Source organism: Hydractinia symbiolongicarpus, chromosome 8, assembly GCF_029227915.1.
Source record: "Hydractinia symbiolongicarpus strain clone_291-10 chromosome 8, HSymV2.1, whole genome shotgun sequence".
Lineage (NCBI taxonomy): Eukaryota > Metazoa > Cnidaria > Hydrozoa > Anthoathecata > Hydractiniidae > Hydractinia > Hydractinia symbiolongicarpus.
In genome coordinates this window covers 18,748,057-18,819,971 of record NC_079882.1, presented here as the reverse complement: position 1 = coordinate 18,819,971, position 71,915 = coordinate 18,748,057, and the positions used below count along the sequence as shown (strand labels likewise).

The window sequence follows — 71,915 nt, the reverse complement described above, 5'->3', positions numbered from 1 at the left end:
TTGTTTCACTATCCAAAATTCAAAACAACAGACAAAATGTTTTTGAATATCAAGCCAAAAAATCTGTATATTTTGAGATAAAAATATAGTATGTTCCCTAATTCTAATAACCATATCCTAATACTGTATATATTTAGAAATAAAAACACATTGAGCAAAATATTTCAGCATCAAGCATTCGTTGTAAAATTTAAAAACTTTAAAAATTGTAAAATTTAAACCCTCTACTTCTATTTTATACATAAACAGTATTGGCTCTCAAGTTTTACTACCATACAATATAATTTTCAACATTTATAATTTTTATCAGAGTCTCTACAGATTTACATACTATGTAATTCAATTCTCCTTTTATTATCTGCCTTCTTTGTTTCTAGTTTGTCCTTATATGCATTGCTTCTGCCCATGAAATAAGGTGTCGTTGTCCTTTTCGCTAGCTGTTGTTATTTTTAAATTTTTCACGGAGCAACTTTCCCATTTTGCTAGATCTTTTTCAGAGAGAAGATATATTCAGATGATAGAATATATCTTACCTACTTTAATCATAGAAATTTTGCAAGATTGAATTGAATTGAAGAAGAATTTCGAAAAGTGAAATTAAATTTCGTGAGATAAATTTTCGCCATGGCACCATTATGCGATTGTTTCATGAAAAGTACATACACATTTTTAATGTGTTTATTGAAATTTCAACACGTTCTTGTTTCAATTATTCCTTTTGAAATTCACTATATTGGTCAGGAAGGAATCATTTTTAGCTCGAAATATAATTTTTTTGCACTTCACTCACAAGCTACCTAGATATACAACCACCTTCAATCTACATTCGCTCGGCGTTCATTTTTTTAAATAATGAAACAATATTCAGCAACCTTTCCCAACAAACTATCTGATGCTGATTAATTAAGTCTCAAATGATCCTCCATTATAGGAACTTTCATAGATTGTTATTAAACAATTGATATTTTATACTCTTAGCCTTTTACTTTGTGTTTAGTACTCTACTGTGAGTTCCTGTGTTATGATAGTTATCCTTTTTAAGCAATTTAGTTTGGTGCGGTTGTCTATACCATGGCAAACAACTCTGTTTGTGAGTGACCACGGTAAAATATACAGTATGAATTAATGGCCCCTTAACTCACCGCTGGAGGCAAAAAAGAAGGTGAGATAACTCTTGTACACGCCTAACTGGCTGGCCATCTCCAAAGGCTTTCAGTCTGTCTAGCCATAAATTTGGCCAGGAGACCCAGCGTTGTCCCTTCAAACCACCCTTATAATCATTTTTTCTTTCTCTATAAAAGAAAGCTTAAATAACTAGGCCAGCCATAAATTATAATATGAAATGTTGTGGAAGGTTGAGCTGGGTATCCTGGCTACAGCCTCTGCTGTCTAGTGTAAGTGGCGGCTTCTCAAGTTTGTAGATACCGATGATGGCGTATATAAATAAATCTTAGTGTTATATTTCCTTGTCTGAAAACAGGGTAGAGGGTGGGGAACAAGGATGCAGTAGTCCGTAAACCGCGGAGCGCCCTGCAGTGCAGCGGATAGACGCAGAAGCGATGCGCTCCGCCCTGACATGGTCACCAGGTCTCTACATTATATGGATTCTTGGATCTCCTGAAAAAATCATCATTATATCTATTTTTTATACATATGGTCAATATATCAATATTTAGAAGCCCGTTCATTCCAGTGCATATGGACATAATATCCATTCTACATTATCGATATATTGTCCGTTTTTTATAGTGAGGATGTTGTAAAAACAAAGCCCTTAGAAGTCAAAAAAGTCATAACGAGGACATTTTAAACCTTGTCAAAACCCAACCCAACAACTTTACTATTTAAATCTGACTGTTCAAATCTTCGTTGTCGAACCATTAACTTTTGATTAATCACGATAGAAAATTCGAAGAGCTTAAATTTCTGATTTGTTTCCATTTTAAAAAAGCTGCAAAAGATAAATAAGAATTTCATCCATATCGTTACTTATCGGTACTGGCATGGATAGAACTTGATGATGTGGTTACAAAAGATTGCGTAACAAAGCGTACGGCGGTTCTTATTATTAATGGCAATTAAAAATAATTAAAATACCCCGATATCGAATTGAACCTTCGATTTTTTTGTAGATTAATGGAGCTTATTCTGTTCACCGCAATTTTGCACACAAAGAGACGGAAAAAGGGTATAACTGTATGAATTTTAAATTTTGAATTGATTTGGATTATTGTTTGTTGCAGTATGAAACTAATTACTGCACACCATGTTGTTCTTCCATTTGAACTACCACCTTCAAAGATGGATTGGATTCGAACCAATAACTTTCATGGTTTTACAACAATAGACATTTGCTTGGAATTCACAAAATTCAATGTCACTTCAAATAAAAACACATCATAAAGCTTGTTGTTACAAAATTAATTGTGAGTTAAAAACCCTAGCTAAGTATTACAGGTTTATTGAAACTGTTGTCTCCTTGAATTAACAAACTTTAGACTTCGCCAAAGTTTTTATTAAAGTAAAGGGTGTAGCCAGCTATTTGAAAACTTTTGTTGCAGCCAACTGGTATTCGGCTATTTTTGCTTTTTAGGCAAATTTTTTAAAAAATTCACGTTAATTTAAATACAACCTAGACCCGGGACGACGTTGTACTTATGAAACATAATACAAGTTAACCTGGGAAGAGGTCAGGGAAGGGCAACAAAAAGTTAGTATGTATCACCATGCTCGACAGCATGACTACATGTATTAATGTAACTGTTTCTCTTTTATTACTTGCAGAGTAATGAATTACCCAATGGGTTATAGCATATGCTTGCCATTTATAAAACAACGCCTCCATCCATGATCGTACGCATTTAATATTTTGCAACGTGAAATTCATCCTTGAACAAAATTTAAAATTTTAGGCCTACTAAATATCTTGAATTAACATTTAAGGTCGATTTTGATCACATGAAACGTGTACAACTGTTCTAAATTTTAACGAGCTTGTTCGAAAACGCATGCTGTACAAAAAAGCAAGGGGAAACTTCATTCTAGTCAATACACAAGCAAGCGAACTGAATTAAGTAATAGGGGAAGATGTCCTATTAGGGTAAATATTTAGGCAAGTAGCCAGGCCCATCCATACCTACACATACAATACTAAAAACAAAATTTAGGAAACTATTCCCGCAATAAATACGATATTGAATGTATTGTGAAGCTAAACAAGGAAAAGCTTATTCTGATTAAAAAACAATTAGACAAGTAGCGAAACCTATCAATTCATCATTAAAAAAGTATTTTAGGGAATACCCTTACGCAATATAAAAAAAGAATAGAATAAAAAAACGTCAAACGATCACTTTTTTCTATTCAAAAATCGAAAGGGCGAGTAGCACACGCGTGCGTATATCATTGCATGTGCATACATCAAAGATTTTGTTAAAGCTCTCTCGCACCAAATGAAATGTTCAATGTTCTAGTAAGCAAATAAAAAAACCTTTCTTCTACTCTGTAAACAGGCAAGGGAGCAAAAGATCCTGCAATACAACCTAACAAAGAGATCTGATAAAAACGACATCGCGAAAGGTGAAGTATTAAATCTCTTGGTCGGCCAATTCGAGACTTTATTTCACTCAGAAAACAGGCACGAGAGTGTGAGACCCATCCATACATCATTTAAAATGAGAATTTTGGAAGTTGCTTTTTACGCTGAATAAAAAGTTAGATATCCAACCATACACTACTAAAAAGGAGATTTAGATAATATCAGATGTCCTAACATGTGAATTCACAGGAAGACTTTATCCCACTCAGTAAGAAGCAGGAACGGGGGAGACTGATTCATACCACCATACAATATTAAAAGGATATTTTGCAAAACCTTCCTTCAGGCGGAAAAAACATACAGCATGTCGTAGCAGACCTGTGTATACAACATTAGTTCTCCTCAGTAAACAACCAAGAAAATGAGAGATCCATCCATACCTTATAAAAATAGAGATTCTATCGATATACATGCATCATTTAAAAAACGCATTTTTTTAATTTACCCTTCTCGCGAATTAAAATATTCAGCACGCCAACCTGGTAGAAAACTTTATGCTAGACACTAAACAAGGAGTGATGTTTGATGCCCATCCATACACCACTAAGAAGGAGATTTTGGAAAAAAGTCGCAAATACGCTTGTACGAAATAATAAATTAGATGTTCTAACAGCTCAATTCATGGAATACTTTATTTTTTATCTTAACACAGTAAGTTTGCTGGAATGTGGGACACCTATACATACATTTATCAAAGGAGAGATATTAAAACAAACAGTAGATTTGGATAACTATCCATACACAAATAAAAACGATATTTTAGAAAAATAATTGTGTGTCATGTTTTTTTTGCTGTTTATAGGAAGCAGTGTAATTTGATTTTGAACTTTTAATATTTTTAAAACTAAAACCTCATGACAACAATGATAAAAAAGTATATGGACTTTTTTTGTTCGTAGCTGTTAGAAAAACTAATATTGCTAATATTTATAGGACACATTTTAATAGCAGACGATGTTTTATACTGTATAAATATTCATTATAAATAAATGAATGAATAAAAAATGAATAAATAAACTATTCGGAGGAACATAGTTATTAATATAGTGTAACTAGCTATATAAAATTGAGTTATGACTGCATCTTTCACGTTTTACCGGCAATGTTAATTGTCTACATTTATAACGACGATATGGTTGCTACGAAGTTAAGTTATATTGCGCTGTACAAGGCCCGTTCTTAAAGCTCTCTAGCCATTGAACGCTACGACTTTCTCATAACCGGTTGAAAATAGCTATTAGTTAATAATAGGGTAAATAGAATTTGATTTAGCTAATATTGCGTGTATTTCGACTCCTAAAAAGAAATAGTACTGTAGCATTTTTTTTGCAAAACAGGAAAATTTGTTGAGTTATTTCTAAAAGGTTTTTTAGTAACACTAATTGACCAAGGCAGTTCACAAGATAGCGTATAGCTCTGAATAGACCATTTCGGAGATTATGCGCCATTATGAATTTGCGGAACTCGGTGGTGCAAGTTGAACTTTGGACTTCACGTTTATTCAGTCATTTGCCTTGCGAAACTGCTGGCGGCAGGACAGTTTTGATTTTTGATATCTGTTTTTATCTTTGTGATACTAATTTTATGATATATATTTTGAAAAAAACTTTTATTAGGCACTTATTTGTACTTTTAATTTCTTTTTGTACAATAAAGGCAACTTAATATATCCTAAAAGCCTTTAAACTAGCTAGCTAGCTAGAGGTCTCCCAAAAATGCTTTTAGGACACTGTACTGTAGCTAGCTATAAGGCTGTAATTAGTAATTAATGCTTGGTTAAAGGTAACTTCATTTTATATTTAGATATTTAAAATTGTGTAGCTACTTTGTGCATTATAAACATATTGGCATTGGATTTTAAACTTGGATTATACTTTACTTTAGAGAGAAATTTTTCATTTTGGAAATACCTTACTGGATTTGGACTTGAACTATGTTTTTGGATTTGTAAAGAAATGTTTAGGTTGTAATATTTGTAAAGATCTAGAGAGTTATAATCCATTGTCAAAATACTTGTCAAAACTCTATAGTGTTATTTATTCCTAAAGTGAAACAAAATAATCTGGCTTCTTTTCTATAACGGATGTGAAAATTTTCAATACACTGCCCATAGAGATACGGTAACAGGTTCAGTCGCAGATTTTAGGAATAGAGTCATGAGTCATTTTAATTGCAAATAATTTTTATTATTTTGATATTTTTATAATTTTGTTTCTCGGTGTATGTTTGACCCTTGATTCGTCTACTTAAACACTCCTATCTTTGAGTCTTTCAAGAGTGGTATTAGAAAGAATACCTGTCTTTCTTCCCTGCTTTCGCTATTGCCCTATAATTTTTTTGTACGCTTCTCTTATTGAAAAATATCAAAAAGGGAGAAATGAGTTTAGTTTACAGACTAAAGTGTTATTCAATTTTTTGTTTTTCTATGTTATTTGTTTCAGTCACAATGTATATTTTACATGATTTTTTGTTATATATACGTATGTCTTTGTCGGTTTCTTTATCAGAACACGCAATTATAGCAGTAACTTTATTACTAAAGTGTAAATCTTTATGATAAATAAATAAATTACTCTGTGAAGCTTGTTTGAATTATTGGCATAATAAGTTCCATAGCAGAAAAAGCTATTAATTATTAATATGAGGGGTGGTAATAAATTGAAATGGGTCATAAAATTTTTCGAAATTTGGTGTTGCTTGTTCAATTTTTCAACACAAGTCAATAATAAAAAAGGTAGGAAATTAGCTCACTGAAGAGAGAGGGGTATTTCAACTGGCAATATTACCTGTACATATAATGTGACCCTCCTGAAAGTCAATATACTAAATAAAAATTTGACAAACAAATTTCTTTCATACAAGACAAAAAATATCTTCTGAGCAATTGTATTTCAATTGGCATAACTGGTATTTTATTTAATAAAGCATGTTAACATCAAAGATAAATGTATCATAAATGTAAAAAACAACTTTTTAAGACAAAGCATTCTTACTACTAAGTGAGCACACAACACTATTCTTCTTGCTTTAAAAAATAAGATTAAAATAATTCGTTAACAAAATTCAATCTAGCTCAGGCTACAAAAAGTTAATTATATGCTTAACTCAGATATCTTTGAAAAGATGCCATACACTGCCTCTTTTTTCAACAATAAATGCAAATGCACTAGCTCTTTTGGAACATGTATTCAGTATGGAATTAGCTACCTTTCATGTTGATAGAAAATATATTTAAAAAAAGTATTCTGTTTATATAAAAAATCAACTCTGGCCTACTTTTCACCACATCAGATTTTAAAAACTAACGTTTTTCTCAAAAAAATATTTTAATTTTTTTATAAAATTATTATTCAACAGATAACCGAAAAAAACATATCAATTTAAACTTTTTAATAGCAAATTTCCAGAGTTAATGTATACTATTAATAGCATGGCTTTATTACGTATTATGACGTTTAACAGTTAAAAATTTATTGTTGCCAGAAATTGTATCCTGGAAGAATCAATTTTTATATGAAAATTATACCAATAATCATAATTTTCCTCAAAAAGTTACTTTTTGGTCTTATAACAGCAGATCACTGAGAATTTACACAACTAAAAATCTTGTGGTAACATTTTTAAAATTAAAAATCTTGATTTTGTAAACATTATATGCACAAATTCTAAAAAATTATAAAAAAAAATTAAAAGTAATTGGAAATATCATCTTTTTTAAAACATCTATGGACACGCTGCGTACAAAAAAAAAGAATTTTATGGAGCAAAAGATCGAAATGGAACTGAAGTTTAAAAAAAAATGTCTTTTAGTAAAAAACACAATCGTTACGGAGAAAATATCACTTGCCGTAAAAATATAGTCTGCGGCCATGTGGAGGGGCGGATGGACATAGCAAACAAAATAGTAGATGATCGCAGTGAATACAACATGGTATGACATAGCCCTCCCTTTGTCATGTATTCCTGCAGTATATATTTGCTATAGGTTACTTCTAACGACAAAGCAATGTGTTTCGTTAATATATTAACACTTTTAAACCACTCCATAAGTGAATAATAAAAAATAAAAAATTGCATGCGCAAATTAACAAATATAGGTTCATTCGTGTTGTTTTTTTCATGGAATTCCTGGTACAATGTGCATATGTTATACAGTGACAGTCTTATCTCTAGTTCTGATTCACTGGTGGGACTGTCAAGATTGAGGCCCTAGACGCCTCTTTAGTTTTGATCTTTAATAAATCCCAGTTAAATGAGATGTTCCAAGGGTACAATCTTAACGGCCCCATCACTGCTTCTCTGCTATCGTAATAACTCCAGTTTAAAATGGTTCCAGGAGTAATTCTTGTAAGTAGATGTTTTTTATCTTCTCTTTTTTTCTCATTTTCTGTGATCGCTTTTACTTTCGATTTTTTGTCGATTTATTATTTGTTACTTTTTCTGTTTAAAGTGTAAATGATACAGTTTCCCTGTAGTGTGTGTGGAAAACCAGTTAAAAACAACAGACATGCAATTTTAAGCAATTATTGTGATAAGTGGTCCCACTGTAATTGCAATGAAATCTATACTTTTGAATACCTATTTCATTAAACAAGGTCCAATGATCCTTGGCTATGCCTAAGTTATGTAAATCATGCCATGCCCTTTTTTTATTCCTCAGATACAAATGTTGTAAAAATATGGACAATGCTCCCACTTCCGTAATAACTAAAACAGGTAACAACTAGTCTCCGCAGAACCACCACAGAACAAGCAGCGAACCACCAGTCTCCGTAGAACAACCAGAGAACCAGCAGCGAACCGGCAGTACTATGACAGAACGAGTAGTCTTGGTTGAGAACCACCAGAAAATGTTGATGAGAAAAAACAATAGTTGACGGAATCATCAGAATAGCGATCGCTGTAAATGCTCCATGCCTTATAAAAAAAAAAAAAAAAAAAAAAAACTGCAAAATTTCGGTAGAATTTACTATCCCGCCCCTTATTTCCGGGAATATTGAGAATAAATTAGTAGTATATGTCATTATGTTCATTATATCTTTTAGGTTTATATGTACGGCTTTATGCCATAATTAAGAATAAAGATCTATTCACATTCTGGTAGCAGAGGCTAGTTAAGAAGATGGCAACTGGAACAATCATGATGGCACAAAAGTATGGATTGCCCCAATTTTCTGAAGATGGGGATTTTATGGGAAGTAGTTACAGAACTTCCAAAGAAGAAACAAGGACCAGTTGTTTATTTGAGTTTAAATTCAGAAGTACGTCAGCCTTAACGAAAGAAGAATTGAATGAAGAAGATGGTTTAAATAAACTTGTTAATAAAATAAAAGAACTATATGGCATTACTGAAGATCAAGCAATGTTCAATGCTTACGAAAAATTTGAGACCTTTCACCGTTCCAAGACAATGTCGATTGGTGATTATGTAAATGAATTTGAACAGTTGAATCAAAAACTTAAGAGTTTTAAAATTGAGTTACCAACTGCAGTTCTTGCATATCAACTACTAAAAAATGCACATGTACCGAAAGCTACATGTGAACTAACACGTGCTACGGTTCCTTCCCTCACATACGACTCTATGAAAAAACAGATAAAAGCCATTTATGATCAATGTGCTCAAAGTGAAAGTAGTAGAGACAGTAATGATATTGGTGTTGAGCAAGAAGTATTATATGGTCAAAAGTTTGACAGACGACGTTTTAACAATTGGAACACTCGTGGACGTGGCAGAGGTGGTAAATATTTCAGTGCTAAAAGAAGCCAGTACAACCCTAATGGTCCTGATGGACATCCATTGCAATGTCACCATTGCAAATCTATAATGCATTTCATGAATGACTGTGTCCTGATAAGAATAAAGGAAGCAAAGGGCAGGATAAAGTACATGTGCAGTTTTTCGCAAAGGGTGTGGAACAATGCTTTATGGAGCAAGTTGTGTCTGAGTCTTTGAATTGTGCTTTACTAAACTCAGGATGTTCATCGACAGTTTGTGGTAAAAATTGGCTTGACTGTTACATAGACACTATGCCAGAAGGGACAGCTTTAGCTGAAAGTAAGAGTAACAAGTCCTTTAAATTTGGGCCAGGTGGAAGCTTCCCCTCAGTTAAAAAAGTTAACATCCCTGTTAATATGGCTGGAATGCAAGCCCATATTCTTACTGATGTTGTCGATTGTGAATTACCATTATTGTTATCAAAAAAGAGTCTGAAAGCAGCTAATAGCCAACTTGATTTTGTTAATGATAAAATCACTATGTTTGGAAGAGACATTCCTTTACAACACACGTCAAATGGCCATTACTGTATACCTCTTACACCTAAGCAAGTTGCTGTTAACAAAACATCTCCGGGTGTAAATGCCACCAGAGTTATATTCACAGTCAACGATCTCACTGTAAAATCACCTGAAGAAAAAGGCAAAATAGCTACAAAGCTTCACAAACAGTTTGGACATCCCATAGACAGCAGCAAACTGAAAACTCTTCTCCAAGATGAAAATGTTGAAGATAAAGAGTTATTTCAGCAAATTGACAATGTTACAAACTCTTGTGACACATGCAGTAGATATATATGAAGGCTCGATCAAGGGCCAATTGTCTCACTACCAATGGCCTCAGATGTCAATGAATGCCTTGCCATGGACCTAAAATTCCTGACAGTTAATCATAAAAAGTTAACCATACTTCATATGATTGATGTGTTCTGTAGATACAGTGCATCAACAATTATCAAATCCAAGAATAAGGAAATTATCGTAGACACAATTCTCAAGCACTGGGTTGCTATTTTTGGCACACCAAACTCGATTTTTTCAGACAACGGAGGGGAGTTCAACAATGAGCTCTTAAAGGGGCACTCCAGTGAAAAAAAATATTTGAAAAAAATGTTATTTTAAGAAGACAATACATAAATATGTCAGAATAAACCTTTTACAATCGTTAAAAATCTTTATTTATACCTTAATGGGGTCTGTAAACATCTTCAATTTTAAATAAATTTGCAAGGTTGCGTAAAGTTGAGAGGACTAGGTCCGAATAAATAGGCATACGTCACATCGTGCAGACAGTCCGTGAGCTCAGCAGCACACCTTCTAAAAGTTTGTTTACTCAGTGTTTACATTGTTCGTTGATAAAACGTCTTGTAGTAATGACGAAGATTTTAACTTAAAAAACATAGAATAGGATAATTAGGATAAACATAGAATAGGATAATCTCTTCATGAAAAAGACTTTACAAAGCTACAGCCACACGACTTCGAACCTCTTGTGTCTCACAAGGGAGAAATTAATAATGATGCAAAGTGACGAGGTGTCTTCTACTAACTCAAAACAACGTTCTGAGCAAAATATTTTTTAAAGAAATAGAAAATATATTTAATTGGCTTTTTTCTAACATTCTTTTCATCACAAAAACTTTATCATTTGTTTCAGTAAAAAAACTTTCTTACTTTACAAGGCAATTTATTTTTATTTCACAATTCAGCAATATTTTTCATCCGCACGTGCTTTTTTGCACACAAATGCAAACAAATTTTATGTAACGTTGAAATTTTCACCATGATGGAGGACCATTCAAATGCGTGATCGAAAGATCGAATAATGTTCGGGTCGTGATAAGTTGGTAAAACATGAGTATTAATATTGTACAAATAAAAATCATTCTTATGATTATGGTAGGTCATAAATGCGTTGCAGAAGCTACTGACTTATAAGTAGTTGTTTTGACAAAGCTGTTTTAGAAACTGCATTATCAGCATCACATGCAGCCTTAAACATTACAAAGATTGAAGAAAATGAGTACATGCCGAAAATATTCGGCATGTCCTTCCATAAAAAAAGCTTCTTTTTTGAAAAACAAAGAATAGAAACTTGATCGCTACGAAAGATGTGTAACTACTTTCTGAGTACGTATATAGCAAAAAAGAAAAAAGTGATTTTTACTGGAGTTCCCCTTTAAGAGATATAGCAGAACTGTTAAACACAAGAGTGTATACAACAGCAGCAGAAGCTCCATGGTCAAATGGTGTATGTGAGCATCATAATTTCATCCTGGAAAATATGATTATGAAAATTGTTGACAACACTAGTTGTTCTGTTGAAAATGCACTTACATGGGCCAATTGTGCCAAGAATGCGTTGCATAATAACCGTGGATTCAGTCTCAATCAGCTTGTATTTGGACGCAATCCAAATCTCCCATCTGTGCTTACAGCCAAGCCTCCTGTTCTTCGAACAGTTACACCCAGTCAATTAATTGCGAATCATCTGAATGCCCTGCATGTTGCTCGCAAAGCATTCATTGAAAGTGAATCTTAAAACAGCACTCAGTCATCAAACACGGACATCTACCAGCAAAGATTTTTATAATGGTGAATTGGTATACTATAAGCGACGTGGAGAGAAAGAGTGGAGAGGACCTGGTGTAGTCCTTGGCATTGATGGAAAACAGGTCCTTGTTAAACATGGAGGAACTTACGTTCGAGTGTCACTTGCAATCAGTGAAGGGACACCGTAGTTGTCAGGAAAGCACAAGTGGAAACCCTCAAGTGAAGAAAACTACAACCAAAGAAGAAGATTGCTTTGATGAGATTTCAAACAGCGTAGCGAATGGGTTGCTTGAAAGCGTAAACGATTTTGATATCAACACATCGTCAGAAGTTGTACTTGATGACATTCCTAGTGATCATACCGTAAATACAAATGAGATCCCTGCTATTTCCCATGCTCAGGTTGAAACAACACATCAATCAAGCATTGAGCAAGAAGTTTCTAACACACCTCGCAATGAACAGTCATTGACAGTGACCCTTCCAAAAGTCAGGGAGAGGGTTAGGTTTATTGATCCTGATACTAATAAACTTGCTGAATTTATGGTTGTTAGTCGTGCTGGTAAAGTAGGAAAATCTGGAGTTGGAGCATATAAGAATTGGTTGAATGTCAAAGATGGTAAAACCAAAGCCATGAAATCAATTGACTTTGAAAACATTTTGGATTGGGAAAAGGTAAACACAGAGTCAGTATATAATGTAGAAACGTCATGTGATGTTAGTGAAGCTCAACATAAAGAATTAACTAAATGGCGTGATTACAATGTTTATGATGAAGTTGAAGACAAAGGGCAAGACATAACCACAACCCACTGGGCGATATCTGAGAAAAGTCATGATGGTAAAACAGAAATTAAAGCACGATTAGTGGCACAAGGTTTTGAGGAGGACACTATTGGTATACGAACAGACTCGCCAACTGTAAACAAGGAGAACTTTCGTCTTGTGTGTAATATTGGTGCAACCCATGGATGGAAAATTTTACAATCTTGATATTAAAGCTGGGTTTCTTCAAGGTGCCAAGATTGATAGAGTCGTACATCTTCTTCCACCACCAGAAGCTAACACAGACAAGTTGTGGAAACTAAAAACACCTGTTTATGGCTTGTGCGACGCTTCACGCGCTTGGTATGAGACATTATCTAACGAATTCGATAAAGTTGGAGCTACAAGAAGCATTTATGACAATGCATTATTTTTCTGGAGAAAAGAAACTCTCAAAGGTGTAATTTGCTGTCATGTTGACGATTGCTTCTTCGTTGGAAGTGATTTGTTTCATGACACTATCATTGCACATTTACGTAAGACATTCTCACTTAGTAAAGAGAATTCAAAGTCGTTTAACTTTTTGGGATTAGAAATTGAACAAGAGTGTGGTGCAGTAATTATTCATCAGCATAATTACATTAGTAACATTTCACCAATTAATTTGACCAATAGTACGTCTACAATTCCACTTACAAAATATGAAGCACGTCAAATTCAATGGGCAGCAAAACAAACTAGACCTGATGCTGCTTACGTTGCCTGTGATTTAAGCACTCGCATAAGATATGGAACAGTTGCTGATGCTCGTAGAGCTAACAAGCAGCTGAAACATCTGCAGCAAACTGAAGTAAAGATTGTTATTTCAAACACTGGAGATGTTAAAGCATCATCGCTCATACTTTTCAGTGATGCATCACATGGAAATTTAATTAATGGCGGCTCACAAGGTGGATTTGTTCTGCTACTGCATGGTGAAAGCAAAATTCCGCCAATTATTTGGAGATCTCACAAGTTAAAATGGGCTGTTAAAAGCGCCATGGGTGCGGAAACCATGGCTCTCTTAGAAGGTGCGGAACATGCTATGTTGATCAGATCCCTAATTAAAGAGATTTTTTCAGTTGATATACCAATTATCTGTATATCAGAAAATAAATCACTTGCGGAAGCAGTCAAAAATACCAACGTCATAGAAGATAAACGATTGTATATTGATATTTGTGCACTTCGTGAGATGGTCGAAAAAGGAGAAATGGGGGAACTCATTCTTACGAAATCAAGTGATCAGATTGCTGACTGTCTTACAAAAGGCACTGCTTCAGCTGAAAACCTGCTACGTATACTATCCGGTAGAGAACAGTTGAAATACCGTTTTAATTAAAACAAATATAACAGTATGCCAAATGACACTTTAAAAGCATTCTTACATTGTGTTCCTTTCTTTCTTTTTATGATTTTGTTTTATTGAGAGAGAATGTAGTGGCAAGATTGTCATTATGTTCATTATATCTTTTAGGTTTAGATGTATGGCTTTATGCCATAATAAAGAATACAGATCTATTCACAGTATACACTATATTATCCAAATTATACCGTTCTGGGATTAAAAAATCAAGACTCATTCTGTTTCCTTGCAATTTACTCTTCAACGCAATAAATAACAAACCAACATTTCAATCTTTTTCAGTAATTTCAATCAGGAATGCTAATGATTACCATGATAACAACAATAGCTAGAACATAGAACTCGGTAATACGACGACCATCTTTTTTTAACGAGCGTCTAAAATACATATGTTACCTCCAGCAAAACAACACTTTTCTTGCTGATTCAAATCGTGAATTTTTATGAAATGAATAACAAAAGATCGACTTTTTGTATTGTGATTATTTTTTTTACGTAGAATGAAGTTTATAACACTTTGAGAGTCATTTTTAAAATTCACCTGCATGAGGACCGTTAGTTTGTGTACGAGGGACACGAAATAGCCAGTGGAAAGTAGGGTCTTCGACTGTTATGTATTTAATTAGCTTCGTTTCGCTCACTTTGGCGTGGAAGTTTCATATTGGAACTATTTATTCATTGGTGGTTCTGTGATGATACTGCTGGTTCGCTGTTGGTTTTCTGGTCGTTCTACAGGGACTGCTGGTTCTGTGGAGACTGGTAGTTACCTGTTTTAGTTATTACATCCCACTTCAACTAATTTACAAACCTTTGTTCAACCGATTTGGAGAGGTGAACGCAAAATGCCCTTTCTCGAAACGAAAAAAAACAGGTCATGGTCCTGGACGCGAGATGAAGAAGGATTGCGAGGATAATGTTGAAGGAAGCAATGAGGCACTATGCATGTACTGTAAAAGGTCATCTATGCATTAACCAACGTGCTGGATCACTAGCCATGTGCAAGCAATGGAGTTGGTCAAATGCGTAGACAGCAAAAAAACTTATATTGATTGGCAAACTAAGTTACAAAGTGTTGTATGTAATCATTTCCTTACAAAGATGCAGAAAAAAGACAACACACCAGGACTTAACCCTTATGTGTGACTTATTTGTGGTCATTCTTATAAGGGAGACATTGTGACCACTGCCACTGTTTTTACATTCAGGTCATACTCACCTATATCATCCATCAAAATACGCAAGGCTAAAAGAGCATTAAGCATAGGAGAAGAAGCAGGTCAAAGTTAACATACTAGCACTTCTTAATTATTTCACGTCCCTTTTGGGCACAGGATGGGTAGGCGGAATAAAGGGAAAAAAGTGCGCAAAGCATCAACATTGCCATTACAGCAAAACCGAAAGGAGAATGGCAGCTGAAGTTGTGTCAGTAACAGTTGAGGGCAATATTTGTGTTCTTGTGGCCGAAATACAATCAGAGTTTCCTAATTGAGCCCTAAGGGGCCTTCAAAAATTTTTTGGGGCCCTGTTAGCGGCCCCTAATTTTGTCTCTAGGGAATTGCACTGGATTGCTTTTAAATCCAACTTTATCAAAATTTAAGGTTACAGACTTAGCTAGCTTTACTCTTTCTCGCAGCCAAAGTTTTGTTTTAAAGGAACATTTTTTAAGCTTTTTTGTTGTAGTTGTCAGAGGGATTTTCTCCTTTTGGAGGTCAAAGTTATTGCACATGCTCCAAGGTCTGACAAATGGCTTTGTATTTTACAGGGCAGGATCAAAACCAGTCAGTAGCCATTTTATTACCTGGATTCTATTCTCGTCTTAAAGCAATAATCAAATTTTGCACATGATAGAATACCAATGACAAATTTCCCTCCACAACTACTTAAATTAGAATATACAGTTCGAATTTCGAAGGAAAAAAAACATTCGAAATTACATAAGAAACGAACCAACCAAATAAGGGTATTTGTTTCATTTATTTTAAACCGACTTACCCTTCCAAACATTCCAAGTCAGCGCATCGTCTGATTCAAATGTCTTTTTGCATGTTACGCAGAAGCAAATTGTATATTCAGCAGTGGCTTTTACTTTTACTTTTTGCTCATGAGCAATCAGAGCTCTTGCAGTATTGAAGTTTGTACAAATTTGCATAGGGTCCTACTCGCATCTTTTAACTGGCCTTCGGGCTGTTTTGAGAGGTCCCCTGCTGGTTGTGATAGTTTGTTAATACTTCCTTGTATTTATTCAGTTCAATTTTTGTAAACTTTCATTCCCAGAAAAGATTATCTGTATCTGTATCTATATCTGTATCTGCAGCCAACGTTCCATGTGATATGTGAACCAGCTGGGAAGAAAAAATACCCAGAATGCTTTGCGCAACCGTCAAAGATCTATTACATGTATTACAGTATATTACCAAGTATTACAGTGTATTACCAAATACTACAAAATATTACAGTTAGATGTTACAAGTACTACAGTGTATTACCGAATACTACAAGGTATTACAGTGTATTACTGAATACTACAAAATATTACAGTATATTACTAAGTACTACAGTGTATTACTGAATACTACAAAGTATTACAGTGTATTACTGAATACTACAAGGTATTACAGTGTATTACTGAATACTACAAGGTATTACAGTGTATTACTGAATACTACAAAGTATTACAGTGTATTACTGAATACTACAAAGTATTACAGTGTATTACTGAATACTACAAGGTATTACAGTGTATTACTAAATACTACAAGGTATTACAGTATACTACCGAATATTACAAGGTATTACAGTGTACTACAAGGTATTACAGTGTATTACCGAATACTACAAGGTATTACAGTGTATTACTGAATACTACAAAGTATTACAGTGTATTACTGAATACTACAAAGTATTACAGTGTATTACTGAACACTACAAGGTATTACAGTGTATTACTAAATACTACAAGGTATTACAGTATACTACCGAATATTACAAGGTATTACAGTGTACTACAAGGTATTACAGTGTATTACCGAATACTACAAGGTATTACAGTGTATTACTGAATACTACAAGGTACTACAGTGTATTACTGAATACTACAAAGTATTACAGTATACTACCGAATATTACAAGGTATTACAGTGTACTACAAGGTATTACAGTGTATTACTGAATACTACAAGGTATTACAGTGTATTACCGAATACTACAAGGTATTACAGTGTATTACTGAATACTACAAGGTATTACAGTGTATTACCGAATACTACAAGGTATTACAGTGTATTACCGAATACTACAAGGTATTACAGTATATTACCGAATACTACAAAGTATTACAGTATATTACTGAATACTACAAGGCATTACAGTATATTACCGAATACTACAAGGTATTACAGTGTATTACTGAATACTACAAGGTATTACAGTGTATTACCGAATACTACAAGGTATTACGGTGTATTACTGAATACTACAAGGCATTACAGTATATTAACGAATACTACAAGGTATTACAGTATATTACCGAATACTACAAAGTATTACAGTGTATTACTGAATACTACAAGGCATTACAGTATATTACCGAATACTACAAGGTATTACAGTGTATTACCGAATACTACAAGGCATTACAGTGTATTACTGAATACTACAAGGTATTACAGTGTATTACCGAATACTACAAGGTATTACAGTGTATTACTGAATACTACAAGGTATTACAGTGTATTACCGAATACTACAAGGTATTACAGTGTATTACTGAATACTACAAGGTATTACAGTATATTACCGAATACTACAAAGTATTACAGTATATTACTGAATACTACAAGCTATTACAGTGTATTTCTGAATATACTACAAAGTAATACAGTGTAAAATACGGGATATTACTATGTACTACACTGTATTACTGTATATTACAAAGATATTATGCTAGGCACTAGTATGTATACTAGGAAGTATTATGTGTTAACAACATTACGACGTTGATAAATTGCTTAACGTCGTGTGTCGGATGTCGTTGGAAGAATACGACAATGTCGGATACGACATATTCACAGACTAAATGGATCCTTCCATGAAGTGCTTCCCGTACCGGCCAGCGATCCGTTTCTAAACAATCTTACCCGATTATCCGGTTAATTTTGTCAACAAACAAAAAAAATATCATAACTTGGCCGCACAGTTATAACAGTTTAGCAGTGACAAGCAAACGCGATGACGAATCAAAGATGTAATCAAATCAACTAAACAGCTAACGAAACACTGATAATCCGCGTAATAAAACAGTTCACGGTACCAGACTTTTACTGATTAATGAGATACAAATTTTAAATCTCAGACTCGTTTTATTAGCTAGCTCAGTGAAGTAGTTGACTTAAATTTTAGCTAAGGCTGCTGGAGGATATTATAGTAGTAGTAGCAGAATTTATTTTCCATATATAGATAATATACAAGGTAATAACTAACTAAAATTTACAAATGGAGGGAGACCTCCTAATAGTAAAATTAATTATTTGTGGCACCGTAGATTATAGCTATATATAGTGGTTATGAACGCTGCCCAAATTATGTACGGCAGCTTGTAAATAGAAGAAAATACATAATCAGGACCCAGCTTATGTACAACAGTTAAGCTTGGTTCTCACTTATGGGCTAATGAGGAGCTAACCATAGTGCACATAATGTGTTAGCTAATTTCAATTTTTGAGCTGCGGGTATCTGATGTATTCTTTTCACGTTCACACTACGGTGCATCGTTAGCTCTTGTAGCCGAATTAACTGTTAGAAAGAATGAGAAAGAAATATAAAAAGAAAGTCTTGTTATTATTACTACTTCGAGAAGACGATGTAGCCTGGAAAGAGAGGAATTAACAAAATTACGAAAAGGAAACTACTTTGGGTCAAAAAGGCAGGGAAAATCTTTTACCCTGAACACCAACTTTTCTCCTTCTTCTTCTAGCATCATTTTTTTTAATTTTGTCAGCCATTTTAGTTTTAAAAAGACCATTCAAAACGAAAGATACTACTTATTTTAACAAAAACAAATCGCTTCGAGCACGATTACAGTACAGTCCAGATGTAAGCGTACGTGTACGCTTAAGTTTCACACCTTTTTCTCGGAGGCGGTAGTTGTTTGTCTTTTGTTCTTATTAGCAATGTTTTTTTAGATCGTATTTTAAAAGTTTAAAAACGAAAAACGGCGATAGAAATGTTTTTTAGATTGCCTTTTCAAAATTTAGGAACGAAAAGTGGCGATAGAAATGTTTTTTTAGATCACATTTTAAACGTTTAAAAACGAAAAACTGTGATAGAAATGTTTTTTTAGATCGCATTTTGAAAGTTTAAAAATGAAAAACCGCTATAGAAATGTTTTTAGATTGCATTTTAAAAGTTTAAAAACGAAAAACGTCGACAGAAATGTTATTTTTAGATCACATTTTAAAAGTTTAAGAATGAAGAACGGCGATAGAAATGATTTTTTAGAAAGTTAAAGAACGAAGAAAGCTTCGTTAGATAGTGTTTTAAGTATTTAAAATGTTATCAACTCTATCAATGTGACATGGTGAGCCATTGTTTGATAGTTTTATAAAATAAAAGATTTGCGTGAAAACTAAATAGACAGCTAGATGCTTTGTTTAAATCTTTTAAGAGATAGAGCTGTTGCGCGCTAGAAAAAAAATGACAATGTTTTTAACAATAAAATGTAGCATGATACTATAAAACGTCAAAAGCTATATTTTTAAATTTTTTCTTTCTTCTGTATTAAAATTTAATTTGTTTTCAAAAATCTTATCTTGAAGGGAAAAGTCCCAAACGTAGGGTTTTTCCGTTTGCGTTGCTAAACGTTGCTTTTTATAAAAAGAAGAAAAGTATGTTTCGACGATAAAGAAATATTACCAAAAGTTTTAAAAGTAGCATTAGTTTTTTTTTTAAATATTTACATCATTGGATTTGTTGTTTTTTAAAAGAGCTTGTGTTTTTTAAATAAATCGAGATTCAAATCGCGTTACTATAATTAGTTTTGTTGTTAAAAAAAATTAAAATTCAATCGCCTTCGTGTTTAATTTATTCTCAAGCAAAGTATTGTTTTTAAACAATGTTTCTTGCTATGCTTTTGTTTTTAACACGAAGCAATTATTTTCGCGCAATTTTAAAAGGAACTCACTATCCTATTGTTTTTTTAATGAAAGCAATTATTTTTGCAAGCTGAGCGTACGTGTACGCTTACATCTGGACTGTACTGTAAGCAGGTACTTTTACGTTCACACTATGGGCTAAGGTTGTAGCGCGTCATACGCACTATGGTTAGCTCATCGTTAGCCCATTGTGAGAACCAAGCTTTATAAATATTATTTGGCACTTATACAACAAACATAACCGGGCCAGGCCGGCTTATGTACGACACTTTTTATATTATTTGGCACTTATGTACCACAGTTAAAAATGTTATTTGGCACATATAGAACGAACATAATCGGGGCAGGCCTGCTTATGTACAACACTTTTATATTATTTCTCACCTATAGAACGAACATAATTGGGTCCGACCGGCTTTTATATCATTCATGACAAGTAAATAGCCCTGTTTGCAAAGTTGTTGTTCTCAAATGAAACAAAATTTTGTGGAAATTAAATTTTGGGGTTCGCAAGTTTAATAATTTAAGGTCATTCTCAGAATTCAATTCCCGCGAAAATACAAATGAGCCCACCCATCCATAAAATCTAGTTCGGTGAAATTTAGTTACTACAAAGTATTTTATGATGAAATGTACTCTTAGTTTATACTAAGAATTATGTCGAGACTATTTTTCCGCTATGCCTTGTTAGTTTTTATTGGTGTTTTATCCTGCAGAGAAAAATTACGTCAAAAAAGATGCCAATAAAAGCCTTCTTAACCAGCCATTATATCAGCAATTATAATCCGGTCAACACGACATAACCAGGAAAAAAACATATTAGGGCAATGGGTACATAATTTGGCCGTCCTGTTTATAAACAGGCTGTTTTCTCAATCTGGGCAGAATAGTTATAGCTCTCGTACTCTGTGCGAAGACCGGAGTTCAATTCCTCTTGATGGTGATTCAACATGGGCGAGTGAATGTTACCATAGCCCCCGGTTAACCCAAGCCATGTGAGAGAAATTGGGGAGATGACACACTGTGTGGGCCGTTGGATGTTACTGGGAGTTGTCTAGTAGAACGTGGGCCCTATTTGGGTCTGCATAGCTCAAAATGACCATTAAGTACCCTAGGACTCTCCATCTAAGCCATAGCCCCTCCTGGAAATAATAGACAGGGTATGTCCCTCGATATTTGTGAGGCTAGCCATTAAAATATACACTATCTATCTATCTATCTATCTATCTATCTATCTATCTATCTATCTATCTATCTATCTATCTATCTATCTATCTATCTATCTATCTATCTATCTATCTATCAAGGGAGAGGCTCGTAATTGGCTTATAACAGGCTTTGAAATAGCAGTCAGACATTGACATTGTCCAACCCAAATGCAAATGCAAAATTGTACGATGAAAATCAATTTTAATCTGATATTTTGTCTGACAGCTACTTACCTCCTTTATATATGTTCAATATTTGAAATGTTACTACCTTTCTCCTTTCTATATGTGGAAATCGAAATACTTATATGTAAAAAATAATGTAATGTATAGTGGTAGATATATGTTATATGCACAAAATTTCCCCCTATAATAAAACAAAGTTTTAATACTAATGAAAACAGAAAAAAAATTGAAGCTGTAAAGAAAACAAACTACAGTACAGTCCAGATGTAAGCATACACGTACGCTCAACTCAAATAATTGCTTTCATTAAAAAAAACAATAGGATAGCAAGTTCCTTTCAAATTGCGCGAAAATAATTGCTTCGTGTTAAAAACAAAAGCATAGCAAGAAACATTGTTTATAGACAATACTCTGCGCGAGAATAAATTAAACGCCAAGGCCATTGAATTTTTATTTTTTTTAACAACGAAACTAATTATAGTAACGCGATCTAAAAAAAAAAATTTCTATCGCGTTTTTCGTTTTTAAACTTTTAAAATGCGATCTAAAAAAACATTTCTATAGCCGTTTTTCGTTTTTAAACTTTTTAAAATGCGATCTAAAAAAGCATTTCTATTAAAATTAAAGTTTCAATCTTTGTTAAAATATAATAATTTCTATTGCTTGAAAGCTTTATTTAACCTGCGCAACCAACAATGCCTTCTCGCTAGTTTATTTAGTTTCCACGCAAAACATTTGTTTAATAAAAATATTAAACAATGGCTCTTCGTGTCACATTGATAGAGTTGATAACATTTGCAATTATGCTATCGGGAATAGTTATGTTAACACTATTTAACAATAGTTACGCACAGTTATAATGAGCTATTTTTTCTTCAATAATCTTTTGTTTATTACGCACAAGTTAATGACTTACAAGACTCGCAAGATAATTAATAAGAACAAAAGACAAACAACTACCGCCTCAGAGAAAAAGGTGTGAAACTTGAGCGTACGCGTACGCTTACATCTGGACTGTACTGTAATAGAGTAAGAAGAAATAATGAAGTGTTAAGAATACTGAATGTTCTTAAAATGTATGTAATTACGTATACAGCTTCAGTTTAATGTTTATAAATCACAATACTCATTTGGTTACTTTTTGAGTACTTTCCTTCCTGAATGGATATAATGTACTTTGGTATTGTTTCTTGTGTCCGTCAGACCATAAAATGCTGTGTCTAAGTCATTCCCACTGCTTGCAGTTAATATCTCTGTGTCTGTCTCGATGTCGCTATCAGCAGCTATCATTTCAGTGTCAATCTCTACATTTTCACAGTGGTGCTTATTATTGTTTGCTTGCTGCTTTGCGGTAAATGTTAGTACGAAAATTCTTGTGTTTCTGAATACAGTTTTTACCCTATGCCGGACAGTTTTTGGCTCCTCCACTGACATAAACAGAATTTACAAGGTGTTAGTTGTTGTTTCGGTTCTTGCTAAATGCAGTTGTTAGTGGAATGTCTTTGTATTGGCTTGTAAACCGCATTCACCTCCAGTGTTTTTGCTGATTTCATTGTTTCAATTTCTTGTTGCACTTTTTGGTGAATTTTGTTTCTACCAGTAACTTTCTATGGACAGTGTCATTGTTTATGCCCTCAACGATGTGATCTTTAATCAAGCTGTCATGGCAGGCAACACAAAAATTGCAATTTTTGCCGAGTATTTTGATGTCTGTAACAAAATCATCAAAAGTTTCACCACTCTTATGTATTCAATTGTTGAAGGTGTGTCTCTCTAGCGTTTTATTTGCAAACTTTTCAAGTTGTTCAATAATAAAATTGCCTTTCTCTTCAGTAACATTCAGCGACTGGTAAATCTTTTTGAGTTTCTTCGCTTAAAGTGTATCTTAACATGGCAGACTAATATTTGTCTGGATTTGTGGCCAGTTCAGTGATAATGACATACTCTTGGGATTTCGCCTTTCATATCTTAAAGCGTGTCTTATGGCACTGTAATTTAGTGGTTATAACTCTCTCACTTATTGCGAGAGACCGGGGTTCGATTCCCCCTGGCGGCAATTCAATGTTCAATTCAATGAGTGAATGTTACCGTAGCCCTGGGTTAACCCAAGCCATGTGAGGGAAATTGGGAAGATAGCACACTGTGTTAAAGAAAAAGCATGTCAGGCTTCAAGCACTATGTGTCTCACTGGCTCAGATTTTCCCAAAAGTTTAGCCCATTTAACACACATTTGTGTAATATCAACCAATTTTTTATTTGTTTTCTATGATTTCTGAAGATATTTTACACATCCCCAAAATAACAAGAAAATTTTTGAAGTATAAAATAATAAAAATATGTCTGACATGTGGCATATAAAAATATGCCACATGTATTTTGAATAGGTTATTATCATATAATTTATTACTGTTTTTAGATAAATCCATATTTCAAAAAATTCAGTGACTTGGACTATGGATGATGAAGATGGAAGTGAGTCTGCTGTAACTGCTGAATCCATATATGATGAATTTCTTGCAACCACAGACTTAATGCCAACACTCACTGTTTTTTATAAATTGTGTAAACAACTTGATATTAATCCTAAAAACAACAAAACTATATTCACATCATTAAAGGCAAAGTTAAAGTCTTGGAAATGTCAAACATTATTCAACAAATTAGAGAAAAAAAGTAAACATGTTGACTATAAGAATAAGCCATGTGCTAAAAATAAAGTTTTGATAATTGGTGCTGGACCAGTTGGACTCCGTACAGCTGTGGAGATTGCACTGTTAGGTGCTCATGTTATTGTCATTGAAAAAAGAGACAGCTTTTCTAGAAATAATGTTTTGCATTTGTGGCCTTTTTTAATTGTTGATTTAAAAGCCATTGGAGTTAAATCTTTCTTTGGAAAGTTTTGTGCTGGTTCTTTGGATCATATTAGTAAGTGGTAATATCACTATAATGTGTCAAGTTTATGTTTCACTATGAACCTAGCTTTTAATTCATGTTTTCATGGCATTTAAGGTATTCGGAGGCTGCAGTGCATTTTGTTAAAGATCTGTTTACTATTGGGTGTTCAAGTGTTCCCAAAAACCTTGTTTACAGATCTTGTAGAACCGAATGAAGGTGAGGAGCTTAAACCATTATAAAATAAACATTTACCATTATTATTGAATGTAGAGGTAATTACAATATTCAGTATGTTGTAATTTTTTTTAGGAAAAGGATGGTATGCAAAAATCAAGCCGCCATCTTCACCATTGAATGCTTTTGAATTTGATGTTATTGTTGCCTGTGATGGCAAGAACAATTCATTAAAGTTTAAACGGAAAGAATTTCGAGGGAAGTTAGCTATTGCTATCACTTGTAATTTTGTAAATAAACAAACCAGTGAAGAGGCAAGAGTTGAAGAGATCAGTGGTGTAGCTTTTATATATAACCAAGAATTTTTTCATCAACTTACTGAACGCACAGGAGTTGAATTGGAAAATATTGTATACTATAAGGGTGAAACTCATTATTTTGTCATGACTGCGAAGAAGAAAAGTCTACTGAATAAAGGTGTAATAAAACAGGTATGAAAATTTAGTTCCAACCACTATTAACTGGATTTATTTTGGAGAATATGGCTACAAAAGTAGCATAATTTAAAAAAAGTGCTATAGAAACTGGAAGTGACTTTGATTTTATGGTTATGCATTGATTGTTTTAGTTTCTATGCATTTAATAATTAATTGGGACCATTCTTCTTTGTTTTTTTTTGCTTTAGGACAGTAAAGACGTATTTGAATTGTTATCATCAGGTAATATTAGTCATCAGGCCTTGTTACAATATGCAAAAGAAGCTGCTGATTTCTCAACGAAGTATCAGTTGCCTCACCACGAATTTGCTTTAAACCACCAGGGTAAAGAGGATGTTGCTATGTTTGACTTCACTTCAATTCATCAGGCGGAAAGTTCTTCAAAGATTTTGGAAAGAAAGGGGAAAAGGTTGCTAATGTGCATTGCAGGCGATGTGCTCTTAGAAGTAAGCTTCCTTTCACCTTAAATGTTAAAAAATATTAATCAATGTCTAAACAAGTGAATTAAATTGTTTTTAGCCTTTCTGGCCAACTGGCTCTGGATGTGCTCGAGGATTTCTTGGAGCATTTGATGCTGCCTGGATGATAAGAGGATTTGGTTTAGGTCGCGAGTCACTGGACTTGATACAAGAAAGGGAGAGTATCTTCAAAGATCTCCCTCAAACCAAGCCGAGTTCACTGATACGGTTCCATGATAAATATTCAATAAACCCTGCAACTAGGTATAGCATCCATTCCAAACGCTCTCCTTCAACTCCTTATCTATTATACTTTTTTGTGATTAAAGGTGTTTAAATTACGAAAAGCTTCGGTTTTAATGAATTGATTTTATTCTTTGTTTATACGTTTTTATAAAGGTGTTTAAATTAAACAATACCAAATGTGGAACTTATTGGACAATTATTTCAATCTCCATTTCATTGTAACATTACTTTTGAGTTTAGTCAACAAACATCGTTTTTTTTTATACCTTTTGATGGTGATATTGACTAAAATAATGTTCCCCTAATCATGAAAATGTAGATTTAAGTTTATAAGTTATAAAGCATAACATCAAAGTGCAATTAATCCACTGAAATTTCTATACCTTTATAGGTATTTAAATTTAAATGCACGTCGTGTACAGAAGGACCAAATAAAACATTTGTTAGATGCGTCAGATGGAACAGTTGACTTAGAAAATTGGGCATCAAAAGAACCAATTAAAGAATCATCGAAACCAGTCAAAGGTAAAATTGGGTCCAGATTTTACATCAGTGTTTATGCAGCCTTTAATTTGTGTGTGCTTATAGTTTTTAAAATTTATTTTACGTTTTTACTATTTTAGTGAAGAAAAAGGAAGTTGATCCCAACACACTTTTAAAATGGTGTAAAGAGCAGACAGCAGACTACCCTAACGTTGAAGTAATTAACATGAGTTCGTCCTGGCGAAGTGGGCTAGCATTCTGTGCTATTATACATCGCTATAGACCACATTTGATGTAAGTTTAGTATGTAAATTTGATGGTGATCCAATAGGTTTTTTTTTAACTTGAAGTGTGTTGGTAAAGTGCCTAAGAAAAATTATTAGTTTTGACCATAATTGACTGTGTTTTTATTATGATATATTATTGACAGATCTTTTACTGTTATAAGTAACTTGTCTGTTTTATCTAGTGATTATTTCGCATTGGATCCCAATGACGTTGAAGGGAATTGTGAAATGGTAAACTAAGTTACTTCACATTCACGCTGTTTGTTTTGATTTTATTTACACTGAGATATGTTCTTTTCACTTCATTTAGGCTTTTTCAGTTGCAGAAGAGCACCTTGGCATACCTCCAAAAATATCTGGACACGATTTAGCTACACAGAAAAATGCTGACATACTTGCTATTATGGCTTATGTGTCATTGTATTATGAAGCTTTAAGTAACGAAACGCCAGGTACTATATATCAAGTTTTCTATCACATGGAGAAATTTACACAGGTTTTTGTTTTGTGTGTTATAAAGAACTTATTTTGGGGCAGCAGAAAAATTGTTCAAAAGTTCTATAAAAGTGAACCTTTCCTAAAATGCTTGTCAACAATAGTCCTCTTAATTTATAAATTCACTTTCTCTTTTTCTTCACTATATGTTCATTGAGTTGGCAATAAAAGGTATCTCGATGTTTTTAATGAAGATATTTCTTCTTATCAATAAATAAACATGTATGTTGGTACCGATTTTAACTGATTTTTTTAGTTTGTAAAATACGCACTCAACTTAATTTCATCTTAAATTAAGGGGGTTCATCTAATATTGAACATTTACAACTGTATTATATTATCTTGAGGCCCTAAAGTGGCATTTAAAGAGTCTCTAATAGTGACGATATAGGTGATAAGTGTCCTCAGGTGAGTTTCTAGATGAACCCCCTTAAAAAAACTAAACTGACTACAGAGAATGTGAGCACACTTATATTTGCTGAAATAAAAAAACAACCTTAGCAAGATGAACTGTTGTGGAAAATCTTATGTTTATATTTTGGCAAACACGCGGGAGAAGATAAAATTATCTTGTATTTTTTTAAAAAAACTTTTATGTTTTTAAAAAACTTTTAAATTTTCCGCATGAAGATATTGTGAAAATATTTCTCTGCTGCAAATATCAATCTTGTTAAGGTAATAAACATAAAACTTTAATTTACTATAACCACGACAATAAACACTTGGAACATTTAAAATATTTAACAACCTAGTAATTCATTGACTTGTACTCAATGCATACAACATCATGATATTGCACGTTTCACGCACGATAATAAATGCTCCACTAATGTATACTAAAACGTATCAATTTTTAGTTTTTGTTTTTAACAACAACATAACCAAACCCGAAAAAGAAGAAGTATTGAAATTGCCAAGCCCACGTGTGCCAGTTGAACCAATCAGACCAATACCAAGAAGTCCAAAGCGTTTTGGCTTCAGGGTAGCAATAGGTAACGCTACGAGTGATTTGTATGTATATTTTATTAACAATGAGCAACTTGCAATTCGTGGTTAAAACGTGATTTGTCTATATAAAACCAGCTGTCGTAGTTTTAATGAGCTAAGCTGTGAGTTGAACTTTAAAAAGAGTAGTTACATAATTATTATTTTAAGAATAACAACGCCTATTTAATGTTATTTTAAAAGTATAATCATTTTATCCAAAATAAAAATTAACAGGATCACGAAAGGTAAATGTGATTTGTGTATGTAAATTTGTTGCCAGTGTTTTTAAATGTTGTGAAACCTTGTCATTAAACTTAAATAATAGAATGCATTTCGATGGGAGAAAATTTTGCCTCACAAGGTAAACTGTATTTAATTCCAATAGAAACATCCACGCGTATCGACTCGAAACACAAAGACAGTTGGTTTGTTGTCCCGAAACTGATATTGAAGTAAATTGTCGAAATTTTGCATGTGTGCAATTCATTAGAAACAAAAGCATAAAAAAATTAAAGACTCAATATTATTTTTATCCAGAAAATAAAATTATATAAAATACTCTCTACATACAAAGGTGCTTACGGTATATTTCTATTGAAACATGGTTTCTCGTTATGTATAAAAAACTCTCTTTAATATCTCCAAAATGTAATAAATAGGTTTAGATGCAAGAACTTCAAAATTTTCAAAGAACGACAATTATATAGTTCTTGCATCTGACCATTGTAGGGAGTATTTTTTATTATATTTTTCTGAAGATCATAGTTGTGGTCAGAACCGAAAGCTCATTTAAAAAAAAAAATGTTTTTAAAATTATTTTTCATACTTGACATGTATACTCATGTATAAAAACGTGTTAGCAAAGAATACTGCTTTCGCTATATTGAGGTTTAGTTCATTTTAAGTTGATTGATTTATGAACACCCGCATTTTAGTCTCGAAGAAAAGCGTTAAGGCGGTACAATTGAAAGATGGAAAGCCAGCTGACACACTACCATCTAAGACACCAACATCAAAAATGTCAATCCTTACGAAGCTATCGAGAAGATCAAAGGTTTGATTTGTCATCCTTCTCTTTGTTCATAAAAATAATTTCATGTACTGCAGTTGTATACAGTCCGCAATGTCGCAGCTCGACTTTCTGTTGCAACATGCTCTTCTGCTTATTATACAGTCTTGACATGTAAAACAATATAAATTAGTGGGCTCAAACACAAGTTTGTCCAGGCGAAGCAGGAAGATAGCATTTCACATCAGCATTTTTTTCCGTGGTGAATTAGAACGGCGGTACATTACAGCTACAGTTTTTACGACTAGTATTGGAGTGACATCTGTGCTCTGTGTGAGTGTAAATGTTTTTTTCTTTACATTTTAGAAAACAAAACTAAGAAAGAAATCGAAGAAAGATAAAGAAAACAAGGCAAGACATGATATGTTTATTTACTTGGTGGTAGCGGCCGCGATGGAAAGCGCTGCTATTTTTTGTGTGGCTTAGTCAAAACTAATATACCATGACCACAAATCTTGTTTCAATTGATTGAATATCTTTTTTGTGTGTTTTTTATTATTATTTGACAAAAATACAACCACATAAAAACAGAAAGCCTAGACCTCCTAAGATGTTTTGGGGTGAAAGCAGTCAACTTACACCTCGTGACTAAAAAACTAGATTTCGTAACTAACGTACAATTATAGAGTTAGAATATAATTTGAAACATTGAACACGCATGCAAAGATCTATTTTTAAAACTAGGTTAAACGGATTTTTTTCTCATAATTTGACGTATGAGTCATTAACCTTCCGCTGTTTTCTAGCTGCTGACAACCGACGATAAAAATATCATGTTAAAATCATTTGAGCGAGCACATCTCAGCAATGGAAATATTTCTCATTCTGACCAAAGTGGACTTTCATCAAGTGATAGCAGTCCGACTAAAACGCATTTTCCAGCATCACCTATCGATGTTAATAATTTGGTAGCACGAACTTCTGAGAGGGATAGAAAAAAGAATGAAGAAAATACGGAATTGAGGAATGGAATCAACCCTTCAACTGGGCAGGATAAATTTAAAAGAATTTCTCAATTAGCTGAAGCTGTGTTTGGCGATACGATAGTTCAAAGTACTGGTCAGGCGCGTGAAGCTCAACCAAGAGAAAATGTAGGTTCATTAAGCTTAGAAAGACAGACAGTGGTAATTTAACTATGCACTGAGCGTTTATATTACATATTTGAAAGAAAAGGAGGATGTCTTATGCTCACAGGTGGCACAGTATGTTTGTAATGATTAAAATACTCGATCTCCTAAAATTTTTGACACGTAAAACAATATATCTTTTGGTCCCCTGCCATATCGCAGTTATCTAGAAATAAAATCGGGGCTTGAATATTTTGGTATATTGAACCAACATCCCGGGTTACTGGACGAATTTGTTTAGTAACTCTTTAGATAGTTTCCTAACCGAATAAAAAAGATTGGAAAACTGAAGGCAATACCACTTTGCAGAATGCTGTAGCTTCTATCATGAAGGATTATATTAGTGTCATTATTATTTACCAACGTGTTTGGTTAAGTTAGCTTTCCTTTCACTTCATCTGTCACGTTATAACATAAGCAAAATTTTGTTTTTTAACAAGCAAAATTCTGTTTTTTCACAAGCAAAATTCTGTTTTTTCATTTATGTTCTTAAGCGAAAAATGGTAGATGCAGATAGCACCAACAGAGTATAATATATGCTTTTTGATTTGAAAATATCTGAATGTATTAAAGGCATTATTATGATGTTTTTGGCCGGTTCCGCGAAAACTCTCTATATTTTAAACTTTTTTGTCAGGCCACTGAGAATTTGAGACAATAAGAGTATACTATGTTTAGGAAGTCGTGTAAAATGTCTGGATTTTATAGGTACAGATAGTCTTTTTTTTCTTTTATTAGTTGCAGTTAACGCGGTCTTTTAGAGTTTATCATCGCCTAATCTACACTTTAGTATTATTTACTTTCTTATTTTTAAGCTAACAGAGAGTGAGAAATGTCACTTTTGTTCAAGAAAAGTCTACGTCATGGAGCGCCAATCAGCCGAAGGTTTATTTTTCCACCGAAAATGTTTTCGGTGCTGTGTTTGTAAATGTCAGCTGTTGCTTGGCAACTACGCCTTTTTTGACGATGACGACACAGAGGGGAGCTTCTACTGCAAGATGCATTACAACAGGTTGATTTATAAAACGGAGGAGACGACACCAGCGAAGAAAGTGTCAGGTACCTAGTTTTACTTCCCACCGTGGTTAATCTTGCGAAAGTAACTGCACTCGTGTGACTTTGTCCATGCTTTGTTGTTGATGCTGATTGGATGCAGACACTCATTGTTTTATTCGGTGTAAAGAATTTTTTATAATGTTTATGCACGTAACCCGTCGTGTTATCGTCTTCGTTTTGACAATTAAAAAACTTTTTTGCATCTATCTCGTGATGTGTATCATTATAACCTCACTGAAAGTGTTTGGTTGTGATCTCAGCTAATACTGGATATCCTATAGAATTACATATCTAACTTAACTTTATCTAGATAGACGAAGGCGTCCTCTCACGCAAATTATAGAGAAAAGCGATGTTAGCGAGGCCTTTAGAAAGAAATCGACGGAGGAGATCGAACTTTCTCCTAAATTTTCACGTCAAGTCCGTGATATTCAGGCTAAGCTAAAAGAGAATCTTCCCGAGATTGAAGTAAAGCAACAACCAAACAAGACACGTTGTTCATCAAATCTCACGATGCCGGAAAATGTTGACGGTAAGCCTGACGAACAGTTGGAAGATGCTGGACCTTACGATAAATTCGCCGCGAGGTCACTGCTAGATAGGCATCCAAGTATTACCAAATGTTCACCACAGAAAGTCAAAACAAGCAGTTTCTTTACAGCTTCGAAATTCAGCGTGTCAACACCAAACTTGACAAAACTTATTCAGGAAGACTCCATGTTTGAAAAGGAACGAAATGAACACGTTGAAAAACTCAGTTATTCATATAGCAGAAAGAAGTTAGCTTTGAGTGAAGAGCTGGTTCAACAAGACAATGTTTTACCGGAACAGATAAAGGTCAGAAAGAGGCTATTGGTACCAGACGATTTAAAATCGCAAAATGATAACGACGATGAAAATTCGGCCTGGCTGCGCGATACTTACGGCAGTGAACTGTATCGTGAAAGGAATAATAGTTTTAAAGTTACGCGACAAGACAGCATTGGCGCCGTACAGAGGAGGCCTATGGAAGAACGGCGAGCGCAGTATCCTGTGTCGATGGCATTTAGCGAAGGCTTGCGTGCGGCTGGCTTTAAGCCGCTCTCGATTGCTATTGACATCGATGACATGTCTGAAGACATTCCACCCCCTGCAGAAGAGGGTAATTTTGATTTTATTAATTGGGTGTGTGTGGGGATGGGGGATGGTGGTAATTTGTCAATTATATTATAATGAACTTGATCTCTATATTCTACGCAAGTGAAAAACATGTACATATGTGAAAAATAAATTGTAGATTGGTCTCGATGGCGTTAATCTTTTTCAGAGTTTTAGTCTTTTTAACTGCCGCGAAATTGATCTGAGAATATACACTCATCCGAACTATGGCAGTGGTTAATTGTGGTTAGTTTTTTAGGTTCCAAACGCAATAAATGAGACTTAAAGTTACTTTTTTCTTTCTTACACTAGCCAAACCAAAGAAAAAGAAGAAACTTGTCTTAAAGAAGAAGAAGAAAGAAAAGAAAGTTACAAAAGAAGACATCATAGAAGAACAAGACGAAGAAGGTCAAGTTTGGCCAAAGAAAGTGAATACTTCTAAAGACAGACGAAAATCATTCGAGAAGTCGATTGAAAAATCGACTGAAAAATCACCCAAACTGGCGAAATTTTCACCGCTGGGTAAAGGTAAAGAAAAGAAAAAGAAACAGCAACAAAGAGATGACGATTGGGTGTTAGTCAAAGCTGGTGGTAAGAAATTTTGTTCGCTCCCTATAAGAGTAGGCTAAATACCTTTACAGTAAAGAACGTCACCTTCTTTCTAACAGAGTATCCAAAAAGCGAAGAGGAGATGTTATCTGACTCCACATCAAGTGAAGAAGAGGAACCTGAGGAAAAACAAGTAGGTCTCCTCAGAAGAGCACTTGGCAAAAAAACAAAGGTATAAACCTTCTGTCAGTGTATTTGTTTTAAAGGGGCTACGAACCGGTTAGAATGCTCACATTCCGTATATCCCACGCACATATTAAAAATCCGGTAAACGCGTTTTGCGCAATGAACAGACCAGCGAACTTTGCTCGCTGGTTCAAGATTTTTTTTCGAAAAGTATATTACAAAGAAATATTTCAGCAAGACTCATTCTGGATGAAAACATGACCAAGGCTGGAGAAGATAAAAATTCTAGATATATCTATATGTTCGAGTCTGTAAATTACATACATGCCGGAAAAATAGCCAGTTTTGTTTTTCGCCGCCATCAGCTCGACAGTTTTTGCATGTGAAATTGCGAAAATATGGCTTAGTAGTTAAATAAGCGTTCCGGCCATTTGATAAACCCTTTCTATTATTCTGAAAACTATATTTTTTATTGATCATTTTCCCCTTTTTTTTATACAGAAGAGACAGTTAACTGATAAGGAACTAACGTTGCTCGAAGAAAAAAAGAAGAGAAAAGAAAAAAAGAAAATCGAGAAAGAACTGAAAGAGAGACAAACGAAGCGTTTATGGGAGGCACAGTCTATACAACGCAAACTCAATGAGGTGGATGTGAAACAGTTCGAACTTGAAGAACGCGCTAGACAGGTTGAGAAGGACTTGCAGGATGAAACGAGTATGTCTTTGATGAACGCCATTGCTGTAACGGTCTATTATTTTGTCCGTCGCTAACTTTGGTGCAAGATTTGAGCTATCGCTGTCACCGTATTTTCTGCGTACGTAGGGAGTTCGGAGTAAAAGAAAGATACAACATATATTTTTATTTTTATTAGTGCCGGAAGAAAGAATCAACAGCTTTATGTTTGAATGGTTTCATCTTGTCAACGAAAAAAATACCTTGCTTAGGTTTGAGTCTGAACTCGTTATTCAATCCAATTCGATCCAACTCGAAGATAGACAGGCACGGTTGGAGCAACAGATCAGAGACCTGCTTACTTGTGAACGTAAGTTTTCTGTCCGCATATTTTTTGTGTAAGAGAGAAATAAAGAGAAGTTACAAACTTCATTTGCGGATTAGTTTGCTGTTAATACTCAACTAAAAAAACAAAGGTAAACTTTTTTTGGTATCAAAATTATTCCACAAAAAATTTTTACGACTGACTTTACCGGTTTACGCTATTTTATCTCATTCTTGTGTTCGGGCGTTTTTGATTACTGCTTTTTCTGTTAGCCTAATCGGTTTTAGGTTTTATATTTTTATGATTTTATTTGCAGGACCAAAGCCTAACTCACACGACGAGATCGACCGACTTACGAAAGAACTCGTTGACACAGTGGAGCAAAGAAACGCGCTCGTTGAGTTACTCGAAGAAGATCGTCTAAGGTTAGATGCTTTTATTTCTCGACTAATTTATGTATATATGCTTTATTTAAAAGCAACACCAGGCTGTAATCTCATTTAATTTTAAGCAACTAATAAGCCAGCAAGTTAAATAAAACTTTAAACAAAAATAACGACAAATTAAATATGGACTTCTGTAGCATGTTCACATGGAAGGTTTCACATAGAGAGAGAATAATTCAAGACTTATTTCCTAGGCTTTTTCTTTCTTTTACGCTTATACCAGACTTTTAACAGGAGAAAAAAAGGGTGTGAAAGAAGTCTTCACTTCCTAAAATTCCTAAATCCCCGAAATACCGCACATTAAAACACGAGCCTGAAATCTCATGAAAATTTAAGCAACTAATAAGCCAGCCTCGGATGCTAATAAACCTTGGCAGGCAGAATAAAAGCCCGAAATAAAAGTGTTTGATTTCATCCTCCGAAATAACGCACATTAAAAAAAAAGTCTCAGATGGTATTCGCGCTCATCAACATGTAAAAGAAATAGAAGATCCAACCAATTCTAATCTAGCTACTTTCATCGGAATTAATAAAAGGAAATAAATTAAATTTGCAAATTTAAGAAAAACTCCCAAAAACAGTTGCCTTGAATTTTCTTCTTTTTTTAAAGTATCCACATTGCGTCCTCATCTTGAGGCTTCCACTGTGCTAACAAACAGCACTTTTGTCATAAAGACAAATGCCCTGGGAATGAAGTTGATTTGAATTCCACTGGGGTGAGTGTTTAGACCGCTTTCTTGTTTTCTTTTCAGGGAAATGGAAGAGGACAAGAACTTAAAAGAAATATTTGCTAACAAAGGTACTTCCTTTTCTATCATTTTCTATTCACTTATCTTTGTTGGTTTTAAAACAATTTTTTATGTTTAAAAATATTGTAGCTCTGTTTACATTTTACACAAAAGGTAACTGTCTTTTTACTTCCATAGCTCATGACCTCGGCATGGATAGATTGATATAATCGAGTTTCATTTGAGAAAACAAAGACAATAAAACAGGTATATAAGAAGTGCAAAAAAAATTCAGGAGAATGTACTTCCAGTTAGAAAATTTCTTTATTCTTTTTTTTCCTGTCGTTTAATCACATCATAAGCTGATTTTGTCAATCCACGAAAATCAGCATCGAGGTCCTGTTTCGTACAAATGTAATGCATTGGCAAATTTCTTTTTATAGATCACAGATATGTATACTGCACTACGTTTGGTATTGTCAGTACCATCATTTATATTCTTCGCGATCCACACAAATTCAACGCACGGTAAATCAATCGTACACCCTTTATGATTGTTTATGTTGTTTTATAAATTGCTGAAAAAAGAGATGCTTCTAATAAAGCTTGGCTTCCACTGAGCGCTTTTTCTAGACACCCTGTGACACTCCTTAACGTTAAGCTTCTTTTTTCGACTTTTCGAATAAAATTTGATTGGAACGTCGTTAACACTATTAATTTTTCTCAAACAAAAACAACTTCAATTATTTGCTAGTGTTGCAATAAAATGGAATAATAAACAGACATCAGTAGATATGACTTTCAAAATGTCAGGTGTAGGTTTTTGGTAAACTTCATTTTTACAAGAAAAAAATTTTTTGTTTTTTTTGTAAAACTGATAGATGCCATGCAAAAAACAACAGAGAGGGGTATTATTATCATACTAGAAAACTTTTTGCAAATCATTAGAGATGGTGAGTACTTTCCAAAACTGAAAAAATTTAATCCTGCTAAAAGTATTATTCCCTTGATGTACACGGGAGTGGTTTCCTTGTTATATTATTTTTTATAAAATTCCAGTTTTTAACACGCTAAAACTTCTACCTAATTATGTCATCTTCAAAACGATTCTAGATGCATGTATACTTGATTGCCTGCCAGCCTGCCAACGAATGTTCTTAAAGTGGAAATATTGCAATATATGACTGTTTAAAACTATTTCCAAAAAAAAATAAAAAATAATCACCATAACGAACAAGTTAAAAAGACAAGCACGTCATTTTCCTACTTTTTATCCATCGTAAACATACGAGGTATACTGTAGTTATACGGAGTGTGGGAACATTAGTTTGATTGCAAAAAAGGATTATGGCATACAGATTGTGAGATACCGAGAGTATGTTAGTATATGGAATGTGAGATGCTTAGTATACGGAGTGTGACATGCTTAGTATACGGAGTCAACCTCGTCCCCAGGACCTCTTTTCGCTTTTTTGATATCGGGGATGGCGCCATCCCCGATATCAAAAAAGCGAAAAGAGGTCCTGGGGACGAGGTTGTATACGGAGTATGACATGCTTAATATACGAAGTATGCTTTATTCCCTTGATGTACACGGGAGTGGTTTCCTTGTTATATTATTTTTTATAAAATTCCAGTTTTTAACACGCTAAAACTTCTACCTAATTATGTCATCTTCAAAACGATTCTAGATGCATGTATACTTGATTGTATTTTTCGTTTTTTTGTCCGTTTTTAACGCCATAGTTTTGATATTTAATATATATCCAATATCTAATTACATTTAAAGTTTATTAAGTAGCTATATTCTTGTTTGCCAGAATAAAATGAAATAGCAGGGGACTTGTGGAAATAAAAATAAGTGTTAATAATATTTGCATTTTTTTTTTAAACATGTAAAGAGGAGGAGATGAAAATATATCCTCTCCCTTCCTCAAAAATAAGACGAATATGATTTTTTTTCTATCTGTGCGTCTCTCCATACTAATTTGTGCTAATTTGATCATGAACGATTGAGTAGTAAAAGAAGGTTAGCTACCCCTGCCACATGATTTTATACAATATCCAATGTATATGTAATAAATTTTAACAAGAAATTTTCTATTTTTGTAATTCTGTTATTAGTTAATTAATTTTTAAATTATTATTAATTTGTTTGTTACAGAGAATAAAAAATAACATACAAATCTGGTTAGCTAGCCATTTCCTTACAACCCCAAAAAGAGATTCTCATTATGTTAGACATCTGCACTTCTGACGTTCTCGCGTAAGGTGTATTTTGTGTAAGCAACTTGACTTTTGACCTACAATCGTGTTCACAAATGTGAATTTCCAAGATCATACATATCATTTATATTAGACCCAAGCACTTTAAAGGAGAACTAAGGCTTGATAACAAATAACCTCGAACCTAGGGCCTGTAGCGTTTTTTTGAAATGAAGATGAAACGCGTTCCAACCTTTTATCAAAAAAACGGTACAGGCCTTGGGATCGAGGTTGGATAACAAGCTGTTCCTAAAATGTTTATAACGGCGTTGATTTATTATTCCTCTACAAGTTTTAAAGTTATATTGCAAAAGGGAATATGCTGTGGCGTACTTGTGGAACAGAGCTTTTGATCCTAAAGCTGAATTCCCAGATATAGAAAAGCATGGATGGACAGCGGAGGGTCAAATTTATTGGCTTGACAAGGCCTTCCCAGACGATATGGAAGAGCTTTTAGAGGAGGAGAGCGATTACGAATCAGAGTTTTGCAGTGACGTGAAAAGTGACTAAGAACGTTGATGAGAATAGTTACTGATTAGTCGATTCAAGTTTTTCTCTCATTTTTGTCATATTTATTTGATTTCTTTGAGAGAAATCACAAGAATATTGCAAAAATCAAGATTTGTGATTACTTTTTGAGCTTTGCAATGGAGTAGCCTACTTACTCAGGTCAGAAACATCGAATGCTGAAACAAGTATTTCAATAAGGTGTCAAAGCACCCAAGAAATTCTTACTTTGTTGTTTCCTGTCTTCTTTTAATTCGCTGCCATAAAAACAAAGTTATTATTTTAAAATTTCGTAGCCAAAGGTTTTTTTCTGTTTACGGCAGCCATTTTATTCTGAACACCTTTTCTCTCAAGCGGGAAATTGATTTCCATTAAGTTTCATCTCAAGAGAAAAATGCTCCCGAGCTTTCTACGCTCGAGCGGAAAATGCAGTCGTATGGAAACCTACCTTAAAGGGGCTACGGTGTGACGTACGGAGTGTGGTTTCTATAGCTGCTATACGGAGTTTGGAGCCTGCCAACGAATGTTCTTAAAGTGGAAATATTGCAATATATGACTGTTTAAAACTATTTCCAAAAAAAAATAAAAAATAATCACCATAACGAACAAGTTAAAAAGACAAGCACGTCATTTTCCTACTTTTTATCCATCGTAAACATACGAGGTATACTGTAGTTATACGGAGTGTGGGAACATTAGTTTGATTGCAAAAAAGGATTATGGCATACAGATTGTGAGATACCGAGAGTATGTTAGTATATGGAATGTGAGATGCTTAGTATACGGAGTGTGACATGCTTAGTATACGGAGTCAACCTCGTCCCCAGGACCTCTTTTCGCTTTTTTGATATCGGGGATGGCGCCATCCCCGATATCAAAAAAGCGAAAAGAGGTCCTGGGGACGAGGTTGTATACGGAGTATGACATGCTTAATATACGAAGTATGCTATATGGAGTGTGCCACGCTAAGTATGCGGAGTGTGACATGTTTGGTAGGAACAGAATCCGATGTATTGTCAATGAATTAAGGTTTACAATGGCTGGTATAAAAGTATACAATTTTAAAGTTACGTAATAAAAAGTCTGTATGGGTAGTTTTATTGCATACAGAAACACACAAAACAAAGTTATAAAGATTAGAATGAATATATTGGAAGCCATAAAAATAAACTTCATACAAAACGCAAATAGTAAACTACATCATGCAGTTGGACTGCCGGTACTTCGAACACCGATTAAATCGAACTTTTATTAGCTGGAACTGTTATCTACGGTAATTGGCACTTTGCATGCTTGTCTCATATTTTAGACGTTTTTCTTCTTACACAAACTATTTGCTTGTTTTAGGCACAATTTTCTAAACTGGAATAGCTCAGAGTAAATTTTTAATAAGAATGCTTAGTTTAGTCTTTCACGCTGATGCTGCATTCGCTAATGTCTAGCCAAACCAGTCTCGGCATTATACTCTTAAAGCTGTCTGCGCCACTTGCGAATTTGAGATACTAGTCGTTAGCCCGTGGAAAATCTACGGGTTCACCCGTCCTTTTTATACCGCATTGCGTGCTTCTCGCTATTGCGCAGCTAAGCTACCATTTTGCGTGACAGACAGACAGACAGACAGACGTATACGGAGTAAACATGTCACTATACGAAGTTATACTCCGTATACGCATGCCTATACGGAGCCGTACTCCGTATAGCTGCACACTCCGAATGGAACAACGTAACGGCTGTTGGTTTTCGACTTTAGTGACTTACATGAAAGTCGAGCTGATGACGGCGAGAAACAAAAATGGTTATTTCCGGCATGTATGTAATTTACAGACTCGAACATATAGATAATCTAGAATTTTTATCTTCACCAGTCTTGGTCATCTTTTCATCCAGAATGAGTCTTGCTGAAATATTTCTTCGTAATATACTTTTCGAACAAAATATTGAACCAGCGAGCAAAGTGCGCTGGTCTGTTCATTGCGCAAAACGCGTTTGCCGGATTTTTAATATGCGTGGGATATACGGAATGTGAGCATTTTAACCGGTTCGTAGCCCCTTTAACTTACGCTCACGTTATTAATAATTAACTATTTCCAACTGCCATAACATAAGGAAGGAAAAATATAAACGTAGTAGAAAAATGAGTCTAAGTATGTAAACACTGCTTTTATGAAACCTAAAATTGAACGTAAAAAGCAATCAAAAACTATTTTTGACTTAATTATTTTTTTAAAACTAATTTTAGCCGGTTGAAACTCAATGTACGAAATATGCAAAATGATTAAAATTTGTAAAAATAATAGGTTTTGTACCTTGTGCAAAAAAGAGTAGAGTCTGTTGTAACATTCAAAAACTAGTAATTCCCGTACCGCTACACTAGACTGGTATCCTGCCGTGCTTCACTAGTCTCAGTAGTAAAAACGGCAACAAAAAAGGAGGCCATTTTAAAGTTCTACCGACCGTGGCACTACTTTGACCTTAAAGAGCCAAAGCTCACAAATACAAAAAAAATCACAGTTTGTTCTACGGCCTTATTTCAGAATAAATAAAAACATTCGTTTTTGGTATTTGTTGGTATTTGGAGAGGAGCTACAACCCGAAGACTTTAGAAACTGAATATCTTCAAGTGTGACTGTCCTTAATATATTTATCTCTGTTGCTGCAGGAAGCCCATCTCCCATGCTTTCCAATTAATCTATCTGTAATGTTATTATTGGCGGCTGCTGTTTCCCCTCCCGATCTCAATGAATGCAAACCGAAACTTTTTGTTTTTTCTTTTGTAATCGGTTTTAATAAGTCCATGAATGTGTCTCTAATCGGCAAGGTACGAATCTGGTTCATGTTTCGCTGTGAGGATGTACTTATTCAACCAATAAATTGGACAGGAAGTAGAATTGGTTTTAATATTATATATAATATTACCTTCTCGATGCTGATCTGTTTTAGATCGAAGAACGTTAATTTTAATACCTTCGTGGCCTTGCTGGATGTCTTTTACCTTTAGTTCCTTTAACTCTCCAATTCTTAGGAATCCTGCGAATCCCAAAACGCACATCACTATAAATCTAAGATGTAATAAATTGTTAGTATACCCGTATAGTTTTACTATTTCGGGAAGTATTTCTGGAGTTAAGGGTTGCTTCTTATTTCTGGTTGAAGATTCCGAAGCTTGTCTTGTAGCGCCTTCTAGACATAATTTAATCAACTTTTGATCAGTTGGACTAGTTATTCCTGGTGAAATATGACCCCAACGAATGCCACAAAATGCTGATGTTAGAGCGCTAGGCGGAGACTGTTTGTTTAACAAATCGTTAAGATAAAGACACAAAAACGGATCTGCTGGTATGCTTCAAACTTCGCTAAAAGATTGTGACCACCTGACCCACTTTTTCCAAGCAGGTTTATACTTATTTAGCGTAGACTTAGCGAACGCCAATTGGACCACTTCTGGAAGAGAACTAGCAAGATTGCTTAATCGAGGGATTTCAATTGATTCTTCTGCCTTCCATATGCCTTGCCGGGAAACGTTACCTAAAGAAATATCACAGTAAGTTAATAATTAGTCATATATACGTTACATTACGAAATGTTTAAATTTTTTTATTTATATTTCGTCTAAAAAAGACGTATCGACTCGCACTGGCAAACAGCCCAGCCACCCAAACAAGGTGTTCTGCCCAAAGAGGACGTATAAGCTTCAGCTGTTGTAACACTAAAACAGCCCGGCTACCCAAAGAGGGTTTCCGTCCAAAGAGGACGTATGAGCTTACACCGGCAGTTGTAAAACAAAAATAGTCAACTACCCAAAGAGGGTATTCAGTCCAAAGAGGACGTATCATTTTGCTCACCCGCGTGTTGTAACACGACAGCCAATTACACAAACACAAAGACGAGGCTTATTTCAACCTCTTGAACTCCGTTCAAGCTTTTGTAACAGGAAAACAGCCCATTACCTTCAAGCGTGGTTTTAATAGCTTGTTGTTGCGACACAAATTTTGCAAAGTGTTCACTCAAAGTTGTAGAAGTAAAAATGCTATAATTTAATATTCATTGCTTTTTTAGTTTCCAATGAAATACAAGGTATTTACAACGACAAATTCCGAACTTCGAAAAACTAAAATGCTGTTAGTAAAGCTAGAGTTCGAAATTTAACAAATCCGGAAAAAAAAACGAATTTTCTGTGCTAATGAAGTAAGGGTCTAATACCAAACAATCCTTTACGAAGTCGTAGAATACTTTACTTTGGTGTTAGCAACGGTCAAAAATATGCCGATTTCCACTCAGGTACTATTAACACTCCGCTACTTTTACAAATTTTGATATGCGTTAAAGTCTCACCAACAAGATTGATTGAAGGGCATAGCCAATTAAATTCCGTGTTCCATCGTTCTGTAAAACAGTTAACGCAAGACGTCCCTGGGCAATAAAATTTTGAATTAAACATTGCCACTTTTTTGTTCAAGTTATCAGCGAACCTGTCAACCGTAAATGTGCCAAATTTATTTTGAATAAAAGAAAATGTTTTATTGTTTATTTTCCAATCGTGCGTATCGTTATATTTTGATAACTCATCAGCCAAAGAATTAAGTTCTCTAGGGATCCACGACGATTCTAATTTAATGTCGTATTGAATACACAAGTTGAAAATTAGTACGGCTAATGCTTGCAAACGAGGTTTTGTACTACCGACTTCAATGATGCGTGAAACATTAAAATTATCAGAATACCAAAGGATTTGTTCATGTTTTAACATCTTAGCGAAACTTGACAAAATGTTGTTAACCGCTAATAACGGTACCAATTTCAGTTTTTTCAAAATTTCCTTGAGCGATGATATAACCGAGTCGTTGCACAATGTATCCGCTGTAACATTTTTCGCTGGCGTCAGAATACACTATATTCGTAGTCACGTGTTTTAATATAAAAACCGTTCTATTTTATTCTCAAAAGTTTAGTTCTTCTAAACATTCCGATTTGATATAATAAACCTTATCCCATTTACCTTTCGATTGTACAAACATATACATTTGGCGTGAGAACAACCTGCATAGTGAACCTATTCCGGGACTCATGAAAATAAGATTTTCGGCAATTCTCGACATTTGTCTTGGCGTGATTCTTTTGCGTTCTAATATTACCTTAACGAGTAATAACAACTTTTTTAATTTTTTCTATAAACGTAAAGTTTTTCGTTTTCAAAACCTAACCATTGCCAAGTTTGAGAAGGAATCAATGCTGATTTTTTCATATTTATAGTTAGGCCACCATTTTTTAAATCCTTCTGAATTAATTCGCTGTGATACGTAGCTCGATTTAAAGATTCGCACCCAAATATATTATCGTCTAAATAAACTAAGCAACAAATTCCTTGTCCTCGCCATTTAATAATAACATGAAGCCCTGGGGGCTCTAAGAATTTCCGCTCGCTACCAAAATATTTGATGACAACCTGTTAATTCGTTGTGTTATCGTGCCAAACATTTAAAAAGGTTTGGTGCATGAAGCTCTGAAGATAAAACACACAAGTGACATTATATCTTTTTCAACAAATGCAAACAAAGCGAAACGAAATAATAAACGAAAATACAGCTTATCATTCATGGTTGAAAGTCTTGCGATTGAAACGTTTATGGTCTTAACGGCATTTGGTTTATAAAAAATCAAAATTTTAATGCGATCACCATTATGTTCAGCATACTTTTTTTGTTAACTGTGCCAAATTTTGTCGAAAACAAATACCAATTTTGGCCTGAAACGTCATTCAGATGACTTCCCAGTACTTAGGGAGATGGGGTACGAAGTTTAAATCTGTGACGTTGCAATTAACAATTGGGACAGGGCTAGTTAGTTAGTCAGTTATACCAATACTATCCTCCTCTCAGAGGAACGTGAAATCCCAGGGTCGATTTTTTTCTCAAAAAATGCTCGCGAAACCTAAATACTTTCTGTGAGATTTGGCTATGGGCATGTGGTGATATCCGTCTTTCAGGTCGAATGTCTCGAAAATGTAGTGAATTTAAACTTTTTGACGTCTAAAAATTTGTTTACATGGCTAAGGTCTAAGATTAACCTTAATTTAGAACTTTCGGCAACAGTTAGAGGGTTACAAATCTCGATCGATCTCCTTTACATATCTATCCCTCAGAAGTTTCAATATGGTGTCTTCCTGAAAATAAGGATGATTTAAGCTAGATTTATTATTTTTGCTGAAAAAGGTGATGGTTCTTTTACAAATGGCAAAAAATATCCGTTTTTCACTACGTTCAACACAAAAGGGGAAGCTTTTAAATCTTTCTCCCAAAATTCGTAATGCTTGCTGATTTTTCCAGCTACAGATTTATGTGAACATTTAAACTCAACTGAATGTTTGTTACGATTACCAATTGTTTTCTCTTCTGGATTTAGAAGCGTTGAAAGGTTGTCGCGTGAAGCAACTGGTGTAGAAATGACCATATTGTCCACACGACCAGCAGCAGACTGAAGAATTTGGTTTTTGTCGAAATTCTCGAAAATCTTTGAGGCTTAAGTGGAAAAAGGTTCCGTTTCTTGCCTCCGAAATGGAAAACGTCGTTTATATGGTGAGAATCTTGGATTTTTAAAAAAAAAAATTTCTTTTTTGCTTTGCAGATTTTATAGCTTCAGAAATTTGTTTTTCGTCATCTGACCCAGAGGCAAGATCGTCTTTTAGGTATTCCTTAACCGTCAACCAGTCCTCTCTATCCGCCAAGCGAATAATTTTCAGTCTCTTAAGAAGGAAATTTTCTCAATGTTCTCTATTGGATTATCAATCTTTTCCAATACTTCTACGTTCAAATCGTATTGCTTCTGGTTACCGTCGCCCTTTAACTGCACGTTCTCCAATTTTCTTTTTTTTTTTAATTTTTTAGAAATGGTGTCAACGATGCGATCTGTGTCGGCGTTAACTGCAGGAGGAAGGACCGCTGCGTTTGCCATTGCTTGTTGCACGATGTTTGTGATGGTTTCTTCTAGTTGATTTTGATCCATTTTTGTTACAAATAAAAAGCGACTGTCTTTGATGCTGTCCCAACAAATTGACGTCTCCTTTTAAACGTGTCTTCACGGCGCATGCGTGAAGATATCTCCTTCGCAGATGCCAAAGCTTCCTCCCGCGGAAACGGAAAGAAACTTCATTTCCTTCTTTCCTGCGCAACGAAGGAAATTTCTCTACTGAAAGTGATTTTGTGATAGCAAAACGAAACAAAAACAGTGTGTAAGTTTTTCTTTGTTTACCTACTTTCGCATGTTGTTAAAATTGTTGGAAATTACTCTTTCTAAAATGTTGTTCTACTGGAATTTAACTTGTCTTTATCATCGCTCGAACCTCACGATAAACTATAATCTCTCTTGGAAGACCAAGAAGAAAGTGCATCCTCACAGGTCCAGCTGAGCTATGTACACCGGTGTGACAAATCAACACAAATGTATGAAATATACTGGCTTTTGTCCGATAATGGCGGTGATTGCTAATATAATTATAGCTTTTAAGGGACAAAATTTGGATATAATAAAATGCAAAAATTTAAATTTTTGTATGCTGTTGTTTTCGTGATATTCACTTTCCTTGACCTTCGCGTTGATTTTCCACATTGCGGACGTCGCAGAGTGCGGCTAGCGCATTTTCAACGCTTATCACCTGCCCTACACATCTGTCAAAGCGAAACTCCCGCGCATTTGAAAGACGATGTTGTATTGCCAAAAAACACTTCCATTTTAGTACTCGATTTGCTAAATATATACCCTTAAATTGATAAAAAAAGTTCCTAACAATAAAACTTAATTACTTGAATTTACTCGCAATTAATTTTCGTGAATAGCTTAAGTTCTAACTCAGTGAGTTAATAAGGGGAAAACTTATAACTCGCAAAAATTAATTCCCCTTATTAACTCACTTAGTTAGGGTTTAAGCCGCTACACGCTAGTTAGTGTGAAATCTTTAGAGACAAAAAAAAAATGCAAAATATCACAAAACGTTTGAAAATAGGAAATACGATATAAATATAACCTTAGATTTCCACGCCCACTGAAAACTCCCGAAATCGTCTACAAATACAATTTTTTTCGCGGATGGTATAAATAATATTTTTAGGGTACATAATTTCGCGAATAATAACGGCTGCAAAAATTAGTACCATTAAGGTAAAAATATTTATGATGCCTTGAATTCCATCACCGTCAAAAATATATGTAGTGTTTTCTATTTGGTTTGAAATATTTTACATGTATAAGTATTGAAATATGTTTTGTTGTTATAGTTTCCAATAAAAAAACGAGCAGGAACACTAATTAAATCCAAATTTAGGGCAATAAAACGTTATAGCTTAGTTATCAGTTTTCTTGTATGAAAAAATCGAGAGCAGGGATGAAAAAACTAGGCACACAGTTTGTGTACAAATAAAATGTGTATCATTTTCTATCAAGCAACATATTTATTTCTTCAAAGAATTAACATTAATTTATTATTGCTTGTTTAACTTAGGTTTAACTAAATCTCATAAAGTGCATGAAAAACATCACTTATAAGTTTCTAATTTTTGATGCCCTGAAGAACATGGAAACAATGGAGCCTATCAATGTCTGCTTATATATACTTACAAAGATGTTAATTATATGTTATAATTTACATGAATTTCTACCACCCAAAATGTGGCCGTGGTATTTTTCTCTTTAAATCAGCTTCTGTTGGGTTTTTTTCTGGATCACCACCCAACTCTAAGTACAAGTTATTGTAAGGGTATGGTTTGGGAACTGCTGGGTTCCTTGAAGGTGCATCATAAACATATTCGGAATACCAAACAACTGCACCAAGCAAACTTAATGCTATCCCTAAATGCAATGCCATTTCACCATGGGAATACTTATGGTTTGTCATATCATCAGGCATCCAAACATTTAGTGCATCGTGATTCACATGGAGGGGTTCTCCGAAATGCCTTCTTTCCTGTTGGTCCCAATATTTGAGGTTAGGATCTCGATTTTGATATGACCATTCTTGATAGTTAGGATAATCACCAAGACCTGTCCCATCATCCTTCCATCCTTGATCAATCCACTCTGAACCTATAATAACTTATATTGATACATTCATATGCTTTCCAGATCAGCTTTATGGTAACCATCTAGCTACAATCCCGGACAAACTTGGTTTACAAAAACGAAACACAGCACATTTTCCTGTTCCATTTGTTTGTATCTTGTTTACCAGCCTAACCCAGTTAGCAAGCTACAAATTTATACCAAGTACATGACAAAGTACCAGGGGCGGGCATTGTTATACCATACACCAGTTTCCAACCTCCCTCAGAAACCACTTGACTACATGCTTTTTGTAGCCTTTGTTTTAATTTGAATGGAATGCTTAGAAAATGTATGTAGGGAGCTATTTCTTATATCCACATACCTGGTGGTTTTATAGGTGGAGATTTTCCTCCGGTGTTGCTTGCAGCTCTTACTGATATGTTGTTACCATGGAAAATGCTACCCCTGTTAATAAGTCTTCCAAAACAAACAAGTTTTTGCATTTTCCCAAATTCCTGGCACAACCGCGCCATTTTTAATTTCAGCTTAATCGGCTCGCTCGAAACTATCACTGTGCTCCCGGCAAATATCGGAAAAATCGGACCCATAACCTATGTCGTCATAGAGGCCGGTTTCCATTTAGCGCCTTTGTCGCTATAGCGCGAAAAAAAGCGGGACACTCTTGAACTAATCCGGATTTTGCGCCTAGATCACCGGCGCTATAGCTTTTTGACTAATCAAAATGAAGAAAAATATTAATTCTGTACAGTGTTTGTTTACATATGCATGACAGCAAAGTGAAATGATTGAGCAAAAAAACTTCTGAACAAACAAAAAATATTAAATATTTAGAGTGTGCTTTAATGTAGCCCTTCCACAAACATGACTTTTATTCTCCTCTTCTTTTTAATTCTTCAAGAAACAGATCATTCGTTGCTTTTGTGGCGCCGTAGATTAGTGGTTATAGCTCTCGTACTCTGTGCAGGAGACCGAAGTTCGATTCCTCTTGTCGGCGATTTAACATGGGTGAGTGAATGTTACCATAGCCCCGCGTTAACCCAAGCCATGTGAGGGAAATTGGGGAAATGGCTCACTGTGTAGAGCATTGGATGTTGCTGGAAGTTGTCTAGTAGAGCGAGGGCCCTAATTGGGTCTGCGTAGCTCAAGATGAGCATTAAATACTCTAGGACTCTCCATCTAAGCCATGGCCACTCCTGGAAATAATAGACAGGGTATATCCCTCGATATTTGTGAGGCTAGCCATGTAAAATATGCACATCTATCTATCTAGAGATGCCGGAATGGACCATTTTTCAGCAATCATTTCGACTAAGCGTGTAAAGAAGGCTATGCACTCATCGCCCATGCCATCGCACCATTTGTCGCAAATCACAGAGAAATTAAAATGGCCACCGCGGCGATTAGCCACATTGGTCAATTGAAACTCGGGGTTTCCGCTAAGTCATTTGTTTGCGTCTAAATTCTTGTTTGAGAGAACTCATTTTATTAACCTCGAAGAAGAAAGCTTAGTTAACTAGGCTAGTGCGTTGTTGGAACCTTTCGCCGTTGATTTCAGGAAGGCTCAAGCTAGTTGTATCAGTAGCGCTGATGGAAACCAGCCTTTAAGCCTCGTTTCTGTGATGCGAGATTACGAAGGGGTAAAGTTTTCGGATTCTTGGAAATGAACGAACAAACACGAAAAGGCTGGATTGGTAGCTACCTGCCTGGCGTTTTCTGGAGTCAGACCGAACATTACTTCACCCTATAATATCAATAAGCCATATTAGTTAGTCTTTATGTGACTGTCAGCTGAATGGGAAAAGTCACACAAGACACTCTACTCTTTAAATATTGGCATTACTCAGCAATTTTGTATTTTGTTTCCACCTCTGTCTTTGACACCCTTTCTTTAATGAACACCCTACTTATTTGGCTATTCGGTTTGACGTCATAACCTTGGGTTCCCTTTAGACCTCTGCACCAGTGATAGTAGCCACTGACTATTTTTACAGATTTTATCATGGCTTTATGGACTCCCCCAAAATGAGGTGCCTGTGGTGGGTTGGAATACCATTTAACACCTTTATTTGCTGTTGAAGCTTTTATCTTGTTATGATCCAGCAATACAACCAACTCTGATAACTCTTTGTCTCCACCAACAAAATTTCCACCATTGTCACATATATACTACGCTTTGTGGAAGTCCACGACCACTAGCCATTCTATAGAAGGAATTCAGAAAGAAGTCTATATAAGCCATTTTCCAATGTACAGCTCTTATGTTGTGTCAAGTAAATAAGCAAAAATATTTTTTTGCTCTTCTCTTCCCTGTCCTTTGATTGTTATGTAATATCCAGCATAATCAATACCAGTGTTAACAAATGCATGCAATTTTTAGGATAATTTAAGGCTTCGTAATGGTGCCATCACTTCGAAAATGTTTTCTTTTTTCATCTTTTGCATTCATGACTTCTCTGAGCACTTCTCTGGCTCATTACACCCAATAAGTTGCATACAACTTTGACAATGTGTGATTGGTTCCAGTGTAGTGATTGTCACTTTCATGTTGATTTCTCACTATCAGTTTGAGGACGTTGTGTTGTCTTGGTAAAATGATTGGATATTTAAGGCCAGAGGTAGATATTCTGTATTTTTCTAATTCTTGTATTAGCTCTAAAATCTTAAGCAGATCATCTGAAATCTGATAATCAACAAAGTGTGCTCTTTGTTGATACTGATCAAAGAAAAAGGACAAACAAGTTTATTCTAGGCTACGTTTCTACAGCTACAGCTGTCATCAACGGGCAACCTTGGCTATTTATTAGTTTAGGAGATTTTTAGAGGATTGAAATCAACCAATCAACCAATCAGAGCACAGCAAATAAAGTAATTAAAATCTTTCCTTTTTCTAAAAGTTTGCTTTATGTTACGTTCCTTCATCTAAAAGTTCGCTTGTTCAGTTGTTTATAGCAAGTTGCTTATAAATAAATCGTGTATTATATATAAAAAATAGTTATTGAAATATCTTAAATATCTTAAATAAGTTTCCTGTAATACGTCACAGATTAGACTGAACCCCTTTTTCCTAAAATGGACAAGATTCATTTTGCATGACGAAAGTTATTTTTGTCAATAAAAGAAAGAGCTTACAAAACCATTTTGTTTTTTTGATTTTGTATTCAAATCATGCAGAATGTTTAACAAACTTATGCACGGGGAGTACTTAAAAATCTTAATTTGAATAAAAAAAACCTAGTTTGTGTTGGAGCTTATTTTTTTTAAAATTTGATAAATCACTGGGGAGAGCTAACCCATTAATTTTTGAAATGGCGTTTATTAATAAGGAAAAAAAATCAATTCTTTACTCTTTTAAACTGATATGTTGCCCCAATTTTAGTTAAAATTTAAAGCATTTACCAGTGTAATTTTAAAAAATTTCTAAATTTTGAAAAGTGAAAAAGAGATAAAGCCAATTATATTCTCCATTAAGATGTATTGGCATTGCTATCATTGACTGGAAAATGTATACCTAGTGTACTAGTGTGTGCTTTGTTCCTTGTGATTTCAAACTGACTGTTTTTTTTTTTTTTTTTTTTTTTATCTATGGAATGACCAGATGCATGTTATTATTTCACTTAAAAATTTCAAACCAATATTCAGACAACAATTTGTAAAATAAAACAGTTAATGATAAAAAAAAAACAATGCTCTGCTTTCATCATAAAACTGACCGAAAATTGTTTTGGGAAAATTTTCCAAACCCAAAGATACAAACCATTAAGTTGGTCAAGTTTGCAAAATTGTGCAACATTTTATGTGATTTTTTAATCTTGAACATTGCTGCCTCATTCCTTTTTAATTCTGAAGTAATCCAAAAATAAAAAAATATGCCATGTTATTTCCGGTAACAATCTATCAATCAATCGAATTAATAAAAATTAAAAAACATTCTTTTTGTGACAAGTGACTCTGAGAATGACACCATTTAGAGCCATTCCTCTAGTCTAACATCCATAAAATCTGTAAAAATTCAGATTTGTATAAATGCAACCATTGGGTTTTAAATAAATATCTGTGCCATTTACTTATTATGTCTATTGTGCTTAGGTCAAATATTTAAAAAGATTTTTCTCCTCCAAGTACCCTATCAAGGCACCGACGTATTCAGAGAGGTTTTGCTACCGGTTTACCGGTATGGGATCCCAAATTCTTATCCCAAAAAAATAAAAAATGCAAAGGAAAAAAACTTGTAAATTAAGTATATATATATAAGCTCTAAGTAGTATGTTTTTCTTCAGCAAATTTGCGATCCTTCAAAACAATTAAAATGCTTGGATTTAACATACATGCGATCTCATTCGTAACATTTAAATGTTTTGAATTCACGAGCCTACCACCATCTTTACCCACTAGGCCATTTCAAAATAGCTTGAGTGAACGATAGCTTCAGCCTATGTTATAGACCCAATGCTACGTCTGTGAACGCAAGCTAGTGAACGGTTTCCCATTGAAATCAATACAGCCCTGGGGACAAGATTGGTAATCACAATTTTATTGGTAGATATTTGTATGGTTTCAGTGTTCAAACACATGTATAACATAACATTTGTTTCGCAATTGATAAAAACTTTTCCAATGAACATCTGTTTTTTAAAAACAATGTTAATTACAACATTCCCGCTGGAATACATTTTGAACGATAATTGTTCTATGATTGTTCTATTATGAAATTGGCAACTTTCAAATGTTTTTATTAATTGCATTCTAAAAACAAAAAATATAAAATTATGTAATGAAATGCAAGTAATAATTGTACGAAATTTTGCTGTTTTGAGTGCCACAAAGCCAAATTCCGGCGATCTAGGGACCTCAAAACCCAAAATTTTCCATTACACACCAACCATGGTGGTGCGTCACGGAGAAACAAACCTAAACAAAAGTTGGGCATAAGTAGAAAGTTCAGCTGGCACATCTTTGACGTTGGTTACTCAATCTACGCCCCTGTCAAAGTAGAACCTTTGCAGTCTATTGGCTGCAGAGCACTGGCCAAGTGACACTGTTTGCCCATCTCGAGAGAGACCTGAAAAATGGACAATTTCAAATATTATTTCCAGGGTTGTATACTTTTTTTACTGCCATAAATATAGAAATACAACTAAATAATTATTTTGACTAAACAATTTTTAAATGAAATATTTATTTTTTTATTATAATTTTAGATACATTCTTTTTTAGGAACTAAGCATTTCATCTTAAAATAAGGGACATGATATATAAATAGCATGTTTTAGGATTGTTATGGCAAGTGCTAACAGAAAAAATCACTTTAAAGTAGTTTTACTTGGTGAAGGATGTGTTGGAAAAACCAGTTTAGTATTACGGTATTGTCAAGACAGATTTAACGATAAACATCTCACAACATTACAAGTAAGACATTTTTATTTTACCTTTTTAGTTAAAATATTGCAGATTTTGAGTGCGTATCTAGCAAAACCTAAAACATAGCCCCATTTTTTAAATGTTGTGAATGCTTTTTTTTTTTTTTTTTTTTTACTGTTTCTTAGTAAATTTAGAACTAAAACTAATTTACTCTGGTTAGTTCAAAAAAAAAGCTACACTACAATCCTAAAAAAATACTTACACTCTCTCTGTCACTACTCTCTCTTAACCACCGTCAATAATCATACATTTGTATGAAGCATTCTGATGGTTAATACTTGCAGTTTGTAAGTAATGTGAAGCAATAGAGAATATAGCGTATCATAAATCTCTATTTATAGTAAAAGTAGTCTTTTTTTAAATGGCACTCTATTTTTTAGCTTTTTATCCAGTAAAAAGGCAGTACGTCAGAATCGTCTGAGTAACCGTCTAAGTTTTAAATTGTTTTGTGACATGATCCTCTGAAAGAAAATATGTTTTTGACTGAGCAAAATCACTGGAAAATTTTATTTGCTTGAAAAATGACAAAATGAAAACTTTCTGAATATCAAATTTAAGAATTAGTATATCACCTTTTTATCAACCTAGATTTTGAGATTTTTAAATAAATCTTTTTTAGCAAATACATTCTAGGATAGGCTTAAAATTGTTACAAAAATAAGCAAAAACATTTCAAGTAAAGTTTAAAGTACACTTTGCCTCACCAAGTTAGATTAGTATCCTAATTCTGAAATCGCAAATGTGTAAAATGTAAGTTTTAAATACTTCCAAAACTAACCTTGTTGACTCACTTGAAAAAAAATAAACTGGGTAAGACTTTCACAAGATCAACTATTGTTTTAGAAGCACTGTCAGTAAAAGCCTGGCTCATGTTTTTCCAATGTTCAACTAGTAAGGTACACTCGATAACTGGAGACACAGGCTATATAACCAGCAACATCACAAGTTTTGATAAACAGTTTGAAACTTCACATCAGCCAGCCGGCTACTTATGTCATCACATTTAAAACTAGCTAATGCCTAGCTCATTTAACACCAAGAATATAAAAAAAACTATTAGAACGGCCCAGTGTCTGGCAGGTACTATTATCCGATATTGTTACCAAATGTAATAATTTAAATCAGTATTTTAGTAAGTGTATTCTGCAGAACGGAAATGGATATGGAAGTAGGTCTATTTATTAACACCTCCACCTCCCATAGCATAAAAAAGTGGAAAATCCTACCTTTTTATCAGAGTTGTTAGTAAAATTGGAAAATGAAAGAAAATGACATAAAAATATATGTTTCAAAAAAATATTTGAAACACTATTATCAAAGCACACGATTTGTAAGAAATAACTTTCTAACAAAAAAAGTCAAATCAGAATTAAGGGCATTGTGTTTGAATGCGGCCTAATACACAATTTAAACTAAAAAAAAGTTAAAACCTGCCTGTTATTGCAAGAGTAGTGCTGCATAAATTATGCTGAACATTTTTAATTGTGTTTCTTTGTTCTTTTTAAGGCATCGTTTTTAAATAGACGCCTTAATATTGATGGCAAACGAGTAAATTTGGCGATATGGGTAAGTGCAGGAAATATTTAACCTGGCGTTGATGTCAATTTTTGTATTTGTTTGTCTGCAATGAAATCCAGTTTTGTTTGGAAACACAAAGGATTTTTGTGTGAAAGTTCCAAAAATACCAAAAGGACTCATCATCAATCTATTATGCCAAAAAAATTATTTTGGATTAGCACAAGTTGTTGTAGAAAGTAAATAAAACACTAGCACTATATTCATATTATTTAGGACACAGCTGGACAAGAAAGGTTCCATGCTTTAGGACCAATATATTACAGAGATAGGTATGTCTATTTTTTTAACTTTTCAAATAATGACCTGCATAAAAATAAATTTCGTTTATTTAAGAGGTATTAAATAACGTGCAGTGTCGATACGCTGCCCTGAATTCAAAGCAGGTAAAAATACTGATATATAGAAGAGAAAAAATTCTGGAACATTTGGGTATATAACTTAATAAGTAATGTAAATACCAAGTCTCAAAGTTTTTATGCAGGTCGTGGGCCTGGAGGATTTTTAGGAGATGCTGTATGTTTTTTAAATTGACTTTTTAGTCATGGAGCAATATTAGTATACGATATAACAGATGAGGATTCGTTTCAAAAAGTAAAAAACTGGGTAAAAGAATTAAAGAAAATGTTAGGAGACGATATTTGTCTATGCATTGCAGGTTTGTTTACATATTGTACTATTCTATATAGGAAACAAAAAGTAGCCAAGCTTCTTAAAGCAGGTCCTGGAAAGTCCTGAAATTTAGAAACCGTAATTACAAAATGTAGTAAATAGATTTTTTGTGTTTTTGCAACTGTTCGTACTAAAATTTGGACGTACAGAATTTCTCGCAGTCGTGCAAAAGTAATTTGTCAGTGCGCAAACTTTAGTGCGAAAATTAGTCATGCCACATACATGATATGTTTTGTTTAAATATTATTCTACTTTATAGGCAACAAGATAGATTTAGAAAAAGATCGACACGTAGAAACAAGCGAAGCGGAAGAGTATGTGAATCTACACATGTTGATTCAAAACCTTTCTTCTATCAAAGCGTTTCATGTTTTTATGTCATGTAATTGTCAAAGCCTCCCTATTCTATTTCACTTTTTTTATACCTCTAGGTACTCACGCTCAGTAGGGGCGAAACATTATCACACATCTGCCAAATTAAACAAGGGTATAGAAGAATTGTTTCTTGATTTAACGAAGCGTAAGTGATGTTTATTTTTATCGGCTAGTAAATGAGCGGTATGGTAAATGATTTGATGTCTACTTTCCAACTAACGTCCTTCTTGCATGTGTGATAAACCAATAAAACTCCTTGTTTTGACGTGGAAGTCAATACACAGAATTTCAAATGTTTACTTTTAATGCAGGTATGATGAAAAAGCAAGCGGATGACGAAGCTGAAATAGCAACCAATCCAAACTCGTCAAAAGGGCGCGACCAATCAACGAGACCGAAAGACGTAATTATCGTTGACGATGCACCGAAAAAGAAGTCAAGTGGCTGTTGCTCTTCTTCGTAGCGTCTATATATCGCATTTTGTATAGTATCTAGAGAATTAGGTGCTACGCAACGTTCTTCATAAACATTTCTTTTATAATGCTCGGCCAACATGTGTTCAGTGGGTTTATAATTATATCAGCAATCGATATATCATTAAATTTTCCTGCCAGACTCAATTTCCGTCAAATTTCCATCGTTTTGTTTGTTGTTCAGTAAAAAGCCGCTTCATCTGCACATTACAACACGTAAATATAATTTTGTAAATTAATGCGCGTTTTACTGCCATTTCCTACGGCGATGTTGGCGTCCTTCTGTTTGATAAATTGTTGGGCATAATATCTTAGCTAGATTTTGTGCTCCAGCGATAAGCTCAAACGTAGTGACCACACGGAATTTCTAAAAAAAATTATTGTGGAAATTCCTCGTGTTGAATTTAAATTTTAATTTTCTGTGGTCACCATGTTAAATCTAGTGTAAAGAGTTCCGGGTATTATGCATGAATTCTTTCGCTTAGACGAACTTGTATTTGTGTAGTATTGTTCCGATGTTGTGCGTGTAATCTTGTGTCAGTTATGTTTTTAAAAACCTTACCGATCTGCTTTATATGTGTGAATATAATTTCGTACTTAAAACCATTAAGTAGTTAATTGCCTCGTTATTTGAAAACCTAGTTATTCCATCCAATTTTAATTTCGAATAACCTTAAAGCATACCACTTAATAACACCCGCGTTAGAGATCGCTCAAGAAAAAAGTGCTTTTAATAAATAGAAAATAGGGAAGTTGTATGAGAACCTAAAGACAGTTCACATTCTTGATTATTTTTTTTTACTCTGCTTTTCCTTTAGTGGTATGTATCAGTTTCTTAATGTTGGAAAGTTCCAGTCTGCTAAAGTCGCTTTACTAAAACTTTCTGAAAATATTTTTTGATTTTTCTCACTGATTGTGGTTGCGAAAAGTGGGATCAGTAAGACTGCTGCGATATATGCATATATCAGTTAAGTAGATATTTTTTGGCCGTGGCAAGTGGACTTCAAGCAATAATAGGAAGTCGCTCCATGTTATCATTTCTGGTGACCACCTAAAATCATTGAGGTAGGTAACCTCGCATTTGTCCAACCCAATCCATGCATAGTTTCTATTAGCAGGATCCAAAAATGCTTTCAAGGCAATTTCTAAAGTGACAGATTTTCGCAATTTGTTGGACCAGTTACCAAGAAGTTTACATTCTTCTCGCGTCCTTTTTGTAAAGCTTGGCGATAGCGCCGGCAATGTTATGTATACTGACTTGGTTATTTCATAAAATCTCTGACTCGCATCAAAACTATTTACCTTTGCAACCGTCACTACAGACTCTCGAATGATTTATGTCGGTTATAATTTGTAATCTGTCAGTTTGCCTCCTGGTAACAACAGCTTGTGCGTTTTCGATTTTTCAAGTTATCCTAACTAAGTCGCTAATACAATTAGGATTTCAATTTACTACGAAGTTATAAATATCGGACCAGTTACTCTCTTTTCGCTAGAGCTCGCTCTCTTAGAGCGAACCTCCTTGCTTAGAGACAACACCACACATATACCCGGAGTGGTGTGATATGTTGGTTTACCTTTTGTCGCAGTTGCGGCGATCGTGAGGCTATTTTCAACACACTGGATTCGAATCATTGTAATTGCTCATTTCGCTGGATTCTCTACATTTTTCTCGCGGAAAAAGAAAGCTGTTGTTGTTGTTATACTATCCAGATAAAAACTTATGGAAGAAGACTATATCTTTTAGCTGTTTTTATGAAGCGTGGAGCTTACTTAAGATGAAGAAAGAAGCTGTTGTTGCTGTACTATATATGAGTTTTTGAATATTTTCAAACAGAAATGAAGTGAATTGCACAAGTATTTTTTAAATCAACGTTTTTAGGATGATTTCAAAGGAACTATGTTAAATTGTTTTTATGTTACTCTACGTAATATTTTGTAGAATTTCTTAAGGCTACTTTAAGGGCAGAAATTTTCGCGATTTTTGCCCCTTTTCGCAAAAATTTCTGCCCAGTAAGAAATTTAACCTGAAATTCGCGAAAGTTATTAAGTTTTAAAAGCCGAATCTCTAAAATAACGAGGGCTCCAAGGACAAGGGTAGAAATAATATGATCACAACGAAAAAAATAAACAGCCCGGAAACTCTAAAAATGGCTCCAAAGCCCGACTCAATGTGGGGAAATCAGTTAAAAATCGAAAAACGGAAGAGTTCGAATATCTTCATATCAGAAATATCAAATTTCAAGACAAAAAACGAAGAGAAGATTTAAAATCGATTTTTTTTTTCATTGAAATTCATTGTCATTTGCAAAAGTTTTTATTTCCAAAAATTAAGATTTTGAAAAATTCGCGAAAGTTTTTCTGTAAAATTTCTTCCAAATGTAGAATTCGCGAAAATTAACTTCGCGAAAATTTCTGTCCGCGAAAATTTCTGCCCTTAAAGTAGTCAGAATTTACGAAGTTTATGAGGTAACCTTTTGACCCGATTATAATGTGTATAGAGCTGTATTTGAGAATCGTAGCTGGAAATTTGGAGAAAAAAAGTTTAGAACCTTGACAGTTATTATTTAAATTGACAACTGATTTCAAAATCAAAAATATTATCCACTTAAATTTCAAGATATTGTTTTCAAATGTTCGCAAAATTATTTTGGAAGTCACTTTAAAACATGGCGTAAAACAAACATTAAAATAGCTTGAAGTAACCAGAGCGAGCTATATAGCTGAAACTTTAAAGACAAAAAATTCTAGCTTTAGTCCAATAAATTAGCGAGAGATGGCTTAAATAACTTAGAAAGAACAATGTAGTTACTGCATAATCATTTTTAATAAATTTGAACATTTAAAAATATCCCACCAAACTCACCTTTATTGAAAAACAACAGTCAACCTGCCTGATTGATCTAAGTTTTGCGGGAATCAACTGCGAATTTTTCAAAAGCCGCAAGAGTTTCTTCCGAAAAAAGTTTTCTAATAAAGTACACTCGTAAAAAAACCAAGTAGAAAAATAAAGTAACCATCAAAGAAAAAGACTTGCTTTAAAAACTTGTAACTATTCAGCATTCTACAGAAAAAGAGAAAAAGCCCAAAAAACAGATTTGTTTTTTAAGGTTTCCCCCACGCAAATTATTGCGAATATGGATTATATTTTTTCACAGCTAATTTTAATTCATAGACTAGTGTTGTCGGATTTTAGGTGACAAAAACTAACATTTTGATGCTATCACCCAGTCCGGAAATGTGTTTTTGATTCCTGTACTATTTTTGTTGACCTTTAGGCCAATCGTAATCGCTGATATTCTACGGCTATTTATTTAACGACAACAATAAGAGGACATGTTAAACACGTAAGAAGTAACAGCGCGTAAATTTTACACTTTTTGAATGTCAGGTGTATAAATATTGTCCATTTATATAAAAAATTTGTAAATTACAAATGCATTAAAACATTATACTCCAATGCTGACACTGTTTTAAAGTAACAGACGAATTTTTATCTACATCCTCTCTATCCTTCAGAGGCACGGACACAAAAATATTCAAATATTGAGTGTTCTGATAGAAGAAATAAATACAAATATAGGTGAACTGTACAGGATTAATTGCAAACTCTACTAAAAGTAAATGTATAACATTGTGTTCATGGGTAAAACATCAGACAAAGTTGTGTTTAAACAATATTGGTAGTGTGCTCTAAGACTTTTCGTTTGACGCCTCAATTTGACTACTTCCAGAGGGGGAGGGAGGTACAACTTTTGTGAAATCGTTAGGAACAGACAGTCTATCGTCCACACCATGACCGGGTATTGTTAATCCTATCGGCGGCAGTACAGTTGGAAGGGTTGGTGTTGCATCTCTTATTGAAGCTGAGGGTGCAAAATCTGCAACGGATGCTCTAGCATTAGCATGATGAGCTGCAATTAGAATTTCCGCAATGACATTATTAGCAGCCATTGTCAGTGAGTCATTGTTACTAGATAGTGGCAGTTGAGAGTCATTCGTATTAGATATTAACGGTTGAGATCGTGATACAACTTCCACTGCTTGAGTGATTTGTTGTGTGGTATTATTAGCATTCGGCGTAACAGATGGGTTCGATAGTATTTCGTTTGGCTTAGTCGCAGTAGTATTATTTGTCTCGATTTCGTTACAGGGATCCATCAAAGCACTTTTGTTTTCATAAGTAGAAACATCACTGACATCATTGGTGCGTGTTCCGCTACCGCTATTAACACTTGTTAATTTTAGAACAGCAGCTTCTGAATCAACGGGCTCGAATATGAATTCGTCGTCGCTACCATTTTCTTGGAGTGTTTTCGTACCCACATTGGGATTCTCTTGCACCACGTTCGGCCCATTTTCAGCTGGAACGTCTTGTTTATGCGACTTAACGTGCGAGTTCAACAAGGCTTTAGATTTGAACAATTCGTTACAATGAGGGCATACACTTTCTTTTTTTAAAAGCGCCTTTTGCCTTACCAGAAGCTTGGTTTTGAGCTCTTCGTTGTACAGGACTCGTGAAGGCTTTCTTCGTTTCCTTTTTGAAAGATTCCGACCACCCCGTTCGACATCCGAGTCAGAATCGTCGTCGCCCGATTTTGAACCGCGTCTCCGTTTCTCCATATCCGCAATCCTCTTTTTTTCCAGCTTGCTTCTTTTTTCCTCTTCTTTTAGTCTCTTGTTTTCCTGATATTCTTCAGCAGTTTTTTCAACATGCTTCGCCAAATGGCGTTCGTACATGTGCCGAAATTTGAACTGCTTCTCACAGATCTCACAAGAAATCTTTTCAGGTTCTTTAGGTTTCTCATGGGTTTTTAAATGAACCTAAAATTGTGTTTAGAGCATGAGCATGAGAAGTTTTCACACAATTTAATTTCGCGACTCACCATTTTTCTTAAAATTTCGCGGAATTAATTTTCGCTATTTAAGTATTTATAAAAAACTTAAAAAATAAAAGGATTTTTGTTCATTTTTATATTGTCCTGATTTTTAGCATTATCAAAAATCTTTTGAATTTTGCAGAATTAAATTTCGTGACTGAGCTAAAATCGTAAGTTTACAAAACCTTTTTTTGAAAAAATACTCCAAGTATCTTGACCAAGGTATCTCAATTATTTAATTGAACTTTCCCTTCTTCCAGATTTTCCCCCATAAAGAAAAAAATAAGCAGATGCGAAAAGATAAAAAAGTGTGTAGTTGAATTAACAAATCGCCCCACTTTTGTAACTTCTCCTTGATGAGTCGCTTCAAGATCTGAGTTATCGGAAGTCTGCCCTTCTTTATGGTAAACTGACAAAAATAAAGCCCTGACCAGAAGGTTTAAACAAAAAGAAAATTATCTCACCTGCATGTGTTGTTTCAACTTAAAAGTGGCCTTGCATATATGACATTCGAACTCGCGCACTCCAGAATGTCGCAAACTATGCAAATAAACAGAATTCGGCAATTTGAGTTTCTCTTTGCAAACGGAACAAGTCAAGTTTCTATCTTTTATGTTAGCGTGTTCCGTAAAACAATGCTCTTTCAAGTCAGCCTGAACTTTAAAGTTTTTAAAACAGCAGTCACAACGCCAGTTCATAACTTCAGTATGGGTACGTATGTGCTTGGTCAAGTGTCCTGGCTGTTTACACTGTAATCCGCAGTAAGGACAAACGTACTTTCTCTCGTTCGTGTGTAGCGGCATGTGCCTTTTCAAATCGCGATTCAAAGCAAATTTTCTGCCGCATACGTTACACGCAAAGTTTCCGTTTTTAAAATGTTTAACAGTTTTGTGTACGCGAAGATTTTTACGAGACGATATCGACTTGCCACAAATATCACAAGTTACCGGCTGCTTGTCTTTAGGAGTAGCCGGTTGTTGTTGTTGTTGTTGCGGCTGCTGCTGTTTGGTAATTACTTTCTTTGCAATGCTCGTTCTTCTCTCCTCAACGCCACTTTCTGCCAGTATTTGTGACAATGCGGCCTGATGACGCTGCGAATTTAAGTGGTCCATCTGTGGTAGTTGCATGGCTGCTTGATTTACGAACTGATGCAACGAATTATCGAAAGAAGGCGTCAACGCAGGTCCGACTGGAGGCTTACTCGCAAACACACTAGTATCTTTTTTCTTACTAGGAGACTGGACTTCATACAAATTAGTTTTGTCCAAGAACAAAATAATTGAGTTGTCTGTTGATTTAGGAAGCTGGAGGTTCTTCTCCTCCATCTCGCTTTTTTTCCCCTTCAATGCGGTTAAATCAGACTTGATATTCAGTTTTTCTGGCAATTTTAAACTCTCGCCAACTATAAAGTCTGTTTCTGCGTTGGCTTTTGCTGACAAGAGGTTTGCACCAGTACTTTGTTGTTTGTTGTTGTCGTTGCTAAACAACTGGGGTATCGACATAATAGATGAAGACGGCTGGGGAGTTATATGATGCAACGTAGCAGAGCTTGTCTGGGCTTTAGTTTCAGTTCGAGCTGTTTTAGTAATCGAAAGCGAGGCTGGCATGGTTAAAGGTAAGCTTGGCAATGTCGTTCTGGCTTGATTTGGATAAGCTTGGTAATCAACATCATTGATGGGCTTATTGATCCAATATTCCGTCATAAGATGTGGGAAGTTTGCACTTACATGCTGTTCTGTTAACCAATTGTCAACCCACTTAACACGATAAAATCGGATTCCATTCTAAAAAACATAAATTTTATAAGACTAATAAAGGCAAAATGACTTACAGACCTTTATTCTGCCAGCCCTTTTAATGCAATTCTTATAACTTCGCCACCCTTAGAAAAAAACCCATGATTTAAACAAAAGTTAACATAAATCCTTAAAAAAATTGATTTAAAACTTTTGAAAGTGCTACATTAATATTGTTGGTCAACACTATATTCAACATTGGGTTCACACGTGAGGGGCCATAGCTTTGATGGGAAGTCCTGGAGTATTTAAAATGCTCTCTTTGAGCTACGCAAACTAAATTAGGGTCAGTGCTCTGCCAGACAATTCCCTGTCACATCCAACGGCCCACACAGTGCGCCATCTACCCAATTTCCCTTACATGCTTGGGTTAACCTGGGGCTATGGTAATATTTAATTGCCCATATTGAATCGCCGCCAAGGGGAATTGAACCGCACAAAGTACGAGAGTGTTAACCACTAAACTACGGCGGCAAATAAAGTGAAAACCTCAATATCTCTGTTCGGAGGATCCGATGCCTGGATCAGGTGATCCCAGGTTAAGCCTAACTGATTATACCCTATTTGCTTTTTGCTGGACCCTGCACAAATACAGTCTTAGTTGTGATGGTGTATAGGAAAGTCTATGTAGCTACAGTGGAATTGCCATATTGTCTGTTTATTAAGATAATCCCGTCATTAAGGTATAAGCAGAAGCAAATATAATCATATTCTTTAATATCAAAATGAAACAAATTCAAATTAATTTTGTTTGCAAACACATTTTGTGGCTCATCTCCGTCTCCATGTTTTTATTCTAAAGGAGAAACAAGTTGCGCTGGTAAATGCATAATTAGGTGTTTGTATTGGTTCATTGCATTACCTAGATGCAATGAACCAATACGATACGTGACGATCTATGCCGTTGAAAGCTCTTATCATGGAAGTGCAGAGCAGTTGAGAACCAAAAGGCCTATGGACAAGGTTGGCATATTCTAAAATTAAAACTGGCAACCCCGCATTTTTGTATCTAAACCTTCTTAACACAAAGCACACAGTGTTGATGTTTGCACTACATATTGGAAAAATATCATAAGAAAAGAAACTTTAATTAGACAGTTATTTCTGTCTTTCACTATATCGTGGGATGCATTGACGCAGTGTTCTTCAACATGCTTCGAACTTGCTTCAGCAAACAGTTCTTTTCTATTGCTTTTTTAATCTGTATATCATTTACTGGGTAACTCAGGAGACGTTGTCCTAAGGATTCTTGATTGTTTTTTATATATAACAACCCCTGGGAACGAGGTTAAAAAAACTCATTTGAGCATCTTCCCTGCTGATAGGCTATAGATTAGTAAATTCACAACCTGTTTGTTGAAATAAATTCTTTTCAATTTTTGTTTTATTGCCATCTTAGCTAGTATGTGATATACTTGAGTTATTCCTTAAAAAACCATTTGTACAGAGAACTTTGAAAATTTATATTTTTTTTAACTTTGTTGCAAAGGCATATTGTTTTTTGCCTATAAAAGTCATAAATTCTAGTAAATGAAGGTCATTGATTTAAGCAGTGCAATAAATCCTACGCAATAGGGTCACATGCCACACAAAAAAGACTGGAGCTATAGTTTAAGGTTGAAGCAGTGGTCAAGCAAGAAGAAAAATAAATATTTAAAAAGCTACATCTGGAGTTACATGAAGTTTTAACAAAAATGGAATTTATCATTCAGGGTTTGAATTAGCAAGTTGCTATTTGCAAATTGCTATCTTTACAAATCATTCTGCACAAAAAATGTTAAAATTGTGAATCCTATTTTTACATCAATCCTTTATTATTATGATTTATTTCTGTATTAATTGTTGCAACAAAAAACCATTAACAAGGGATTAATGTCAGATGGCCTACCGTTCTCTCTGGTCAGAGCGGCAAGGAGGTTTTATTCTAAATCAGCACAGTGACTTTACATTTCTAATTTGAACCCTATCATTTCGATTTCTCGTGCAAATCTTTCAGGTAAATCTAACTTGTAAATGTACCTTGGGATCCCTTTAAAAATATTTATTGTGCGCATTACAGTTGCACACTAAGGCTTCTTCTTGTTATAAAATACCTTTGATAACTGAAGAGAGGTCGTTTTCTCACGTTTTTTGAGCTCCCATTTTACTTCTTATTTACTAATCTCTTTACCAGGTACATTTTTCTGTTTGTTTATCTCATCAAAAACATGACATTAAAAAATAAAAAGGGTCCATAGGGCGATAAGGTTGCTTATTTAGCATTTTTATGTTGAACACAATTTAATAAGAATCACACTTTTTGGTTTGAGCATTTTGATTCTTAGAAAATTAAACATTCGGGCTTCAAATAATTCTAATAAAAGTGATTCCAAAATATGTATATAATTATTAAAAAAATTGACAATTTAGTTAAATCTCTTAAAAAAATTCAGTGGTATTTAAAACATGGTTAAACAGATTATATTGAATTAAAGAACCAATGTATAGTACATTTTCACAATATGCACCACTGGTTATACTACAATGACATTTTTTCTGCTCTGTGAATTTATTTAGGAGCAGGCTCGTTCCCAAACCTTGTTGTCATGCTGTCTCAATAAAAAAACAGGCACTAGGAAAGAGGTTGATAGTCTCTAATTCAAATTATTTAAATTTTACAGGAAACATGGTGTTTCATATCGAGCCTGAGCATTATTTTTACAACAAGATTTCGGATATTGAGCTTTGATTTTTTTTACAAAAATAATTCACCGGTGTATATATACTTTATTATTAGAAACTTTACTAAAGTTAACCTATATAAAGGGCATTTCTGTTAATTAACTTCCATTCATCACCAGAATTTTCTTTTACCACAGTTTGAATGGATGTGGAACAATATAGTTGTAATCAAGACTTTAAGAAGTTTAAAATGTTTTGCGGCTGAAAGGCAGTTATACCTGCACAAAACAACAATTACTGCAGATCGGCTGGTTAGATTGGTTTTGAAATATGTATGTCTTATAATAACACAGAGACTGTGTCTGTTTGTAACAGGCAAAGTGGATATTGTCATTTCCCTTTGATGTTGCCGAAAAACTTATGTGTAATATGTTAAATTTTCTGACGTTACAGCGGGGCATCAATAACACTACTTTAACATCAATATCCTATATTAAATTAATGAAGCCATTACAGTGCACATAAAACTTAGAGGCTAAATAACTTGGAAACAAGGTCGTGACGTCAATGATTTTTCACCGCGTAGGTAACTAGGGAGCACCTAGGACCAATTTGGGTAATTTTCTAAAACCTGGTTTCCCAATCCGTTTTGGAATGGACGGGTTGATGACGTCATAAAAAAACCTTTAAACCCCAATATCTCTGCAACCGTTTGTCAAAAGTACATAATCATATACATTTTCCTGATCATTGTTTCATGATCTATACGATGAAGGTAAATGGGATATAAATTTCTGAAAAAAATTTTTTGCCTTTTATTGCTTTTATTTTTTTTTATTGCTGATGTCAGCAAAATTTTTAAACCCTTATATGTCCTTAGTCGTTCGTAGAAAAGATGTGATCCTATACATTATTTTGGTCAGCGTTTCAACCTCTACGTGTGATGATGATGATGATGTGCATATTTTACATGGCTAGCCTCACAAATATTGAGGGATATACCCTGTCTATTATTTCCAGGAGGGGTCATGGCTTAGATGGAGAGTCCTAGAGTATTTAATGCTCATTTTGAGCTACGCAGACCCAATTAGGGCCCACGCTCTACAACTCCCGACAACATCCAACAGCCCACACAGTGTGCCATCTCCCCAATTTCCCTCACATGGCTTGGGTTAACCCGGGTTTATGGTAACATTCACTCGCCCATGTTGAATCGCCGTCAAGAGGAATTGAACCCCGGTCTCCCGCACAGAGTACAAGAGCTATAACCACTAATCTACGGCGCCATAACTACTAATCTACGGCGCCATGTTAAAGTAGGGGGCCGATAAGCCGCAAACTCCCGCATATATAAGGGCGAGTTCGGGCGACTTTTTGAATTAAATTTGCGGTTGTCGCCCGGAACCGCCCGCACTTTCCTGAACTCGCCCGGAACATTCCCGAAATGCAATTCCTTGTAACAAACCATGCGCACGATAGTTGGAAGAAGGCCCTTGAAGATAAAGGAGTTAATAAAGTTTATATATAAGTTATTTATCAAGTGTATCTTATTTTAAACTATCAAAAACAGTTCTTTTAAGAACTTCGCTACCACATAGTAAGTTTATTTTAATTTTTATAGTTTTTTGAATCATTAGTGTCTGTTTTTCTTTTCTTTTTCAGGCATTGTTCGGGTCTCTTCAGGGTTTTCCGGGCAAATACCTGATTTTTTTTTTAAAACGCCGAACTCGCCGAAAACGCCAGCACTTTTTACGGCGTATGCGGCTTATCGGCACCCCCGTCCATGTTACAGGCAACAAGTAAACTAAATTTTATCAATTTTTTTGGATTTGCAATGCTGCCGTCAGCAAAAACAACCAACTTTTTCAATATCCTATTGCCTAAGTGGATAAGTGGACCACGGGTCTTTATCGACTAATATATATAGCTAGCTATATTTGTTACAAATTACAAACTAAATAAATGCAGTTTTTTGTAATTTTGGCAAATTTCCTAGTCTCTTTTTTGAGTTAAAACAGAGCATTTAAAATATAAATTTGTAAAAAATAACATTATTTTCTTTTTTCTATAGCATGTTAGGAAATATTACAGATGTATATTTTAATTTCAGTTCCTAATCCCTTTAAAAATAAAACTAAAAAAAGCTTGTTAAATCACCTGATCAACAAATGACTCTAAAATTTTCTCTGGAACAACATGTGGCGTGTTACTGTAAGGGAAGGGTGACTTTATCAATGATTCTTCAAATGTTTTAAATACAAAGCTTGGATGCATCATCCAGTCAGAGTTGTTAGAAGGTCTTGAGACAGCCATATTGGCTCTACTTCTGCGATTGCCGTTGTCAGTCCTTGATGTAAGACAACACAAAATTTGTCCTATCCCCAATCATTATTCTCCGCCCCTAAATAAAGGCGGATTCAGCTGCGTGATAAACTTGTTTGATTTTTACAGAAGAACAAAAGAAAACATAATTAGTTCTTGATACATATCTTCCATTCAAAATTTCTGCAAAAAATGTAAATCCTTTGTACAGGAGGGCCTGTTATTTGGAAGAGAGCTAGTTGTGTGAAAAAACGTTATTGCAAGCTTAGAGAAATACATTTTCAATCTCTTTTTGATAATGTTTTCAGTATGCTAACCCTAGTTTTTGTACATCTGAAGTGAAAATTCTGCCTGTGTGCTATCTACCTGTAAATTTCCTACACGTATCATCATGAAGAATAAAAGCGATAAGTAAGATAAGTAAACACTTGTTTTTTACTCCCCTTTTTGAAATTGAGCTCTCGTGAAAAAGTTGTGGGCTTTCTTTTTTTGGCCAGTAAAAAGTCTACAAAACCTGGTAGTTAATCAGACTCTACCTTGGAAAGCTGGTATGAGGATGAGAATGGAAGTGCAAGCAATAGCTTAGTAGTGAACCGTGGCCTTTTTCGCTATTTCGATGCCCTTAGGAGATTGGCTCTTTCCGACTTGTGTAGAGACTTACACAGAAATGCCCACCACAGAGACGGCTCGTGGCGCCGGGAAGTATATTTTAAAGTAAAAAAGAAGCTATTTAAGGTTATCAGAGCAAACCATGACGGGCGTTACATTACATTAATTGCCGCGTCGCGATCCCTAAGAGTTTTTGTTGGTTATAGAAGAGTTAGACTCGGAAAGCGTTTTTAATTTAGAAGATTAGTAAAAAACTTCATTCTATGGCTAGAGTATTGGCAGCGTTAATAATCACGGCCTTACGGAAGTAAACATTGAAAGGACGGGTGCAAGCTAAAACACAACCCTGGGCTTCTTATAATAACAATTCAAGCAACCTCGGCCTATAGCGTCCTTTGACATGAGAATGAAACGCGAAACGAAAAATAAACTAAAATAGATTGCTATAAGAAAGAAAGAAAAAAAGAAAAAAAAGAAAGAAGAAACAACAACGCGCGCAGAACAAAATAAAATCCCGTAAATCCCTGCCTAGTGTACCACAATATAATAGAAAAGTCTTAGACGCAACGCAGAAGAAGAGCGAGCAACTATACCAGAATTTGCACATGGCCTAATGTAAAGACAAGTGGACAGAAATTTAGAATTGCCAAAAGCCTCTTTTGCCAGTGTTGATCAAAACATTCTAATGATTAAAACTCGCTTTTTTGCCATCGGGGATATGACGTCAAACTGGGTTTAATCCGAAAAAAAAAATTATCACAAAATGGCGGCTTTCCAGAAGGAAGCATGCTGTAAACATGAGAAAATGTGGCTTTATATGAGCTTTATTATTTTGAATTTTACTTAATAAATGTTAAACTACAAATTCTCCACATCTTATAAACAGAATAAAATGAACTTCTTTTGAAGTGGGAGGTAAGCTTTAAGGCCCGAATAAACGGAACAATTTTGTAGATCAATTTTCCAAAAATATTTCTTGGAATATTGTTGAAAAAAATACACGCAAAATTTTGGGTACACGATACAACTGAATTCCCCGTTCCCTCTATACGGCTAATTCGCAATGCATTATGGTAGTTGTATTCCGCGAAAACGTAAACAAACCATTCGTAGTAACAAAAATGGCCGAACAAGTACACTTCATCCTTAATTCTACTCAAAACCAAAGCGATATACAAAATTCTAATCAAGACAACAGTTTTTTTCAAAACTTGGGCTCTCCTGCAAGCATTGGCTCAAACTTTTCATCAAGTTCAAGCTTTTTATTGCAAGCTAAAAGTAAAGGAGGAGGGATAACTTGCTGTGTACCTCTCTGTCAAAACAACTCAAAGAAGAATCCAGACTTATCTTTTTATGTCATTCCTAAAGACTCAGAGCTTCGAAAGAAATGGCTTTTTATGATCAGTAGAAAGGATTTTGTACCTTCTACATCGCATAGAGTTTGCTCTGTTCATTTCACTGGTGGAAAGAAGACATATATGAACAATGTTCCCACAATAGTCCCAAAAACTATCAAACCAACAGCTAGCAAACCAAGAAAAACTCTCAACAGTACAAACTGTAAATTGCAACTATTTTCTCCTGTGAGGGCTACGACAAATGACATTGCTGCAGAATTATCTGTGGAGGAAGAGTTAAAACAAGAGTTGGAAAAATTGAGAGCCGAAATTAGTTGTATGAGAATTCATGAAAAGGAACTTGATCAAACTATTGAAAAACAACAAGCCACTATAAGTGACATAGCATTTTCAATTGACCGGTTTAAACACAATGAAGCACACTTTAAGTTTTATACCGGATTCGAATCTTATAAATTATTCAAAGCAGTTTTAGAATATTTACAACCAGCTGCAAATAAACTAATATATTGGGGTTCAAATACTAACACTGAAAATACAAAAAATATAAACTCTACAAAACGAGGCCGATCACGATCATTGAGCGCAGAAGAAGAATTCTTTATGATACTGGTTCGAATTCGATGTGGACTTTTGTTAGAAGATATGGCTGTTCGATTTAATATGTCGACAAGTCACATAAGCAGAATATTGATTACATGGACAGATTTTTTACATTCACAATTCCGTATGCTTCCAATATGGGCTTCAAAAGAAACAGTACAAAATAGAATGCCGAAATGTTTTCAAAAAAGTTACCCAAATACCCGTGTCATATTAGATTGTACAGAAGTATTTGTGGAAATGCCTACGTCATATCGCACACAGTCCAGTACCTTTTCAAATTACAAACACCATAATACAGCAAAAGGATTAGTCGGAATAGCTCCTGATGGATCAGTGACATTTGTCTCTGATTTGTATGGTGGACGCTTTTCGGATAAACGAATAACAAAAGATAGTGGTATATACGATTTGCTAGAGCCTGGGGATTCTGTGATGGCTGATAGAGGATTTGAGCTCGAGGAAGATTTACCTGATGGAGTAACATTAAATATTCCACCATTTTTAGATGGAAAACCTCAGCTAAGTTTATTAGAGGAAAACGAAACTAGAAGAATAGCATCTGTACGTGTACATGTCGAACGAGCAATCGAACGTATAAAAAATTACCGAATTTTACAAACAGTTTTCAAACTATCAATGGCTGCTGAACTCAATAAGATATGGGTTATTTGTTGTTATTTAGTTAATTTTTTACCACAGTTGGTACCAGATGTAAATACGAATGACTAAAAATTATAAACTTTCGTACACTATATATATATATATACTAGATCATGAAATATAAAGACAAAACAATATTGTGAGGAAACAATTTTATTTACTCACACTGTTGTTCTGTAATGTTGCTGTGCATGAAAGTGAAATAAAAGTGTGTTAGCTCAGGCAAAGTAATTCTGTTCCATTTTTCCTTTTGAAAAACTATTGTTTCCACATGTCGGTCAACTTTTGTATAAACAATAAAATCAATTTCATTGACTTGTGTTACTGCCATCACACCTTGACATTGGTGAAAATAATTATGTCTTTCTTTGAGTTTTGGCTTGCCATTCGATATTTGTAAAAAAAAATTTTTATCTTTGCATGCGTCAGAAATAGAGCAATCCTTTTTTGAATATGGGCACTTCACCTCAATCAATCGAGCATTCCCATTCAAAGTTGTTGCGCCATCAGGACTTGCACCTAACCACGGCCATTTTGGATTAATAACGAAACCACATTTTTCGACTTCAATATTTTTCTCGGTTTGATACCAGTTTAGAGCATTAACTTCATTTTCTAAGCCCCATTTGCAGGCCTCTGATGTAAAGTTTTTATTTTTATTTAGACATTTTTGTAATATGCTTTTTGGATGTATATTTTTTCTTCTATTTATAATAGATCCAAAATTGGATGATGTTATGCGTTTCTTTCTTTCTGTGTACCACATATCACATTTATACTGAGTACATGTGGATTTTTCTATGTCTCGAACTTGTTCGGCATTGACATGAATGAAATTGTTTACAAATGACTTTTGCTCATCTGATAACTCTGCTATTTCTGGTTCAAAGTCAAGAGCCTGCAAAAATAAATTAACTGTCGGACGTAATTCAACTGTTTCACTGTTTGTCTGTTCAAAATTAAATTCTTTTATAGATGTGTCATAAAATGATGATGGTTTATAGTCATTTCCTTGTAATAAATATGCCATTGAAGTTCCTTGCCCTATTTCAAATAAGTCTGTCGCTAATTTTTTGACTTTTTCGGTTGAGGGCTCATGTGCAAACAGTGGTGTAGAACAAAATTTTCTATTTCCTGTGACCAACGGTCTTTTGCGACTTTCATTTGTGTCTTTCGTAAGGTCTGCTTTCTCGAATGCCATTGCAGAAAATTTTATTGGTGCAGAAT

At 34.5% G+C, this 71,915-nt stretch overlaps 5 protein-coding genes across 6 annotated transcripts; 3 read left to right on the top strand and 2 right to left on the bottom strand.

The window, feature by feature from the left end:
• The first annotated feature begins 18,256 nt into the window (after positions 1-18,256).
• LOC130654219 (F-actin-monooxygenase MICAL3-like) lies at positions 18,257-36,074 on the top strand. 2 transcript variants are annotated; one of them, XM_057456764.1, is made up of 24 exons: positions 18,257-18,404; positions 24,059-24,567; positions 24,652-24,753; positions 24,847-25,202; positions 25,397-25,654; positions 25,728-25,930; positions 26,304-26,437; positions 26,536-26,689; positions 26,865-26,913; positions 26,993-27,134; positions 28,035-28,169; positions 29,100-29,218; positions 29,540-29,584; positions 29,980-30,324; positions 31,176-31,419; positions 31,727-32,557; positions 32,866-33,144; positions 33,222-33,334; positions 33,790-34,003; positions 34,161-34,331; positions 34,603-34,711; positions 35,485-35,531; positions 35,659-35,727; positions 35,904-36,074. In XM_057456764.1, the coding sequence occupies exons 2-23, from the start codon at positions 24,096-24,098 to the stop codon at positions 35,688-35,690; spliced, it is 4,554 nt and encodes a 1,517-aa protein (XP_057312747.1). In that variant the 5' UTR covers positions 18,257-18,404; positions 24,059-24,095; the 3' UTR covers positions 35,691-35,727; positions 35,904-36,074. The 2 variants fall into 2 exon arrangements, with proteins under 2 accessions (XP_057312747.1, XP_057312748.1); XM_057456765.1 differs by lacking the exon at positions 28,035-28,169.
• A 10,579-nt stretch (positions 36,075-46,653) lies between these two features.
• On the bottom strand, positions 46,654-47,833 carry LOC130654224 (NADH dehydrogenase [ubiquinone] 1 beta subcomplex subunit 8, mitochondrial-like). The gene is made up of 2 exons (XM_057456769.1): positions 47,645-47,833; positions 46,654-47,304 (listed from the first exon to the last, which is right to left on the bottom strand). Exons 1-2 carry the CDS (start codon positions 47,793-47,795, stop codon positions 46,877-46,879), a joined length of 579 nt encoding a protein of 192 aa, XP_057312752.1. The 5' UTR covers positions 47,796-47,833; the 3' UTR covers positions 46,654-46,876.
• A 3,705-nt stretch (positions 47,834-51,538) lies between these two features.
• LOC130654223 (ras-related protein Rab-21-like) lies at positions 51,539-56,399 on the top strand. The gene is made up of 7 exons (XM_057456768.1): positions 51,539-52,689; positions 54,208-54,267; positions 54,493-54,548; positions 54,819-54,934; positions 55,208-55,262; positions 55,380-55,468; positions 55,635-56,399. The coding sequence occupies exons 1-7, from the start codon at positions 52,561-52,563 to the stop codon at positions 55,784-55,786; spliced, it is 657 nt and encodes a 218-aa protein (XP_057312751.1). The 5' UTR covers positions 51,539-52,560; the 3' UTR covers positions 55,787-56,399.
• Positions 56,400-59,334: 2,935 nt separating this feature from the next.
• Positions 59,335-67,500, bottom strand: LOC130654221 (zinc finger protein 808-like). The gene is made up of 3 exons (XM_057456766.1): positions 67,291-67,500; positions 61,141-62,460; positions 59,335-60,620 (listed from the first exon to the last, which is right to left on the bottom strand). Exons 1-3 carry the CDS (start codon positions 67,444-67,446, stop codon positions 59,490-59,492), a joined length of 2,607 nt encoding a protein of 868 aa, XP_057312749.1. The 5' UTR covers positions 67,447-67,500; the 3' UTR covers positions 59,335-59,489.
• A 2,525-nt stretch (positions 67,501-70,025) lies between these two features.
• LOC130653809 (uncharacterized) lies at positions 70,026-70,757 on the top strand. The gene has a single exon (XM_057456317.1). It carries the CDS (start codon positions 70,026-70,028, stop codon positions 70,755-70,757), a length of 732 nt encoding a protein of 243 aa, XP_057312300.1.
• The last annotated feature ends 1,158 nt before the right edge of the window (positions 70,758-71,915 follow it).

Coding starts and splice junctions, on each gene's coding strand:
- LOC130654219 (XM_057456764.1), top strand. CDS start 24,096: ATGGATGATGAAGATGGAAGTGAGTCTGCTGTAACTGCTGAATCCATA. Junction 34,004..34,160: donor GGACTTGCAGGATGAAACGA/GTATGTCTTTGA, acceptor TATTTTTATTAG/TGCCGGAAGAAAGAATCAAC. Junction 35,532..35,658: donor AGAAATATTTGCTAACAAAG/GTACTTCCTTTT, acceptor TTACTTCCATAG/CTCATGACCTCGGCATGGAT.
- LOC130654224 (XM_057456769.1), bottom strand. CDS start 47,795: ATGGCGCGGTTGTGCCAGGAATTTGGGAAAATGCAAAAACTTGTTTGT. Junction 47,305..47,644: donor TCCACCTATAAAACCACCAG/GTATGTGGATAT, acceptor AAGTTATTATAG/GTTCAGAGTGGATTGATCAA.
- LOC130654223 (XM_057456768.1), top strand. CDS start 52,561: ATGGCAAGTGCTAACAGAAAAAATCACTTTAAAGTAGTTTTACTTGGT. Junction 54,935..55,207: donor TATTTGTCTATGCATTGCAG/GTTTGTTTACAT, acceptor TCTACTTTATAG/GCAACAAGATAGATTTAGAA. Junction 55,469..55,634: donor GTTTCTTGATTTAACGAAGC/GTAAGTGATGTT, acceptor CTTTTAATGCAG/GTATGATGAAAAAGCAAGCG.
- LOC130654221 (XM_057456766.1), bottom strand. CDS start 67,446: ATGGCTGTCTCAAGACCTTCTAACAACTCTGACTGGATGATGCATCCA. Junction 62,461..67,290: donor TAGAGTCATTTGTTGATCAG/GTGATTTAACAA, acceptor TATGTTTTTTAG/AATGGAATCCGATTTTATCG. Junction 60,621..61,140: donor AGTTGAAACAACACATGCAG/GTGAGATAATTT, acceptor ACACAATTTTAG/GTTCATTTAAAAACCCATGA.
- LOC130653809 (XM_057456317.1), top strand. CDS start 70,026: ATGATACTGGTTCGAATTCGATGTGGACTTTTGTTAGAAGATATGGCT.